At 46.8% G+C, this 72,089-nt stretch overlaps 1 protein-coding gene across 1 annotated transcript; it reads right to left on the bottom strand.

Annotated features, from left to right (window-relative positions):
- Positions 1-14,366: 14,366 nt before the first annotated feature.
- Positions 14,367-58,160, bottom strand: LOC144151447 (sodium- and chloride-dependent GABA transporter 1-like). Its single transcript, XM_077682499.1, has 12 exons — positions 57,740-58,160; positions 30,058-30,189; positions 27,818-28,052; positions 27,200-27,332; positions 26,286-26,420; positions 25,520-25,623; positions 22,373-22,497; positions 21,880-22,124; positions 21,454-21,556; positions 21,268-21,368; positions 20,369-20,539; positions 14,367-19,150 (listed from the first exon to the last, which is right to left on the bottom strand). Exons 1-12 carry the CDS (start codon positions 58,065-58,067, stop codon positions 19,019-19,021), a joined length of 1,944 nt encoding a protein of 647 aa, XP_077538625.1. The 5' UTR covers positions 58,068-58,160; the 3' UTR covers positions 14,367-19,018.
- Between the last annotated feature and the right edge of the window lie 13,929 nt (positions 58,161-72,089).

Raw genomic sequence — 72,089 nt, 5'->3', positions numbered from 1 at the left:
GCTCCCGGCGTCTGGCCCCGACGATCGGCAGCAAGCGGCTCTCCTGGTGTTGCTCGCTCTCTGGCCAGAGGGGCCGCGTTATATTTGCTTTGGGGGGACGCATTGGGGGAAAAAAGCGCATCCTAGCGTGTGCGGACCGGGTGGGAAAAGGCTAAGGCACACCCGCAGCCAATCAGGAAGACGCTTCTTAGCTCCTATCAGACATGTCCCCGCCAAAGTGAAAAGGACCAAAAACACAGACACAAGGTTTCGACTCGAAAACGCGCGCTTGGAGAATTTACGGGCGTAGAGCAAGTAGTTAGACAAAACACACTAAAGTAAACAGGGGAAAAGGGAAGGTCGTTGGAAGAACACAGCGGCCCGCGTAGGCGCGCAACGGGGGTCGGAGACGCCAGTGCGCGCGGTAATACAAGCATAGGCGAGGGTTCGCTTCCCCCAACAGCCGTCGTCTCCCGGTCGGCCGACGGGCAGACACACCCGGCCTGCGTTTCTTAGAAAAGCTGGGCCTCGGTGGCCGAAGAGGGATACTACAAAATATAAAAAGCAAACGGGACGGGGGCTTCGCGACAATATAGAGGGGAGGGAAGGTTGCAATTTTTATTTGTGGGGAACTGAAAAGCAGCATTGTTAAGCGAATGGGGATTATTCTTGAAAACACTTAAATAATAAAAACTAATAAAGTACTTGCCAACAACCGTAATCAAAAAGGTGTGATTTACATGCCATCAAGCATTTCATACGAATAATAACAACGAAAAATAATCACCTGCCATTCTTGTAACGTTGTACATCGAAGCTGCGTGCTTTAGGGGGGGGGGGGTGCTTCCCGAGCGAGTGTGTGTCAGACTTTTATGTTCCTGCGGTCACGTCATTACCAAACAGCACTCTGTCCAGCACATTGCAACTCGAGCTGAAAGAACGGTCGAGAAATTCTTTTTTTTTTCCGAACCAAGCGTACGCGCCCTTGAACTTTCCAGGTTGACCCATTCGCACCAAAGTCGCTTCGCGGCATTCCCTTACGACATATATCGTCGGTTCCCGCTCATCGCTTACGTACCGTCACACGGGCACTTCCTTTGTATGTTGCATTAAATTATCGTGCGTTGCACGATAACACTCGCTTTGCTGTTAGCGGACAGGTTCGCAAAGTATTTTTCATTTCTAGGTAGGCTTCACTGCGCAACCTGATGTGGGGAAGCCGGCTTACAATGTCCAAGATTACACCGATCGCCTTAAAATAGGCTTAAAATCGAAATAGGAACGCATTGCTGGGAAGACATTTTTAGGGAAAATATAAGCCATATTACATATATAAAAGTATGAAGGCCCGTCGACCTTATCGGTGTAAGGTTGTTTCTTGTAAGCAGGCCAGGCTTACACTGATCGCCTTAAAGTCGGCGTCATCTGTAAGCACGAATAAATTGCCGGGAAGACATTTATTTGGGGACGAGTAAGTCGTCTTATACCAATATGTGCAGGCCCTAGGACCTCATTGGTGTAGACTTCGTCTTTGTAAGCAGCAGTCGCTGTAAAATCCCGCGTCCTAGCCATAAACAGGTCCGCTGTAAATAAATTCGTAAAAGGGCACCAGCCCTGTCAAGCTTTTATTCTGTGCAAAAAAAAAAACTGCTAAAGTCAACACGTTTAATCTTCTAAAAGAAAAAGTTGTCACAGAACATTTAACAGTAAGATGAAAACCAGAAAAACTAAAAAAATCACGCATAATGAATGTCAACCTCATTGTTCCCACGTGATAATGGCGACTGCAGTAGGGCCTCTGACTCCGTTTCATCGTATCACTTGAATGCAAGCATGCAGCGCACACACTCGTAACTAGTTTTTTGTGTCCCCTCTATTGCGTCGCTACTAGCGTTATGTATCACGATATGTGAGTCTCAACATTTCTTGCATGTTTTGGTTCGTACAGATATTGTCACGGGACACTTAGGCGGCCAATGCCCCATCATGGCTCATCACAGAAGATGACGAGGACGACGAAGAAGTGGCGGGGTCGCAGCGCGCGCTGTTACGGCCGCATTGCAAATTCTGTGAATAGATTGTTGCTCATCCTTCAACCATCGTCCAAGTCATTGGCTCTGCCGCCACGTTACATTTGGACGTTACAATGTAACGTGGCAGATGTAACGTGGCGGCAGAGCCAATGACTTGGAATGCTCATCCTTCAACCATCGTCCAAGTCATTGGCTCTGCCGCCACGTTACATTTGGTCGTTACAATGTAACGTGGCGGATGTAACGTGGCGGCAGAGCCAATGACTTGGACGATTGTTGAAGGATGAGCAACAATCTATTTACAGAATTTGCAATGTGGCCGTAACAGCGCGCGCTGCGACTTCGCCACTTCTTCGTCGTCCTCGTCATCTTCTGTGATGAGCCATGATGGGGCATTGGCCGCCTAAGTGTCCCGTGACATTATGACGGAAATAGAAGGGGCAATTCCTCTCAAATCGAACAAGGTTGTGTTTTATCTTCGTGATCCCCTAAACAGGCGCCCACTGTGCTCTTCGTTTTGTGTATTGTTTTGTCCCAAAAAAGGGAGCCGGGCTGTGTAATTTCTAGTCCCCTAGGGCTCCTTAACCGACGATTACATGCATCTGCGTGCAAATACCTCGTCATTTCAAAATGACAGCCGTTCTTTTGGAAAATTCGCCCGTTGAAGATCGACCAAGCGAAAATAAAGATGTTGATGATGACGATGACAACTGTGGTGATGGGCCACTACCGCAGATTTTTAGCGGGAGCTATAAGATTAAATGTAAAAGCAGTTAGCATGCCGTAATGCAACGCGCCTGCCAAGTGAAACTGCCTACAACTTTTCGAAACCCCGACATCCGCATCGCCTGGGCACCTGGACACGGAGGCGCCCCCGGCACCGACCGCTTTCCAACGATGGCCGATCTCTCTCCCCAAATAATCAAGGTAGTGCCTATTCTGTTGACCAGTGGACGATGATGATCATGAACTCAAGATATTGTGCAGCATTATTCTGTGGGCCAGACCACAAGGTAATGTCTAGGTTTATTCTGTGGACCGTACGTACCATGGTAAAGTTGATCCTTATTAGTCTAAAGCAACCTAAAAGATACCTATTGAGACTTATTTATATACATAATGCACATAATTCAAATGGACCTAATTACAACACGTAAAAGCAACTAACAAGTGTACTGGCCAGTAGGAAGACGCATTGAAACATCCCCCTCGCGAGGGGCACGATCAAATGCAGAGCATTTCCGGGGGCGCACGACGTTAAGTAGTTTGCGTTACGTTAATGCTGTTGCACTTGTGGCAACTGCTGACGAGAGAGCGCTCGTCAGCAGTAATTTGAATGAGTCAAGGATATAAGGCGCGTCCGTTGCCTCCAATTCTGTGTTGGCTTTCTGGCGAAGTGGTTAGAAAACAACGTACATTGCGTTCCGCCCGCAGGGTCGAGGGATCGAAACCTGGCGCCGGATAGTATTTCTTTTTTTTATATAGTAGGGAGGGGTGCGGTGCGGACTACGGACGCCAACGCGGGTGACATCGTGAGTTACTGAAATGCTCTGCATTTAAAAAACACATAACACCTGGAAGGCGAGCCCAAGGCGCTAGCGCCAAAACCCAACACTCTTGCTCTGCTCCACGGGAGCCGTCGAGCTCAGCCCTCTTGGCAGTAGCTCAAAACAGAACATAACGCTGTGTTCTGAACCACATTATAAAGCTGAACGTTATTATGTCGTCTGCTCCACAGAATAGCCCGTGCGAAGAATCAACCACACCCGCGAAGTGGGTACTTTTGTTGTTGTTGCTCCTTCACTGACGGCAAATACCCACGTGATGGATTGACCGAAGAAACGGGGTGGCTTTTTTGGGTTAACACGCGCACCTCATAGCACTATAAAATCAGCCTGTAGAATGGAACTGAGGAAAGGACTATGCAGAGATGCGTAGTCGTTTCCCGCATCCTGTCCATAAAAAGCTTCGCTGCAAAGACAGTTCGTGAAAAGCACCGACTCTGTAACGTTTTAAATCTGCGAATATAGATACATGCTGAATTAACCTGTGTAATAGCTCTAATAAAGTAAGTAGAGTAAAGTGGGATTTCTGAAGTTCCACGGTACTCCCGAACCGAGGAGGAGGAGGAGAAAAGCGAAAGGAAAGGCCGAGAGGTTATCCAGGCTTAGAGCCCGGATTGCTACTCGGCACTGGGGAAGGGGTGTTCAGGGGATAAAAGATGTCAGGCGAAAAAGGGGGGATAGGAGCGGGGTCGCGCACACACTTTAGTCCCTTCGTGGGCACTAGAGTCTCTCAGCTAAACCTGTGTCCTTCATAAAACGCAGAAGGGCTTTTGTTGCCTTCTGCGAAGTCGATTGTAGGGGTCTTTGTCCTAGAATAGTCTCTAGCTTGAACTGTTGATTGTCCCGAACCGATGAATACATGCATGTGAGTGCGAATACCACGTCATTTCAAAATCGGAGCTCTTTTGGAAAATTCGCCCCTTGAAGACTTCCCGAGAATAAAGATGATGTGGATGAGAATTGTGGTGATGGGTCACTATTGCAGGTCCATAGCTGAAGCTATGAGATTGGGTGTACAAGTTGTTAGCAGCCCGTAATAAATAGCGCCTGCCAAGTGAAAGCGCCTACAACTCGACCCCCCATGTCCACGTCGTCTGGGCACCTGGACACGTAGTCCTCCGCAGCGAGCCCTTACTGACGATGGCCAGCATTTTTCCCCACAGAATCAACCCCACCCGCTGAGTGGGTTCGCAGAGATGCTCGCGCATTAACGTCACCCTCGCTGCTGCCTCCAGCCGCCAGATAAGGGCCCATCCCGAAGAAAGCGACATCTTGGCTGCGACTCCAGACGAACACCTATCCCCATCCCCTCCGCCCAGACCTTATCTTTCACACCCAACACCCTTCCCCTTGTGCTTACTGTTCCCAGCCTGGCTCGCTATACGGTATAGTATGGGTATGCCAACGTCATCCAGGTTTCTCCCCGCTCCCCAAAGCCTCCTTTCTGAACTTCAGGGCTTCCTTGTCCAGCCAGGGTCCGGATACCGAGCTCAGCCTGGTGACCCCAAGCAGGACAGCCAGTCGAAGCCAAGGAATGCCGAACATGCCTTTCATGGGGCTAGGCCCACACCATGAGTATCTGCTTCAAAAATAAACATTTATTGTCTCTTTCCCTCGTCCATATAAAAGTTGAAGAACATCGGTCTTTCTGGGCAGAAACTGCTTGATGACATATAGCGCATGTTCAAACAAAGCGATGCAGGCTACAAAGTATATTGGAGCTTGTCAGTTCAATCGATGCTACGGCGACTGGCGTCAAAATGCGTTAGCTTAAGCCACCACCACATTCTGGCCCATAGATTGGCTCAAAGTGAGCTAGCTACTCTGGAGGAAGCCACAGATGTCGGCCACTCCCACTTAGTCAAGAGAAAAAGGTGGATACGGGCCAGTGTAGAACTTTATTCCTTACGAAAACGTGAATGGTGGGCCAAAGCATCGGGATCAAACGTTGACGGTGCTCTCCGGAGCCTGCTCAGGAGCCATCCACGGCGCATTTGTTATTGCGTAGCACCCAAAGTTGCATGTCGGTTGATGCTGCATTAGAAGAGACTCATTTCGTGCTGCTGTCCCTTTGAAGGTCGAGAGGGGTATTTACAACCTATGTTGCCTCGTGATTTCACTCGAAGGTCATGAGACTCGCAAGTCGGCAACGGCGAGCTCACGTTTCGGCTGAGTGGTAGCTAACCACCGTGGTGGTTAGCTACTCAGTTAGCGAGCCTCGGCGTCGTCCTGCAGGACGACGCCGAGGCATGCTCACGTCCTCTGGAGTCCACGAAGTCCTCTGCCAAGGTCTTACCCTTTTTTTTCTTCTTCTCCTCCTATCTCCGCGGAGACGTAAAATGGAAATTTCAGCGATGACAGATAAAGGATATCTATAAATCATGGTTAGTGACAAGATACTATGTCGCGTTACTTTGTGGCTGTGCTTTGTCACTCATTTTTCGGGTGATATGACCATACCTTTCCTCTGGATATTTTTGTGTTTTAAATCTTAATTTGAGTTAACTAAACCTGAATCACAAACTGACATCGACGAGCAAACTATACTACATCGGAAAGAACTATGAATAGATACGGTTCCTGAAAGCGGATTAAATCTTGACATCTTTCGACGTCATGAGCAGAGGGTCAAGCAGATAGACGGCAGTTTTTTTAGTTGAGAACCTTAGTACAATTCAAGTGATGCAAACGGGTAGACGGAAAATCAGGGCTTTCAGCAGAGCGGAAACGTCAGAGTATGTACCACAGCCGGGCTTGTGCGATTTTGGGTGGGCTCAGAAATCGGCTATTGCCAAACCACCGCGATAGGAGCTGTGATGTGAGGGGCGGTGAATAATTGATAGCGATAAAAGTGACAGCAACCATGAAGCGTCTACTGCCCGTTAAAAATCACAGTAAATCAACTCACGCAGGACTGTATTAAAGCTAAAGCTTTTTAAGTGGAACCGACTGCGTCGTATAAAAAAACTAATGCATTTTCTCATAAACCGGTAGGTCTACCCAAAAGCTTTGATAAGATCGCTGTACACACTGCGTGTGCGTAAAACTGGGCTTCGATTGTGTCGAACAGCTACGTGAAAATCGCAAAAAAGGAACGCTTCAAGGTAAGGCAATACAGACATCCATCATAAAGAAGGAGTACAATAGTATACCTTTATTTTATAAACCACGTATCGGTGTATACATTTAGATCGTTCGTAGGTGCGCTTAGTACTTACAGCGCGAAAAATCGTCGCATGGGTTCGTTCTTAGTTTGCGATTTGGGTCTTTGAAGGTTTTTGACGATCGATTGGACGCACTTTCAGCGATGGTTGGACGGACTTTTTGGTGTGAGAAAGCTTTTGTGCTTCTATCAGCTTTCTGGGGAGGGATGGTGAAGTTTCTTTACTAATTAACGCGCTCATTACTTTTCTGTAATGGGAGGCATAACAAAAAGCCCTGTGCGCAGGCAGCGACGTTATTTCCCCCCGTTTAATGGTTAATATCTAATTTTTGTTTGTTCAGCGCAGGTTGTACATGTTTAACATTCTAGAAATCCAACAAATCCAGCTCTGCGGACTTGCCAGCATGTCGTCATAGCCGACGTCACCAATTTGGCGCGGACGGCCGTGCCAGAGAAAGCACACTTTGCAATGCCCTTATCATTAACAGAGCACGTAAACTGGCCGGAAAAAGGTCATACTGGACGTGTTCTACGCGTTCATTTGATAAGGTAACTAGGCGACCTGCAACTCTCTTCAGCATCCCTGTAACAAAGCACACCCAGGATACTGATGACCGCCTACTTATCCTTTGAACGGAGCGAAATATGCTATTAACTTGGCATAAACGGCTATTTGAAGGGAAATAAAAGAACACCAGATTTTTACGTCTTATTAGCGGCAGAGAACTGCGCGTGAATAGTAAGCAGAAATAGTTGAGGCAACATTTAGGCGACTCGGTGCTGACTGCTTCGCCGTTTTGAACAAACCTACGAACGATACATAAGTAAAACTGACCGGAGCATTGCAGAACAACATCACGAGTTTTTTCTTACCTTAAAAAGATTACCCGAAATCCTGCTCCATCGCTAGTGCCAGGAGGTCGCTCCTCAACGCTCCCCTTGCTCGGAGTCTTCTTGCACGATTTGCGAGGCTTCAGCTTCGCCGCTGCTTCGCCGTGGGCTTCTACAGTGTTTCCTTGGGCGGGTGGCGGTCGCTTTCTTCGCTTTGAGCGTTTGCGAAGTCGGCTGCGTCCCGTAATCTTCCGCTTCCAACGACGGGCCCTTCCTTTGTCGCTGGCCGCCTTTGGCTTTTCTGCCAACTTCCTTGGAGCATCTGAGCGCGACCTGGACCGGGGCTTTGGACCGGGGCTTGGCATTTTTGCCACCCTCGCTGGTAGCAGTCTTCAAGGCCGCGCCTTTTACGTGCGAGCGGCTCCTGCTCCGGGAAGCCGAGCGCGAACGCTTGGTAGTGGACTTGCGCCCCTTGCGGTTGGCATGGGGAGAGCCTCCTCCGGTTGACTTCACCTGGACGTCGTGGCCTTCTCATCGCGGCTCTTAGTGACGGCTCCGCCCTTGCGGTTCCTGGCTGCGGTGCCACGGATCGGTGTCATGGACCGAGGCGTGGAGCGGGACCTGGCGCGGGCGGTTGGCTCGGTCAAGGCCATTTTGAGAGGTCCTCCGATTTCCCTTGCTCCTAGCCGTTCTGGAGCGGCCGAAGATGCTGTTCAGGGGAGATAATTGAACCGTAGGCGGTGCGCGGGGCTGTATCGCGAGATGTGGCATCGCGTGCGCTCGCTCCTCGCAGCAGGCGGTCGTTATGCCACCTGGCGGCGAACGTATGCACCCGAGCCAGTTAACTTCCGCCGAGCGAGCTGGCGGCTGACGGTTAACAATTTCCTTAGAAAAGACAAAAGAGAGTAGAAGACCGTCAGTTTCTTCTTCCTTTCTTCATTTCTCTCTTTCTTCTGTTTCTAAAATCACAACATAATCTTTGCGAGCAGTTTCTTGGCCAATCCCCCGCGTGGGTATGCGCTATGATCGGAGGTTACCAACTAACCAACCAACCAAACATAGTGAGATTTTAAAGCTATAGCATTTCATTGGTCGGGTATTTTGTGCATCTCCTCGTAAAGAAATGAGGTTGAAGAAGAAAGGAAATTAAAGAAGAAAGGTGGAAGCGGCCAGCAGCCATTCACCTCCTTCAACGCCTCCCTGAACACATTGACCTCTCCATTGTCGGGACCCCCGGCCACTCCGGCCTGGCAGGAAATGAGGCGTCCCATGCCACAGCCCGCGCACTCATTATACGGGCACTTTCCTCGCCTCGCCTCAACCAAGCAATTCCCCCAACACCCGACCCGGGAGCCCTGACACCTCTCGACCCTATGTACAACTCCATCCTCTCCCACTACACCAACTCCCGACGGCGATACCCCCCTCCCCTCCCCCCCCTTCCCCCACCGCCCATCAAGCCTACATCCTCCGCCGACTTCAGACCGAAACCTACTCTAACCACATCATCCTATCGCACATTTCCCTTTCTCTCGTCCCACCCGACTGACCGCATTGTCACATCCCTCTCAACACCTACCACCTCGTCTTCTCCTGCCCCCCCCCCCCCCCCCCCCCCCCCATCCCTCGCCTTCCCCTGAGCAGTGGGACTGGGAGTGCGAGCTGACCAGCTCCGCACCGGAGCACCAGCACGCCCTGGTGCGGCGCGCACTGGAGGAAGCCCGGACAAGAGGCCTCCTGGACTTAGGAGGCTAACCACGCCCTTCTACCCCTTCCTTTTGGCTCAATAAACGTTTTACCACAACCACCACAGCCAGAATGAACGCGACGCTACCCCTCGTGCACGCGCCCCCGGACAGCAAAAAAGAAAAACTTCGAAAAGAAGAGGTGGAAGCGAAGAGAATGAACGCTACACGGTTACTCGCGAGCCCCTCCGTGGAAGGCAACAAAACAAAGAAGCAAAAAACTGACTCGTCCTTTTCCTGAACGAAAAAGTAAAACACGCGAAGCTTGATGGTAAACATGCAATCCAGAGCAACTGAGGCCTTTTGTCGCTTGTTGGCCTCCACTTCCGCCTGGCGAACTTCGGGGCCCGCAAGAAGCTTACGACCAGGCTCAAGAGCACGATCACGATTATGCTCACGATTGCGTGCCCGCATAACCTCCTATCTTCACCCGAACGAGTCGCCCGCAGCCTACCCATAGACCCGCGAACGTGAATGTAGGGCCGTACGGATGAGTTTTACTGTATGGCATTTAGATCAAACATTGCACGTTCATGTCAGTCATTTCAAGCTTCAACAGTAAAATTAGGGGTCATCCCACTCGGTGGAGGTGGACGACCAGCAAACCGTTTTAGTACACGCACCGCAGAATTTAGGCGAACGGTATGAGCAAATTTCATTTCTCTCCTCCGTTGACGGCGGTAATCCCTTAGAGATAGTTTTGCGTCTCGGACAAAACGGTGACGTCTGCTTGTGTTGCCATGTTTAGGACGAACAAGCACCGGCCCCGCGCTACCTGTCCGAAATGGCATTAGAACGCACGCGGTCGGCGGCCGGAATACCGCTCTGATGTTGTATGGGCGGGGACATTACGCTTCCCGAGGGTGGTTGGCGGCGTTCAATCGTACTTAATGCTTTCGCATTCACAACTCGTAAGAAGTGCTCAGGTGCCCTCGAATTTCGATGTTAAAAATGTTCTCTCAGAATTGTTTTAGGCAATGTATGTAAAGTTTTTGTCAAAATTTTCTTGGCCACGCTAAATGTTATTGGTCACAAAGAATTCAAAGCAACAGCTTAACGCTGAACTGTGCCCAGAATATTTCATCACAGGAAGAAAGAAACGCGTTCTCGCCAGCTTTCTGGCATAAAACGTTTCATTCTCGCTCGAGGGGTAAGCTTGTACTTTGAATTTTTTGGACTACGCATTTTTGACTTGGCCTAGAAAATTTTGGCAAAGACTGCACGTAACAAAAGGTTGTTTTCTACCTTATTGGTCGGTTTAGGTGCGAGGCGCTGCCTGTCACCACGTTTATTAGCTTTCCGCATCGTACCGGATGTTTCGGGACTTCATCCACGTTGGAACATAATTTCGCTCTGTCCTCGCCCATCGTCATTCCAAGGAGGACATCAAGGGAACGGAGAATCGTCGGGGTAGGCGGGAAGGGTAGAGGTACAGATTAAAGGGTGCCATTTCGCACGGGTACCGTCAGAATGGATCTAAAAGAATGTAAAATGTAAACAGATGGGAGTGGAGTACATTCTCCTTAAATATAATGGGAGTGGAGCTCCCTGAGTGACCTCCCCCTCTTTCGCATTCACTCACTACAGGCGAGGTGCAGTTTTGGGAGAAATCTTCGTAACTGCAGACCGTGCCACTGCCTAGACTCACGATAGCATTTTTTGTAACGTTGCCTCTTTTCCTTTCCCACTTTTCGCTTTAGTTGTTTTTGTTCCTCCGCCTATATGCTTTGCTTATTTAGAATAAAACAAATTGCAAGAGTGCCGTCTTCAGGGGAAAGTGTACGTTTTCTATGTGTGTGTGTGTTGTCGGTCTCCGTAATACGCTCAAGCGCAACCCCCCAACTACTCCTAGGGAAGTTTCGGGGTTGGCGGATAGGCAAATCTCAAAACTTCTTAAAGAGTCGTTGAACTGGATTAAAAAGCTGAACTGGGAGATTTTTGGGAGGTTTAGGTGGTCATTCGAAATATATATGCCTGACGGTGGCGTTACCTATGTTGTTGGCTTTGTACGAGTCTGTCTTTATAGGGCTTTGGACATCTGCAGGCATGGCGTGCGTACGCCCGAAGTTGAATTAGCGGGGGAATTGTTCGAAATACCTTCGTGTCTCTCAGTCTTTTACGTTGGGTGTTGCGTGGGTTTCTAGAAATGAGTGAATGAATGACTTTATTCAGATAGAAGAGGTCGAACGCCTCATGTTGGGAAAGAAGAAGAGGAGTAAAGGAAGTAGGTAGAAATAAAGCATACCTTGCAGCTAGGTGGTAATACCTTTGGTAATAACGGACCTTTCAAGGAATTACACATCCGCTCTATCGCTTACCTAATCGGTGCAAGGGATGACGGGGGAAGACAGTCATACATTTCGACTAGCAGCCTCGTCCTTCGCCTCGTCCGGTTGTTTTGCTGGTACGAAATTTGGCAGTTCTTTGCATCTGAACCTCTGTGCGGCTGATATGCTTGCCAAGAGGAAACTCTGAACATGATCCTTGGTGTTACCATGGGGATTACTGACTGCACAGTTGATGAGCAAGTATAACTGAGCCTTTGTTTAAGCGTTGCGCTCTTGGAGGTTGTTGAAAAGTGTAGTCTTAGAGCTGGTCCTTAGCTGCATAAAATCGGATAGCGAGGGAAGAGTAGGTGCATTTCAGGAAGCAATGGACCGAATCGGCGATTTCGGTCATATTTTAGCGTACGTAGCACACAAAAAGACTTAGCGTCACTCATGACCTAGGAGAATTTGGGCTCATGAATGCCAGAGGATAATCGGGTTACGTGATGAGCGTAGGTATGATCTGTGTGATATAATTATGGTTGACATTTAGCATGATTTGGGAGTTGAATTCCAGAAATGTGGATCAATCTTCCGGCCTGGGGACTAGCCGAAAGGCGCAGGCCGATTGATGTGCGATATAGTTTTGAATACCGTCATGTTCTATTCCAGTTGGTAGCGGACGCATTTGAGAGAGAACTAGTTTATGCATGTAGGCCAGTGTTAAGTTCGGGCCCCTCACTTAATAATTAAAACCGCCCGGCAACTAGATATCTTCCGCTGGGGTTAGCTTGTTTACATGTATTGTGTTTGTTTCCCCGCCGGCCGAGCTGAGCTAGGCGCGAGAGGCGTAAGGAGAATCCGCGGAGGCTTTTGTTATTCGCCGCGCTTTTGTGTCCACCCTGATGAAGAAAGGAGTCCGAAGCCACCGTAAAGAAACCAATAACTCTATTTACATTACATCTCTATGACTGCTCATCGTTTCCGATCATGCTCGTCTTCCTTCTTTCTCTTCACTCGAACGCTGCACGATCAGACGTCCTCTTTTTCATTGGGGTAATTGCCCTACGTCCACCGCAAAAATATAACATCCTCCCACCCCGGCACAAAAAATGGAATTAGCAAATCTCCCCTGAAAACCATGACTCCCAGGTCTTCTGAGTGCTCATCCGATGAACAAAATGTAACACACCCGACAAGCGGGTCCGGAGACGATGCATGCAAACGCGTCGGCCACTCCATAATAGCTGAAAGCGATGTCAGCTTTCCAAAGCAGGATTTCCTTGCGTTCTTCTGAGAAGCCGGTGGATATTTGGATAATCGCGGTAGTTGATATTTTAACTACCGCGATTACCGCCACGAGAATCCCCGAACCGGACGGGAGCTGAAGGTCGGTCAAGGGGTCAAACCTTGGTCACCAGATGTCCAGTCTGGGACAGTTGCACTGCTGAAAGTTACTGGGTGAAGTCTCAGTTCGTCACGCGTCTGAGCCTGGCGACTTGGTGGATGGGATGCGTCGTTGGGTAGACGGCCAGGCTTTGTTAGGCGCTCCACGTGTTATCAAAGGAAAGGAATTCCGGCGGCGCGGAGCACCAACATAGGCGTGCACGGTATGACAATACTTTAAGACGTGTCGCCCAAGAGCCGATTCCTGTAGTTAGGTCTGCTTTATGTTGGTTGGTTTTCATTTCTGTTATATTTGTGTTTTGCGGAATACCTTTGGGTTTCTGTACGAGAGAGATAGGTGGGTCACGTGAGTATTTTGAACTCACCTAGCTTTGTTTGTCTCGGTGGCCAATCAGGGGCCTAGTGTGGGCTATTCAATGAGCCATCCTCACTCGCAAGTTGTGACGTCCCTTTTGTGGGCGTGGTTTTAGTGGTAAAACCGAAGAGTTTGATGTTTTGAGAAGGACGGACGGAGAGAGGAGTAGAGGTGGAGAGCGGCGAGCCCCGCTCGACGCAGGCCTTGCCCGACCTCTTGTTTGCAATCACGAGCCATGAGTTGTAAATACGTAGTGTAAATAAAGCCTTGTACATATTGTACATTTTAAGTTTACTTGGAGTAGACTGTCGTCGGCTATGTGCCACCGGCCAACGAGCCAGAGAGTCGTCGCTTCGATCATCGCATTGATTTCGAGCATCGGCTACCCATCCATCACCTTCTTGAAGTTTAACTGCCAAGTTGCATGATGGTTCATTCTTCTACAGGATTGCCGTGTGTGCACCAAAGGGGCGTGTTATAAGGTTATATTAGGTGTATGCAGTGGGGAATCGCATCATGGAAGAGTGGTTGTGATCTTATGGTGTAAAACAAAATAGCAGTGCAGAGCCCATGGAGCCATAGTGGGTGTCTGTTTTAGTCAAGATGAAGAGAGTATTGTTTTGGTCGACGAAGGCTCTGGTGGGGTCGGCTGCGGGAGTTTTCGATGTACGCGGATATCCGCCTGTGCATGTAGGAGGCTCAGACTAAGGTCGTCGTTTCTCAGCGGTAGACACGGCCCAACGCCTAGTGAGGATGATAAATAGAATAAACGAGAAACTGAAGCAATAACTAAGCATTCATCTGAGGTGTGGCCATTTTTATACCTGGAAGCTGTCAGTGCTACCTTGGCCGTAATATTTCCTGATACCGTATAGGTGCAAAAAGGATTTGAAGCAAATCATGCAGCAGCACGTGGCATAGACAGTTCATTTTGCACAAAATATAGAGTTCCTTAATTGCACTCTTGTAACAAGACCGCCATACATCGCTTCGTACATTCAATTAACGAGAAGACGACAAATTAAATATGTAAATTTTTATTTCTACACAATGGTCTGTCTACACAGGACGTGCACAATGCCTTGGGGCTGAAAATACAGACAGTGCAAACGAAACGGCTTCTTTGAGGAGCAGCATTCCGTGAAAGCAAAGACATTGCGTTGAATAACTTGGTAGAATTCGAATGTTGCCACATGTATCTGATCAGCCTAAAACGTCACTATGCAAGGTAAGTGGTGCGGGCATGTATACATAGGCTATGGGTGCATCGACTGTTCGTTCAACGTACACGTGTTCGTCATTAACAGGTGTGTTGATATTTCTTTTGAATTGCATAAAATAGAGCTTACTTGTTAGCGGTGTCACTTAACGTTCCACTCTATTTAACCTATTTTACGCAGCCGACAAACATACCGATGAGAAGTCATACCTTGGTATGAGAGTTTGTGGCACATCAAAAACGTTTCGGCGTGTCATAACAATCACTTCCGATCTGTCGTTCTCACTAAAATGCATGGACGTTTACGTTTCCAAAATCTTTTATTTTAGTTTCTACCCATGAGAATTTGTTTTTAACAGCCGCAAAATTACCCAGGATGAGCCTCAAAACTGGCGAATGGCTGCTCTTTAAGCTGGGATGCCGTGAATTTTGAGAACGATTTAGCTTGATAACAGAAATTCACAGAAACGTTTTGTTTCAGCTATATACCTTACAATGAGGCTCAAAATTACTCCTTAGCGCAGTAGTAACGTGTGCGTTTGAATTTGATGACCAGAACATTCTTATACAATGTACACATACTGTTACAACACTTTAGCAGATGATACAAACAACTAAAATTTTGCGACAGGTGCGAAGTTTATCACTGCCCCGCATGTCATAAAATTTGAACGCGTGTATCTACTGGTCTGGCACCTAAAAAACTCGGTTTTATTTTATGCACATTCGTGGTGAAGTTAAAAAAACAGGCGTATCACTGACACAAACACTTTTGTGCGATAAGCTGGAGCTTACGTGGTGAATTGCAGTACTAATGAACTTTTGCACCATCCGCTTTGAGGCTTTTTTGAAGTATGAAGCTGCTGGGTTAATATTACCGGTCATTCCACCAGCAAAGCAGCGCTATCAGCACCGTTCACATGTCAGCGACCAGCCGAACAAGCAATACAAATTTGTTTAGAGTTAATCTTCTTACCAAAATACTTCAACGTTATCTTTGCTATTTTTCTCGCCTACGTCGCTTACATCCAAGGCACTGTCCCTATGTAGTACAACCACTTAGAAAACAAAACAGGTACAAGTACGACATCTGTACAGATTCTTTATATACACTTTCCCTTAAAACGTGCAGTTAGCCGAAGCGAGCATATTTAAGACTTCTCTTGAAAAAACTTCATCAAGGGTAAAAGAACGTTTGTGAAGTAACCACGTCACCTGTAAGCACTTAGAACATGACATCTTGTCTGGTATTCTTCCCAACAGAAAGTTGTTCTCCCTTCGGGTGCCGGCTACGATTTCAACATGTTCAAGGTATAACTTTGATGTTTACGCTTTTTTGAAAAGCTGATTCCCCGAGTTTCGGTCCAGTGGCGGCCGAAGGAAGCGAACTCTGTGGACGTAGATCGAAGAAAATTTTTTGAAGAGAAGTCTCGCAGTTTTACGAAATGCTCGAAAAATATATGGACGAGTATAAAAAGTAATGAGGATTGTCAGAAAAAGAAAAGTCACATAATTTGAACACAGCTACCAGAAATTTGCAACATCTTGCACCCTTAACAAAATGGGCAATGCATAAAGTGAGGATAGCTGAGCTATTGGTGTCATCATCTACTCCTTTTTGTGCATTAGTATTACTGTTCTCCTTTCTGTTGCACAAAACAGTTTTTCCAGGGACAGATTTTCTAAAAGAGTTAAGAAGAAATATATTTTTTGCGCGGGACATTCATTTCAAAATATATTTACTTTGAATTGTCTGCTAACAATACGCCATTTCTCTCGCTGGAGTGGAAGTCAACCAATCCAGCGCCGATGCTCACCACAAACACATTGATGATCGGTGAGTTAACACATCTCACTCACAGAATAGAAAAGCTCGTTTTCTTGGCACAATATTCACTTGTCTACTCGATACCTATTTCTAAATCATTGTCTATTGTAATGCCGTTATGTATTTTCTCTGCGCATCTGTGCGTATGACGATTAGCATGCACTACTATGTCTGAATGACCTTGGCCTGCTTTGATTTCAATTTGATATTGATAATTTGGTACTCAGTACAGGCAAATTGTCGCAAAATGTGCCAGTAATCGCGTGATTTTCGTACATTTTTGCAGGGAGTTCTTTTCCCACATCTCTTTTACAGAAATTGTGCTGTCGAAAAGTAAAAGCTGTCGGGCATTTATCCTCTACAACCTTCTTGGAAAATGTGCTCTTCTAGGAAATAACATTTTTCTGCTGCTCTCACGCATTTTCGTGCCCAGATGCGCCCACGATGCAAGTCGATGATAACTTTGGCATTACATGCAGTTGCACGTTATTTACATTTCTATTTACACATCTCTACAGGACATCAGTTGAATGAACTACAAATCATGCCAACAATTAAAAGTCACAGTTTAACATTCATCTGTCCAAAACCTGACAGTTTATCACATGACACTTTCCTTTACTTGAGCAGTGAGCCAACCTGTCACAACAGTTTGTATATATTTCACATGCTTTTCAACTTATGTAACAGAATCTTAATGCCGACAAATGTGTAGAGACACGAATACAACTTTTGTAACGTTTAACGCTGTCAGTAGCACCAAGCCTTTCAGATATTTTTCTTCGGGAAGCGACATAAAAAAATTCAGGTGAGTTCTTTGTCACTAGATTAACTTTTTGCCCCGTTTCGAGGATATATCTGGATGAGGACAGAAATGCATCAGTGGAATGGCAGACAAATTATGCTTCGCATGAGCACAGTTACAAAACAGTTCTTCACATACCGATGTCCTGTGTGAGTAAACATAAACGAGAGTATAAAACATAAAACATTGGATGGGACCCGACGTTCCTGCATCCCTATGGGATCTTGACACATGAAACCTTTGTACATACGGGAAAAACGCACAATGATATTTTTATGATTAGTAACCGACTATAACTCTTTTCATATTGCTAGACCATGTTTATTACTAAATAAGTGGAATGAAGCCCCCTTTTTGCTACTTTGCGAGGAGACCAAGGACCAAGTTCTCATAAACCAGAACAGTCCTGAATGCTTTCCCGGCATGTGTTTACTTTGCTCTTTCGCGATGTCGAAAATTGCATATTTTGCAGGAACTACTGCAACTCAAGAACTTTTCTTGAGAATTTCTTGCTCATTACTGACGCGTTCTAAATGCCGACATTACAGTATCACATTATCTAGTGGAAGTATGAAGCACTCCAAAAGCATTAGTACAAAGAGCACACCATAAAAACAACAGTTTAGCGCCTAATTTTAACTGATTTTACATACCTAAGTTGACTCGAATTTACAAGCATTACCGTCGACTTGTATAAGAGCGATGTATATTTGCTAACTTCAATCTTGGTTAATTGAAAGGCAAGAACAAACATGCTTCACAGGTGTTTTTCCGGAATAAAGCGACAGTAACCACAACGCTGAGCTCAGTAAAAACTGCTCTTGAAGAGTGGATGGGTAATTAGAGAAATATTTTAGTCTTTATTGTGTAACAATTTTCATTGCTTTTTAAACAAAACTCCTCAACGGCCTGAAAGGTGCGCTATAGCTTCTTATCGAATGACGCATTGTTCTGTATCCTTATCAGGGTGGAAAAAAATAAATTTAATGTTTTGCTTTTTTCGCTACTAGTTTTATCTGTGAATCAGTTTTAACAGAAGAAAACTGGTGTAAGGTCTTACGGAAAGTCGTAAGAGCTGAGAAGATGCGCCTGTTCCTGCCAAGAAAGCAGGACAGTGGAATTTTCTTCGCAGTCTGCTTTCTTGCCTTCTGCGCATTGAGTGGGCCCTTCTCTACACTACGTGCAACCATACAGTAGAACATTCCAGCTCTCCCAACGTAAGCCAAGTCAGACGTGTACAGCCCTTTCCTTCCACTTCTACATCACAGTCCACATGCAATAGTCTTGCTGATCTTACGTTGGGTAAACGACCGTCGGTTTACGCTAGACAACTGCGTTCACGATCTTTCTACTACCGTTTGACTTACGGCTCTAGCATGACACAAATTTGCGACTTAATACGTAGAACTACTATAACCACAAGACAGGGTTTTCTATAACTGCTGACAACAGTTGACCGACGTTGTCTACACATTAGCCAGCGAGCCGAACGCCTTTCGCCATGGCCTAGGCTCAGAATGGCCCTTGTAATAGTCGTGCGCTGCTTCACCGGAAGCACTGACGTGGACCGCGAACCGGCGTTTGTTGCTGTTGGTTTGATAACTGTTGCACGTCTTTGGCGAATTTTCAGGACGGGAAGAAAACTAGGGGGAACGACATGATAGGGACAGCGTGTTCTCGCCGAACCAACAGGCAGAGAAACAATGCGCTGTCCATTTTCGCCCCAGACTGGTTATTATCGATCCCGCCTTTGCAGATTTTGGTTGTCGCAAACGATTGAACAACGGTTCAGATCAAGTTGTGGTGGTACGGCGAGTGTGATCAGGACTTCTCTTGGAGCAGCACTCGCACTATGGTGGTGGGCGGTTCTAGAGCCAGGCTTTCGTCCGAAGTGGGGCTGCCCTCCTGGGCCTTGCGCGGCACAACTTGTGGTGTCACTCCTTTCTTGATGCGCTGCGTGGTAAAAATAGTCGCATTGACATTAGACGACATACAGTTGTTTCACTATTAACAGGCGGCTCACAGTCAGCTAGTAAGAAATACGCTGTACATTTGGCAAAGTCGTTTTTGCACCACATACTGTCCAATCTCACGTTCTGAAAGTAGTTTTGATTCATCCTAAAGTACTATGCTTCCCACGACAGCCTCTCTAAGATGTATTACTACACCGTATATGAGCACTGCCCCATAATAGCCATCACAGTGCCTTATCTTTGATCTGATATCAAGCAATATATTGTAACGTGGCGGCAGATGACACGAACCATGAGACGATGAAGCGATGTATTTACACGACTATTTACAGGCAGCTATTCCGAGCCCGGGCTCGCTGCGCCCCGCACCCATCTTCTTCCTTGTAGTCTTTGGTGGTGGGCCATGCGGGTGCGGGTATTGTCCTGTCCCGTGACAATATTTACGAGATACGCTGCCTTGGACTGAAAGCGTAACGGTAGTAACGGTTATCTAGCAAGTGCTAGTGGCTAGAGGAGCCTGTTGTGAGAAAACATGACTGGTGCCTCTCAAGAAAACATATCCACCCCGATTTCTTTTCTGTACGAGCTATAAATCGAGTGCTGCCATTGTAAAGAAGTATGGCGTTGGCATATTTCTGTTCACTGTTCAAGGGCGGCCACCTTTACAGTTCTTCATTAGCTACCACATGGCTCCAAGTGATTTATTCCAGTCGATAGGTATTTACACTGTACAGGCAGCAGCTTGTTATTATGTATTTTGCTTCTCTTGCATCAGCGATATGGAACCAGACAGAGAACTGCCGATATGCAATATGGGTTACTCCTTTTCTTTTGTCCCCAAAATTTCGGCGAAAGCGGTGGAACTTTAAATCTGCTGCGGCATCTGTCTGCGCATACTCGCCATATTTTGAAGAGTGTCGAACATTGCTTGGAAACAATGAGCCCTGGAGACATTGAAATGGTGATTACCAGTAAGTAATCCTACTTTAAACTAATGGCCGAGTGCACAAGCTTGCGGTCATCAAAATGTGAATACGAGGTTATACGCACTGTACGCGAAGGTAGGTGGAAGCGCGGAGAATATGTCAGGGACACGATATGTAAAGTTCTGCACACAGTCGGCGTGTCACACTCGCACGTCACAATTTCGTCTAAGCTGTTACGAAACACGACAAAAGTCTTGCATGGGTGCACCTACCTCGAGAAGCGTTCCTGAGCTGTTCCAGAGGTAGTAAATGGCGTAGGTTGGAATCCATGTTATGGAGGCCAGCGCCATGCCCCAGCCGATCATCTCGCCCCACCAGGGATAAACGTAGTGATCTGAGTAGGTCACAGGCTCGGGCACCGCAATGTAAAACACCAGCATACCCTGCAACACAGCAATAAAAAGGAAGTTCTCTAATTTGTTGGCTAGCAAACCTTCCGAAATCATTGGTTTGGGAAACTGTAATTGTCAAAAAAAAGTTAAATGAACAGATAGTACCTTCGTGAAGGAATATAGAAGGGAACAGGTAAGCAGTCCGTTACATAATAGCGTTGCAGAAGCAAGCGACACAGAACGGTTTCTACAGCAGGTTTATGGAAAGATAAAAACTGCTAAACGCGCAGAGAAGAAGAAACTTATGACAGAGCCGCAGATGACCAGCTTCCATGTGTCCGCGACAAGACAATTAGGGATGCAATATATACCGTATTGCATAATTGCTGGGACATATTGGCATGTCCCTTCACTACTATAAACTACACAAACAGTTTGATAAACTTTGTCGCTGGGAGGCGCACAAGACACACCCATCAAAAAAACACAAACGAACACTGTTTTTCAACCCAACGCCGTTTTGCGTCATTTGTACACAATGAAACCGTCTCAAGAGTTTTGCACGAACAGAAAGCGCCACGGTTAACACTATCTGCTGTGGTGGGGTTTTGCAGGTTTGGCAGTTCGGACTGTCAGACTCTAAACTTTGAAAGCCTGGCAGTGCTATTAGACGAGGATGGGTTGTGGACTAACGTGCACGCCCTCATTTAACCATGCTGCTATTTTCACTCTCCACAGGCTGTGTAGATGTTCTACTAGAATTATCAAGCGGTACTCACCACAATCACACAGGGAGCAGCAAATAGCCAGCAGAAGAAGAAGTACTTGTTTGGCGTAAAGCCTATCATGTCCTTGATGTTGGCGTAGATTCTTTTTGCACCTGTAAAGTGCGATGACAAATTTTGTTGCATGGATCTGAGGGCAGTACAGAGCATGAAATGTTCTCAGCGGTATGAGATACCTACCATATATCCAGGCGAAGCCCACGATCTCGAAGAATACGACAGTCAGTAGTGAGACACCGCTAGCCGAAAAAAAGTCCATCAACTGGAAGATGTACATGCCTCCCTGAAAAGAAGGTGCACAAAACAATGATGCCAGTGTTTTTTTCTAGGTGAACAAAAATGGCAGGGAATCAATTTTAGTTAGCATGCTAAGGTACACCCCAGTTACTAGGTGTGGTAGTGGAAGACTATGCATTAAATAGTGCGAACACGCATTTTTGCATCATTTTCTGTCATAAATACAGCTGCTGTGAATAAAAGTTGAACCAACAGCTGTCAGGGCTGCAGCACGTATAGTGTTTTTTAATTCTGTATAGTGTATACGTTTTTCCGTTAGCTTGTTGTCGCATATAGCTGTGTGAAGAATTGTCAGTTATGGTGTAGTACCTGAGTGACCAGTGGTAGACCGAGTAGGAACTGGAAGACCACGACGCCCAGGGTGAACAGACGGCGATAGGGCCTCAGCGTCGAAGCGAACTCGTCAACAAGACCTGTGACGAGTGCCTCGACGGTGCAGAACTGGCTGTCGATTCCGAGTACGATTAGCATCAAGAAGAAGAGTACTGCCCAGACTGGTGCAAAGGGCAACTGCACCACCATCTCGGGGTAGGCAAGGAAGGCTAATCCAGGACCTGAAACAAGGGCAAGGTTCCGGGTGAGAGCATGAGTCATTAAACGAATCAATAATCACGAGTGGGCTTTGGGCCCCAAAATGATTGGCTCGCAGATAGAAATAGAGAATTCATTTTGTGTCTGTGCAAGCATCGTATGCGAGCGTCAGCGAATGGGGACTATGGTGTGCGGGGGCACACCCCCTTTTAACATGGCCACTATTTTAGGTACAATATCACGCAGCACATGCGACAGCAGTGCCCTTTACCTGATCGTGCGACGTCGGAAACGTCTTTGCCCTGGAGGTGAGCCATGTGACCAAGTACAGAAAAAATGACGAGGCCGGCAAAAAGGCTCGTTCCACTGCAGATAGTGCACACTATCATGGAATCCCTGCAGTTGAGAGAGTAAAGAAAATTAAGGACTGCTTGTGTGGCACAGTTGTTAGCACAATGATAACACACTGCTAAATAATGCAACCAAAGTGAGTTTCTGACCACGTATGCTCTCCGCATTGCGAGAAAAACGTTGATCAATACACAATGTACGACAGGAAGTCGAAGATAAGTAGGTTATTAGGCTTTTTAAAATTGCCTCAACCATTAATGCCACCGCCTCGCTCAAAGCTAGCATAAACAAAAATGGAAGGGCCCTAATTTCTTACCACGTAATTTTTTGTGCAGTTAGCGGTGCAATTGCTACCTAATTTCTTATGATTGATATGAAAAGTGCCACATGCAACCGAATCAATACAAACCCGCTGGCAGTAAACTGCTAGCTAGCGCAGGTTCTCGTTTTATCGGTATGTTGGTTATCAATACGTGTTTGTTTCGTTGGCGCGCGTACACTTGCTTAAGTAATTTGTTCTAATTGATCTTTCTAGTTGATCTTAAACTCTACCAGGTACAAATATTTCAACAAAGTAATCTACATTTGAACTCTAAAAAGAGAAAAATAGAATCTTTGCATGTCTTAACACTGGCCCTGGTCCATTACGAAATTTTGAACAGGTCAGTTTGTATCTTGGTGCCATTACCTCAGGGGGTTGTGGCACGCGTACACAAAGCAGCAGAAGGAATCATATTTCAGGACAAGCTGCAATCATATTCGATTTACTTAATATGAGTGAGTGAGCGAGAAGTAGAATTTTTACTGGAGACGAGTTAAAATCACTCGTTGTGATTTCGCAAGTTCTCTCGTTTCATTTCAAATGCAACACGGGGCACACAATAAACTTCTCTGCACCTAATCCACGTCAATGTTGCGTTCATTAAGGAACACGCAACAAAGGGAATATGATAGTCCTAACACTGGTTATACTCGTTCGTAGACAAATACCAAGCCACCATTCAATAGTAGATCAAAAATTAGCTGTGGCTTAGCTCGGCTATGCCAGGATATGCGTAGCGTGAGCTAAGGTGCAGGCTGCTTATTCCTAGGTTACCCGGTTGTCTAGCATTAGCTGATTATCATGCTTACTGCTGCTAAAACGATTTCCAATCCAATCCAATTTAATCCAATTCAATCCAATTCAGTCGCGGCGGCGGCCGGCAGCTCTGGCGCGCCAGCCGTGCACCGTGAGACGTCACTGCTCCTCGCGCATGTGCAGCACGGCTCTCCAGGAGACACGCTAAACTGCTCAACCTCGGCCAGTGTAGCTCACGCTACAAAAATATCAGAGCAACCTCTAGGACACCGGGTTATGAGTCCGAGTTGGAACGCTGGCGCCCATGGTGAGTTCTCAGCTCCCGCTAACGGGCCTTGAGGCAACGGGAAATGCGGGCTCACAGTAGTGCGCCGGCGGGACACTGATAAGGGGCAATTAGGGCTGTGCCACAGCCGCTGGATGCCAATCACTGTGTGTCTATTGAGCGGCCGTGGTTTGAGCAAGCCAGACGGCGCCACGGCTCTCGACGGTGCGACGTGCGCGGTCAAGGTCGCGACATGCTATTTTTAGGTCCCGCTTGCATAGGCGGTACCCATGCGCGAAAGCGAATCTTGCGCAACGACCTTAGAGAACTCTCGTTCGATGAAAACTAACGGCGAGCTGCATTTCACCACAGGAGTTTCAGTATGAACCCTTTTCCGGAACGCGGAGTTTTTGTGTGTGCATGCCAATTTCAACAATTGTTCGCAGTAATCCAATAATCACCATGTTGGGTTAGTCGGTGACTAGACTGTGAAGATTGAACAGAGCACATTTTTTGACAAGGATGAAGCAGCGAAGTGCACAACACAAGCGCTGTGTTTTTGCAGCAGCAAAACCCAGAATGCTACGGAACTTGTTGAAGCTGCCACAATAGAACGAGCGGGAAATAACTGCATTAAAGTGTTATCAATAGTAATTACGGCTACGGAACTTAAAACGTAGATCTTGAAACTTAGATTTGCAACCCTCGTTTTTTATTTTTTTTTTTTCTTGTTCAGCCTCCAAATTCTTAATTATATATCGGGAGCGACGACTGATGGGCATGTCAGGGCCTTATCACGGTGTTCACCGGCAAAATAGGAGAAAGTACGCGGACGCGCATACAACTATCTGTTGTGGGAGCGTCGTCTGCTCCGCTGTTCTCCTCAGGGCACCACACCGCCCGTTTTTCTTTTCTTGCAAGGTCGTTTGGCTGCCGCCAAAGGTAGCTAATAAGCAGCGTGGAGCACAAGTTTTTATTTTCATCAGATCTGTTATTTATCGCATTACATCGCGCAGCGGCCTAAGGCCATTGCGGCCCTAAAACCGGTCCTTTTCTACTTTTATTTATCTTTTCAGCGGCATTGCTCAGGCTGTGCGGGGCGAGTTATCCGAAAGACAGATCAAACGCGCATTTGATATGCGCATGCCCTTCAAATAACCACGGTTTCTCGTGAACAAAGTCATTCAGATGCAGGGCAGCGGGTGTACCAGTCTCAAGGAAAAAGCGTAGCAGACCACACGCATACAGCAGGTAGCCCTATGGGCGTGCGCGTACTCTCGCTTATTTCGCTGCTGAACACTATGATAAGGCGCTGTCATGCCGATCAGTCGTTGCTCCCGCTATATTACTAAAAATTTGGGAGGCTGTACGTGTTACATAGGAACGTGATTTTGCATGTGAGTTCCTGGTTTTTATTATCAACCTTTCAATGAAAATGATGAGTTCTGGTCAGCATGTGTGTTGCGCACTTTTCTGCTTCGTACTTGTAGAAAAATGCCTGCTGTTCAATCTTTGGTGTTTACTGTAACCATTGCTATGAAAGAATCGATTGATTGATTGATTGATTGATTGTATGGTTTAACTCGCCGACGCAACGCAGGGCGATGAGGCACGCCGTAGTGGAGGGCTCCGGATTAATTTTGACCACCTGGGGATCTTTAAGCTATGAAAGAATCATCTAACAGAAACTCGAGCTTGGACTTTAATCACTCCCGAGAACTGACCTGTAAAAGTTGTGGTTGTACTTGTTGTAGCTGCCAAGGGCAACGTTGGCGCCGATGCCGATGCCGTAAGAAAACAGCACCTGTGTGCCGGCGGCAATCCACACCTGCAGACGGCAAGGCCACAAATTGACCTGTCAGCACTTGTCACCTCCTCTTCAGAGTTCATCACACTCTGACAGGGCGCCTTGGGCGCTACGCGTGACACTGTAAGCTAACAACTCACGCGACGACACAGTGAGAGCAAAGTGAGGTCACTACAGGCCGTAAACAAGCGTACACGACGTTCGGCATACCAAATGAGCGGCGAAAGGCATTAGTTTTGGTTACAGGTAACCAGTGGAAATGCCTTTCGTAGCTCACTTTGTTGACCAGAGTGTAGGTTGAATGAAGGTGCTGAATTCCTTTATAGTTTCACTTTTAATATGAGTTGTCTGTACCATTCCGTACCGATTTCTCTTGAGAATCGATAGGTCATATCATAAATTTGTTTATGTTTCTTAAATATCGCTTATTGCATTACAACATTGCATTTGTTAGCTTACAAATGTTTTAATTTAACGTTGCCAAGTCAGAGCTTCTGTCGCTTCTTTTCTCATGCTGGTAGTCAGACGGACTCAGGCCAGTATGCGTTCATGCACACGGATGTGAGAATCAGCAAATCGGACTGCTTGCTCTGACGCGATTCTGCTTACATGTACCTTAAAACGCGTTACATGCCGCAGTACACCCGATGTAGCTGCAACACAGAGATTCTTTGTTGACTCACCCTTGGATCCCTAAGCTTGCTCCAGTCAGGACGCAGGTAATAGAGCAATCCTTCAGACGCCCCTTCCAATGTGACTCCACGAATAAATAGGATGAAGAGGATGAGATACGGGAACAGTGCCGTGCACCAGATGATCTGAAAAAGCAAACATTTACAGTGTGGTTCAACTGAAGCAAGCCTCTTAGCACGAACAACCTCCGCATGATACGTGCGATGTTCTACCAATTGAACTACCGCAGTGACGACTCTGTCGACTTCAGCGGAAGTTTATTTTAGTAATGGCCAGAGATGGGTCAACTAAAGCCACCCTTCGACACCGCGTGAGGCGCTGAACGTCTTTATTTTGATGCTGACGCTACGTAGGACGTGGTTGGATGTCAGGGGTAGCCAGCTTACCAATGGTATTTTCGGACTGCTGTAACCGGAACCTTCCTAATGCATTATAGCAGGAGCTTACGAGAGGTATTTCTGGATACCGCCGGCGTAATGCGGAGGTTGTGTGTTCGTTTGCCGCCCGCGTACCACGGCTGACTTTTTCACTTGCTTTGCTTTTCCCCTTTTATTCCAAAACAAGGAAATCTCAGCACAGATCGGCCATATAAAAAGCTCTTTGAAGCAGCCGAATTACAATGCTATTAAGGACTGCAATTGCCTTGATATGCATCCTAACAGAATCCCTCGACCCACATGATTTTGTTGTTATATATATATATAAATATATATATATATATATATATATATATATATATATATATATATATATATATATATATATATATATATATATATAGAGAGAGAGAGAGAGAGAGAGAGAGAGAGAGAGAATAGAGAGGTATACATACACACACGTACATTTGGTGTTGAAGTATGAAGTTGAAAGTGGTTCACAGAGTTTCTTCTTTCGGAAGACTGACCTTTCCACTTTGGTGGAGACCTCTCCAGATGACTATGTACACGAGGAACCAGGCCAGGAGTAGGTAGAGAGCCAGCTCTGGTCGCAGGGAACCGACTTCCTCCAGGCCATTGGTGATACCCAACACGTTGTTCCTGGGTAACAACAGAGGTTCGCCGTTATACCGTCAGGCTTACTTAAGTATCGCTATAGCTTATAAATGTTCTTTCATCTTATTCCACAGGTGCCGAGACGTGTGGAGTTAACAAACCTGAATCGAGCCGGAAAAATGCATCAGTCACATAATTTAACACCACACTTCTTCCTCTGAACACGTGGTAGACTGGCAATCGCTCACACGGAGATTACCCTGAACGAATCAATTATGCAGTGCTTGAAAGTTGCGGAAAGCTGTCTATAAAAGGTTCCCGGGCACATTTGGGTCCCCCCTCGTATGTCTATACATATATGCGGTGATAAAGTCACAGTGAAAACAATATTTATTCTGCCGTTTTCGCGCAACATCGCAATAAATATCAACTTAACAGCCAGTAACCTGTTACCGAGGTGTTTATTTATTTATTTATTCTGTGTGCAAGAAATAATCTGGAGGGCGTAGTTCTGGCCCATGCAGACTCACTCCCAATACTCCTTGACGGAAGAGACGGCTTGGGCGGCCGTCAGGTTGCGGTCCGCAAGACTCGAGAGATTCTCGCGGATGCCGAGGCAACGTTCGGTGTTCCATTCGTTACCGCACTGCTCCCACGGCAGCGGACTGTGGAACGATGCCACCAGGTAGTACAGCGTGTAGGCGATGAGCACGATGTAGTAGATGTTGCTGAGCCCGATCATGGTCATCGACGCGAAACCAACGCCTGCGCAACAGAAATGGAGAAAAAACACCGAGGAAAAACATTAGGGTTATATCCCACAAAACGGCAATATCTTGGAAAACACCATGGTTTGGACCATGTCATGTGTGCACCTACAAGGCCATGTTATGGGCATATGTAACCTGTGCTCACAGGCGTCTACGTTACCTTAGGTGTCTCCCCTTCTTGAAATGGTCTAACGAATTCATTGGTCACATAATATTTCTCACCCTGGCAACTCAGTCGTATAGTAATAAGATATTCGCAACCTTATTTTAAGTACAACAAACTCAGTTTCACAAGTTGCCAGAGAGTTTTAAGTGTTGCCGCAAGCTGCGGAAGTAATATTGTCGTAGTTTGTGCATTAAAATTTATGACCTAACCACAGAGGATTTGTTTCCGCGCCACTGTTGGTAATGGTATGAGGTGAGAGCGTAACTTCTGCGTTTGAGCGGCCTCGCGACAGTACTTGAAAAGTCTACTACCCCATTTTCTGGAATTTAGTTCACGGCGCAAGAACAAAGTAGTTTAATATTTGGAAGCTCACTTCTGGAAGCTACTTCTGAGTCTGCACTAACGCCTGCAAATGCCACATTATAAACGCATTACCGGCCAGGAGTTGGTTGTTTGCGCATGCTGCGTATACGTGTCTGTCTGGGCTGCGTCTGAGAAGACTTATTGAAGCTCTATGCTCGTTGCAGGTTACAAAACGCATACTGGGATAATTCTTGTTTGCAGTTTGTCGAGGCAGATGCACTGCGAAAGGTTAACGTCTACAGCGCCTTTCTTTCCGGATATGTCTGATGACGTGAACTGCTAAAAGAGCGCATTTTCTTTGCTGAGTCATTCGCATACGCTAAGAACTATCGTCGACAACTACTATCCTAAAAGCTATCCTCCAGCAAATCTTGGATCCAAAGTAAATTAGAATATACCGGCACCCTTTCTGCCCGCTGAGCTAAGAGGGGGTAGCTTCAACATTAGAATTTGCGGTAAAAAAATGAAAGCCGCTGTCAATTTGCTTCTTTTACCCCCGTTGTCTCTGTTTATGCGAAAACAAGCTTCTCGGCAAAACACCTGCTAGCTAAAAAAAAAACGTGTAACCGAGGGACATGGAACGTACTGAATGAGGGGTAACGAGCGTACTGAGAGGTATGTATGGTTACTGCAATTTCACGTGTAGAAAAGAATAAAAAGCAGTACACTGCGTGTACCCGTTTCAATGTGTGCAGTATATTAAATTGTTCATTTCTGCAGCATATTCACCGGTACAAGTGAGTTGCAGAAACATGGGCACGCACAACGGGCACGCTCTTATGATGTTAAAAACAGTTTCTCGGCTTGATATTTGTTTCCTTAACTAGCATTAACAACTGCTTAAATCTGCTAATATCGTGACTTTTTGTTGCAGACTGTACTGCAATAATTTGTCGCAGATTGTACTGTCAAACATTTGTCACTGCCGTAAGGTGCTCGCGGAGTAATACCGAGTTTTGCATACGCAAAGTTTGGTTGACCAAATAAGGTGAGAGTCTTCGACCAAAATATTTTCGCTTCTTTATTAATCGAAGTGATGGTTAGTTGATGCAGGAGCAAATGAACGTCATAGTATACATTGCAAATAATGGTGAAAGCTTCACTTGAAAGCCGCACCTTCAGATTTACTTGTTAGACAAAATAGTTTATTTTATATTTTGTTTTTGCTTGCAGAGAAAATATTTTATTTTGTCTGTATAAATACATGCATATCACAGCACCCCATTCTTCATTAATAAAATTAGTCGTGTTTACATAAGTGAGGTGTTTATAATAAAACTAATGTACCATAATTATTTCCTTGAGACTTCTTTAATTCCGTTCTCCTTATTCCATTCGAGCAGTCACCAAATTGTAAAATCCCAAACAGAGATAATGCTTAGCAACAAAAGAGTTGAAGGATGGCACAGTGCGTAAGGGATTAGGTGAAAGAAACCAGTTGCGCATGAGGCCTCGGAAAAGATCGAATTACCTTTAAACATTGGCACCAAGTTCCAGATGCCGATTCCTCCAGTGTTGAGATATTGTCCAATTGAAACTTCCATTACAAACAAGGGAACACCGCAGAGGACGATGCTAATAAAAAACGGCACCAGGAAAGCACCTGTAATAAAGAAACACACAGAAGCGCATCACAGTCCCGAGTTAGCCACAGGTTCGGTCACCGGAAACCAAATCTCCTTACGATCAAAACACATTCCAACAATATGAAGATGACGCCAATCACAAGTGCAAAGTTGATCAAGAACTTCACAAAAGAGGGGTTAGCGACTATTAGTTGGAAGGTGGAAAAGTACCCCAGAACATCTCCTGTGTGCTTTTGTATGCGACTAAAGTTATCTCTTTCTTTCCTTGTGCTAGTCCGCCTGGTATACGGTCTGGAATGCCGTACACATATGGAATCATCTTGCGCCTCAAATTTGCTGCCGCGTTTCCCTTGGAGTCAATCTTGGAGCAATTATGAATTCCAGTTACCTTTGGTTTAAACGCCATTCTGCTAGTCTTGGCCACCTCTGCTATACTCCTAACAAGTTGACTCCAATTGGGTGGTTATTGCTGCGCTATCTCCAACCCACACGAGGTGTTCAGGGGAACGTTTGCCAAGCACCTTTCCAGCACTTAACAAGCGCACTGTGAAAGAACAGCGACACTTCCAGTCATCAAAACAGCAAAACAACAGGCGCAAACACCGGCTTTCTATGTGGGACCAAGGAATCCCCACGCTAGGGTACCCGGGATGCGGGTATCGCCAGGTGTACGCGATCTAGTTAGACGCGCGCTTGACTCCCCAAAACATCTTGCTCGTCTAGATCATTCTGCAAGGAAACAGCCCACAAAGAGAGTTAACAAATGTAGCACCCAAACATCGAATTCGCAAAACAGCATGACACAGAGCACCGTGCGGTCGCAACCACGTGGAATTCATTGCGCCAGAGTGGAGCTACAATCAAAGTTTGTCGTCTTTATTTTGGCTGCCCACAGTTGTAACAATGTGAGACAGGCGTGTGAGGCGAATAAATTTGGAAGAAGAAATATTATTTTGCTATGCTTTCCTTAATATTTTTATATTTATGTTGCATGATAAAACATTTCCGAGCCTTGAAAGGGTGAGGCATTGGTGATTATGCCATAAACAGGTTTCTGGGAAATTTAGACGAACAGGTGTTGTGCACAGAGCTGAAATTTCACACTTCGCTTCATAAACACGCAATAAATTTGCAATCTCTTACGGTAATAAGTTACGAAAGGCCGCTCGCCAATTTAGTTGCGAAAACAATGTACCTGTTTACAGTCCTTGCTAGCGCCTCTTGTATCACCGTTAATTTATTCTCCCGAGGCCCAAATTGGAATCAGTTCAGTATTTTTGTTCGGCTTGGATTTGATAACATAAATATGGGCCTCTGTAAGGCCATGGAAAAGATTGACCTCCGAGCAATTTCCAAGTGTTCGAAACGTTTGTTTCATGTAGTTGCGTCAGCACAACGCTCATCACAATGCACGACATTCTAATATGCACAGTCATCAACCACTCATACACGACATGCTCTTTTTTGCTTCAGGTGATGAAATCTCTGCTTATTTCTTTTCATAGGAGGATAAGCGCAATTTGAAAAAGTTTTCGGTTTATTAAACTTTCTTCTGAACAATTGCAACTGCATTTTCTCCTACCTCTACTGAAAAATTACCGCTTCTCTGATTAATATTTGTTTTGGTACATTGAAAGCTTTGAGTACAATTCCTCTTAAAAACCGAAAATATGGAAACTGTTCACGGAGTAATATTAAATTTTTACGCTGTTTTTTTATTCTGGGCGCCAATACAGCTTTCATAATTCTTCATAATTCCCAGACTGCCCATTTCTCGCTGCAGAATTTTTACATTTACAGATGTTTTCATCAATGTCTATGCATAATTGATTCGTCACGTTTTGCAACGACAAGGTCGTCGGTAGAAAAGGGATAGCTTAACAGAATTCTGTGTAGCCGACGTACACAAATTACAGAAGGTGTTTTATAATTTTTAATTTCCTCCTCTAAATCAGAACAGGCTTGGTTACGAAACAACCGCGCCCAATCTCATTTCTTCTCTGTTCGATTGTCCATGGAAGCAATTTACTCAAAACAGATATTACAGCGGAACGATAAAGGATCTAGCGCTTTGCAGGTCCTTATTATCCAACCGTTGAGTGACTTTTCTGGAAAATATGAGGTTCACGAGATCATCACTTGTGGGTACTGTTACCTCTGTTTCGTTTTTGGTGAAATGAATATCAAGGCTCCAGGCCTATTTTACTACAAACATTACGTCTATCTCATTACTAAATGGTTAATGACTATGATAAAACACAATTGCTGCAATTGTGATTCCGCTCCAACAGGCGCTTTTTTGTCTTATGTGCTCAAAGCGCTCAAATAATAACATACACACTGCTAGTCGAAGCAAGACATACTGGGGATTTTACACAACAGTGAGGCCACAGTGATGTCCCCGACCTCGGTTGCAATGTCAAGGTTTTTTGACGAGTGTGCTCGACTTAGCCTTGGCAGGTACTTGTGAAACTGTGCCACCAATCTGGGCCTTCGTCCAACTTTTTATGCTTTGCTCCCTCAGCTGCGCCTACTCCGCTACCGACCCAGAGCAAGGCCCGGGATATAAGCTAAAGTGTATTTTACTTCTATTTCGAACACTAACCTTGCAGGACACCTACTTAAGCCACGTTTACACCACTTATGATGATTCAGTAAAAAGGTACCCTGGGAAACATTTACAAGAAATTACATTTTGCGAAGAGCGAACTAGATGAAACTTCCATCCATTAGCTTGAAACTCGTTGAACTTCCCTTAAGACCAGCTCTTGAAATTGTTGGCCTTAATAGGCTTATCATCATGGAGATGCAATTTTTTGCTGAACTCTAAACAAACGAAGTGGGTAGGCATAGGCAAACACAAGGAACTGCGCTCAAACTGCGTGGTGAGGCTAACCAGTCCAGCTGCCATTTTATTTTAAATGGTTGGAACTGCAGAACGCGGGCTTTCTGTTTATATGAGCATGTTGACATATCCAAGTGGTTGTTGCATTCAGCAATAATAAATCAATACAAGAAGCACAACGTACAGCAAAAACGGTCACTGAATGCAAGCGAAACATTGGCATAAAATTACAAACCACAGATCTTGTGCTCACTCGTGCACCGCACGATGCGGAGAGCATTTGTACCCGAGCTGATGGCTTCCTTCAAGGAATTCAAGCAGCAAGGAAGACGAAAGCCAGCTTGTCTTGCAAAGCTACGAGCTTGAACTTTTCCCATCATATAGTTCTTAAAAATAGTTTATTGCTTGTGATTACACGACGGTCTTCCTTGCTACTGTGCTCCTCTAGAAAGCAAGCTCATGAAACGACTGATCAAACCAAACCAGGTGCTGTGTCTGCATTGCCACGTAAAACAGAAAGTTCATGACTACATATATACAATAATGGTGGTGAACAAAACCAGTAGAATATAGCTGCGAATTCGCTTGCAAATATAAAAAGCGTTGCCTGTTTTAGCTACAACAGCTCTGCTGAAGCATTAGCGCACTAGCCATGCGGATGCTCTTGTGCACAGTATTGGTTCCCTGAGAACTTTAGGGACAGGAACAAGACCTGATACTAGTTAACGTATAAAAAAGGTTCCCTGCTCCTTGTTATGCGTCTATGACTGCCCTACTGTCATATGTGCATGCATCGTTATCATGGCCACTGCGTACTAGCGACGTCGCTGCCTATTAAGGCGAGCAGCTGCATCCGAATGGACTTTTGCGAGACGCACACTGTTAGCGATGCAGCGGAACCAACTGCCCTCTTAACGATGCCTCGTCACGCCACGAACAGCCGTTAAGTGAACGAGCATCCTCGCCACCTGGTTATTCCAGCGGAAACCCGCTGTAACTCAGACCAGATCAGTTTGATCAGCCGTTCCAACGTATTTCCGGTAAAACTACAAGTAATTGTTTGCTCTACTCTCTTCAGTGCAGGTGGTTCGGAAATTAATCATCCCCCTGCACTTTTGTACATCAGTGTGCACGGCTTTGTATGTGTAACAACACCAGTAGTGCGTGCACAGTTCAAAGCATACAGACATGGCACAGAAAAAGAGAGACAGAGAGAGACAGAGCGAAAGAGAGAGATGACATATGTAATGATAGCGAAAAGGATGAAGAGAGAAAGAGTGAAAGAAGAGAGAGAGAGTTTAGGTTCTGGGGGTCCTCGGGACTGACCTGGTGCTGCGGAGAGCGTGTGGAGAGGAGGAAAAGGCGCGCCGTGGAGAGGGCCCCCCCACGGCCCGCTTCTTCGCTCCTCGTCCCGAGCTTCGCTCCCGCTCTCGGGCCAGAGCCCCTGTGGCACGGGGCTCTGTCGCAGCCTGTTCCCAAAACACCCACCACCACAGAAAACCCTCGAGGACGCTGCCACCGGCCTCGGCGAGACTCTCGCTCTCATCGTCATCATCATCATCGCCGTACGGGGACGCCGCCGTCGGTCGAGAAAAAGCAAAAGAGAAGGATGGGAGAGGGGAAAAGTATGTTCAGGAAGATGAGGGAAGAGGAGGAGTCAGAGAAGGAGGAAGAGGAGGTCGTATAGGGAGGAGGAAACTCGGAACTGTTTGTGGGTTTAGGAAGGCGTGACAATACAGTACCGCTAGGGATTTGGGGATTACGCGGAGAGCATGCGGATGATATCGCGAAAAACGCTGAAGAGGAAGAGAGCAAGCTCCGCGTGGCCGAGCAAATCGAATGCGGGAAGTGGGATTAGACGGCCGTAAATGGGGATTTGCTTCCTGAATTGAACGAAATACGCTAAAATTCGTTACTACAAAGTGTGAGTAGTATATGAGTAGTGTGAGTAGAACACAAACGTGCATGCGACAGGAAGGCTGGCAAAAAGAAAAGGTGGAAGCTCCTCCTTTGACGGCTGGCTGGGTACGATATCACCTGGCACGTTCATTTAACCTTTATGACGTTCGCAAGAGTTTTCCTAGCAAAACCCAATGCAAATGTGTTTGAAAATTTGTTAATTACACTATAATTCATTCAGAGACAAAGGCATGAGGTCTTTGTGTTGCATGAGAACTTATGCACATTCAAGTTTGAAAGCTGATATACGATTTGAAGACATGTGCTAATCAGCTTTTCAGCCATTGCCATACGTCCCACATAATAAAAGTGACACGGGTGGTCACTGCTTTCATGACAACGCGTAGTAAGTGATAGAATTGAGCCACGTCTAGACAAGCAATAATTAGTTAACTGTAGGTTCCCCATGCTCGATCACCGATGCGTTCAAGGCAGAGGAAACGTAGTAGGTGATTTAGAAAATAAGCCACTTCGTCAGTTCCCGCATGAAAACATGCTTCCCGCGCTCATGTTAAAAATGCATGACATTCAAGGTAAACGCTGCTCATGTTAGAAGCCCCTAAACGGTCAAGCTGTACAATGCATCGGGTTCATGGACGGTTGTTATAGGAGATGTGGTCGGTACCAAGTTTCTGCAAAGGTAGCTTGCGGATGGAGGCTTCCGACGTTATAAAACCGAAAGCAATGGGGCACATTGGTTACATGGTTCCAAAGCTCACAACACCGCGAAAAAGCATGGCGTAAAGACAAATGCAAGCGCCAACTGGGATTTTGTTTCCCTGTTTCGCTCCGACGCCATGCCTTTTACGCTGTCGATTGAATGGAACTCTGCATGGCATATGGCACGTAAGGAGGATACAGTTCATGATGCGTTCACAAAAATCCGAAGAATCGAACTGCTTAGAGCAGCTAAATTCCATTCGGGAAGGCAGGGCTCTCATCGGGTTAGGAAGCAGTTATCTGGGGAGTAACCAAGAGGTCCAGTGGCTGTGTGTCCTCCACGCCATCGCATACGCTGTGTCAGAGAAGGAGACGGGTTGTATGGATCATGGCGGGATTGTGAAGGTTCGGGAAGGGAGGAACTGGCTGTGCAGGGAAATGGGAGGAGAGGGGAGACAACGTATTCCTCCTCTCCGACCTAAAAAGAGAGGAGCGCAGTTTAGGGCCACGAAGGTTTTTCGTGACCCCACGCAATGTTTCGTGTGCAACGTGCGGACGCGATTTGCGATCCCGAAAAGCAGAAAACAGCGGCAAATAACAGATATTTCACCATTTATGGGGCTTAGTCTGGTGCATGGTCAGGGCGGATTGCCACGTTTCCGTTGTCTGCTCCGCCGCATGTTACACAAACAGTCAGCAACAAATTAAACGTGAACAGTAAAGCATAATTCCGAATGCACTGTTTTGAAGTCAACCGAGTGGGAACTTGGGATGGTCGGTATATTTTAAACTTGCGGAAAAGGGACAAGATGAAGAAAGGAGAATAATAAGACGAAACGCAATCTTTCATGCCCTTTTTTCGTCTTTTCCATCGGGGAGCATTTGACAACATCACTCATCGATCAATCATTACCCGTCTCGCCTTGTCTAACTACGCCCAACGTCTCTACGACTGCATTGCCTCATTCCTAACCAATCCCACGGCAACAGTGGGAATCTGGCACCTCAGTTCCGACGCCTTCCAAACTATACCTAAAGGAAACCCACAAGGCTCAGTGATATCTCCACTACTGTTCAACATCGGCATGAAAGACATACCTCCTCTCTTGACAACTATCCTCAAACTGCCACACGCCCTATACGCCTAAATAAAGTTTACTCCTCCCTGTCCTCCTTATTCGTCTTGTCTCCGCGCTGTTTCCGCAAGCTTGCTTTGAGGTGTTTTGTTCGTGGACATTAAGCGATTGCGGGACTGGAGTAGATTCGCGGGGTGAAATGTCCACCACTCACTATTATTCATGAGTCATGGCAGCATGTGATGCGCTTTTTTTTTGTATGCTCAGGTTCTTATAGTTATGTTCAAGTTTGATCTGTCGCTGACTATCTTGTGCTCGTCATTTCAATTACTCTAACGTACTGCCGCTTCAATGTTGTGGGCATTACACCACATGCAATAAACCAAACAGAATCATTCACATCACTGAACGAATAGAGGCTCGTCGACCACTTCAAGGCTCTCTGCCGAAACACTGGTTTGAAAACGCCGCCACACTTCGCAACACACGGGTGCTTGGCCGGCTAGCTGCGAAAAATGAATACGTAAGCGCCCAACGTTGCCACTTTTTGCTAATTTGCAATTTTTACCATGCTTCGTTTCGCTGAATGCCTTTGTAGTGTACGCATTTCATTACTCAAGTTTCAACTGATTTACACTTCGTCATACCCGACAGTTTCATTCAAGTGAAAGTTTCGGATAAAAGGCCAATGGGGTCTTTAGGCCGATATTTATGATAATATACCACCACGTCTTCGCAGAAATGAGTGTATTTCCTTAAAAATTAAGTAAAAGACAGCAGATAGTGCACGCTTTAGACCTTACACGTGCGAAACGCGGTTTTATCGTTGGGATTACTTTGCCTCATGCATAACTAGGTCGGTTTCAAGAAAACATCACGAGCGTGCAGAAGAAACCCTTCTCGTACAAAATTCACTTCGCTGACCTGTACAATGTATTTCCCGCACCTACCATCAATAAACGCACGCAGCGCACACCACCGACTATGTTACTCATCACGCATCAGCCATACCTTCAGATGCTAGATTGCGTCGCTTTGATCACAACGGCGTCGAAAGTACAATCAAACTAACGAAAACTTTTAATAAAGCTAAGTGACTACTTATTCTGCCCATCAACACCAAAATGAGGGGCACCTTCGCACCTACAAGTTAATGTCCTTCACACAGATAGCGGTGACCCTAAAGCCGTGCGAGTGACGGTCATAAAGGGGAGTATAGCTAGGTACCTTCCTGCATTCTAACGCGCTAGGAATCGATTGACCGGTTGTACACATGCAGTCCACATGCGTGCCGGTGTGCCTGCTTGGAGCTTACGGACCGGCTTTTAGCGGACTTTGGTCAAAGCCAAACAAGTTCAACACGCGCCGATAGAGGTTCAAGAGCCTGCTCATTGACCTCAAGTGCGTATTCCCTTCTCACTCTGCCCCGTCCAAAGCCTCGCCATCTGCAATATGCAGTTGGGCGCAGTTGGCGTCCATGCCCATTCATCAAATAGATGCCTTTCTGGGGCGTCCTTGCTGTAGTTTTGCGTTCGCCTCGGGTCGCGTTCTGAAACTACGCAGCTGCAAACGCGTTGGCCTTGCAAGTCACCACTCTGTGCGCTGGCGTGTCAGTGCCACAAACAATATAGAAGGGAGCAATTCATAAACCAGCCCTCCAGCTCTGGCAGACAAACGAGGGCTTTGCGCCCGGTTAGCCTCCCCGAGGAACCCTGCGGCAAGGTCAGCTAATGCATTAGACTCCTTCGCTTCAACAATTTCGAGATATAAAACGACCCAGTATTGATTACTGGTGCTGCCTGCGATACTAATGATGACGTCACTGTTTTTTTAATGTCGATTAATCGCAGTGGTATGGTTGTGCTCCGCTGAATAAATGAGATATGGTCGAAGGGCGCATAACTGAAAGTGATGCTTAGATAACATTGATTATTCCTATTTTATCTACGTGCTGCCTCTCTTTTTGTTGTTGGCTTCACATAGAAGACTATTATCTACAAATAATGTCGACGTCTCAAATCGAAGCTCAGGCTGTACCGCACTCGGTATTTATAGTAAAGCGTGTCAGATAGTTGTTTTAAATGAGCCAGCTATGTATAGTAAAGTGTAAAGTCACGTGTGTTATGTTTCAGGAATAAGAGCTTTGTTTAAACCGACACTGTTTCCTATTATCTGCTGACAGGTTGTTTAGGCTCAACTGCAGCAATTGAAACTTTAGTGGGTGGACAAATATCCATCGTAAGTCCTTTCTGGTTGCTCGTACTAACCTGTTCTTTTGATATTTTGGTTGACGCGCTTACACATCATATTGTACGTAGCTGGTGCACTTACGCTATGACATTTAAGCAAATATTAACTTGTATTCTACGTCTACTGCCACCCATTACGACGGCTAGTGGCGTACCCCTTTTAAGAATTTTAAAGAATTGCAAGAGACAAAATGCTGGTACCAACTACACGACTTGAACAAGTGCACGAATACTAACAATTAAAAATCTGTTATTAGGCTTTTAGTTTATTACACATCGCGCAACTTTCTAACGCCTGAAATCGTTATTGCGGGGTTCCTGGCGAAACCATGCTTTTGCACCGACATGGTATAACGTGAAGCATTGCAGGCAGCAATACCTTGAACTCAGATGTAACAGCACAAACTAAACCATTTTTTTTCTTTCTTGTAAACGACGCATTATCTACCCCACTTTTCGGCGCACATGCGGCAGAGCAGATCACCGAAGGCGTAGAATACAGCTAAAAGCAAGCCTTTAAATTCAGAGTGGGTATAGAGATCGACGCATATGTAAACACGGGCGGGCATATATGTATAGATATGGGCGTGCACATAGATACCTATATAGAGCAATCGACACACGACGTGTCGATTGTCAGATGTTTTGACAGGCGAACACACGCAATGTCACAGACGGAAGACAATTCCATTGGCGGTGCGCTTCGGCTGGAACAGAACGCAACACAGTCAATAGAGCACTCGCGCCACAACGCTCCGGTTTTCCTTTACCTTGACCGGACAGTGTAGCCTTACCTGCGTACAAATATTGCACGCGCACACACACTGTTCGAATGCTCACGTCTGTGTGTGTGTTTACGCTTCACACACCTGAAAGCAACACATGGTCATGGTGAGTGAGACGCTATCACCGCCGCCCCCCTGGATTGCAGCGTTGCCATAAGAATAGACCCGCGAGCATCTGCGGAATCTGTATGAATTTTCAGGCGAAGAACTCGGGAGAAGTGGTCGAGCGAATATGACTGTTGAGTAAACAAACAAAAATTAAAGCCGTTTTACTCAATTTGAAAGATGTCGGAAGTGCAAAGCAGTGATTCGCCATAACGGGCTCTAGCGCCGTTCTCCGTTCACTGTTAGCACCAAATGCAATTCCAATTTCCCGCCTTCGCAGTGCTCGCGCGCCCTCTGCCTGAAACTGCGCCAGCGGGAGTTCTGTTATCTTTGTACTTTTCTCCCCGCACGTGCCGGCGTTGCACTGCCACATTTTGCGTTTAGTAAAACCAGAGTCCGTCAACTCTGGTAAAACCAACCCAACGGGCGTACTTAACTGAAGGAACGCGGGCGCTGCCAGTTAATTACGTATATTTTCCCTCCAGTGTACCTGAAGTTTTCTTTGCGCTAAACAACGGGAAGATGTAGGACAGGCGCCAACCTTTCACGAGTTTTGAATGCTTATGACTATATAAACCGCTTGGCTTTCGAAGCCTATGGGGTACGCCTCGAACAACAGCATTACCCCGGGACGCCGCCTTGGGTCGAGAGAGCGAGCTAGGACGACAAGGCGAGCGCCTTAAGTGGTCTGCACTTAAGGGGAACATAAACGCCCGCAGGTATACCTTGCCGGCTCCAGCGGTCGGTCTTGCTTGCCGCAAAGAATCACGACACCCTTCCTTCTGAGCAAGATGTACAACTTGCATCTTAGTGCTCGGGCAATTATTCACAACAGGGCATATTCGTAGGGCCAGTTTATCGCGAATATTTATAGCAAGGGCTGAGGGAACGATATCGGTGGCGAGAAGAAAAAATGCGTTAGAATATCCTAAACCTATTTTAGGCCTGGCAGCGAAACGAACAAGAACGGTGAAGAGAACTTTATTGTAGTGATAAGGTCAGAGTCAAATTTGTCCTTAGCTAAAGTGAAAGAATGAAATGAAGAATGCAGCCCCGGCTCGTCAGGGTAGCAATTTCGACCGGAGGAAACGCTGACGCCCATGTCTAATGACAAAAAGTTGAATGAAGATATTGGGCCGCAGAAAAACGACAAGTCCTCCAAGATGGCTAATAAGATCGTGAAGACGAGGTTAATGATTGTTTTGACGAATTTGATTACAAGGAATTCGATTAGAATAGATTAGATTTCACGTTCGGTCCTTACAGTCATATTAGGACGACAAAAAAACTAGCGGTGTCTTTGTAATGTGTGAGGCCTGGAGTAGTTTACCGTTGGTTTATGTGCCCTTTCGTCATATCCCATGTCTTTTTTTTTCAGTCCACGCCAGCCATCAACGCATGTCGTGCAGAGTTGAAAAAAAAAAAAAAGCTGATGCGATGCCAATAGTAGATCCTTCTGCAAAGCGTGATCTACCGACAGCGAAAATATAAAAAATACGACGACACAAAGCGCTACTAACAACTCAACTTTCATTTCGGAACACACATGAAACCTGTAAACACTAGCTTCTAGAAGCATTTCGGAAGCGTCATGTTATACCAACTGGCCCACGCAACCAGAATGAACAACAGGGCGAGTTGGCAAGGATTCATCTAGCTAGAAACAGCGCAAACCGACGTAGTTCAGCGAAGAAGGAGGCACAGGACACGGCGCTTTCCACGTTGCCAATAGAACATTTAGACACAATAAATAACAGGATATGTAAAGAACGAAATTTTTTGCTACACCTACAATTGCTACTGTATGCTGTTTACTAAAAGGGCGCAGTTTGCTCTTATTCCCCAACTGTTATCGTGACTCTAACGAAAACTTGTGCGGGACCAGAAGGGTGCACAGGTGGAAAAAATTCGTTTTTTTTTTTCGTGTTGGCATACGGATTGAAACAACCTGCCGCCTATGAACGACTAAATAAAAATGAACGCGGAGCGTCACACAATAAGGTAAAAGTACTGATCGTGAATGCAGAGCAGATTTTTTGTGATATACTACAGATGCTCTGAGGGCCACGTGTGTATACTCTCACAGCGTGCAATGAACTGCGGGCTTTGGAGACCAGGCGTCAGTGCGCGTAGATCTCGAGGCCACACACATCCGGCACGTTGCCAAGCCAGCCGATCTATTTCCAGGAAATAAACATCGCGCCTCAGTTCGCAGCTTTGGAGGACGATCCTCGCTCTAAAAGGGGAGTTGGATACAAAACAAGTGCAAGGCTGGCCCGAACAATTCAACGGAGATGAAAGAATGCAGAGATTGGTAGTTTTTAGCGGGATAAGCTACACGCTGCCAATCGTGGGTTTCGCAGCTATTTCGTTTCGACGTAATGAAAACAGATTTGATGTTCAGACGAGACAATACGCTATTGAGATGTTGTAGTAGATTCTGGTTGGCGTGCATCACATGCCGTAACCAACCTCTTTAATATATGAAGTAGTCGCTACCTGTGAGATCGTCTGTTCACTCAATGCAAAAAGTAAGTGATGGCAACCTCTTCTAATGAGTATGTTTTCTGAGTAGTCGTGTGATTCATGTTCTGTGAAATGATCCAGAATTAAATGAAGCATGCAATGTGCAAATATCTTATCGGTTGGGTATACACTCGCGTGTACACCTGGATACGCTCACGTACGTGAGCACACGTGAAAGCTCTTTGCGCGCCTTAAAGTAGTTCACACGTGAGCTCTGCGTAGCTGTACACCCTACCGGAGGCATAAGCCAAAAATAAACTGAGCCTACACTCTGTTCAGCTGCCCGAGGATAGGCAAAGTAGCCTCTTCTGTGTCGGTGTGGAATCCAACTCTAATTCCGCTTCATGCGTAGGCCGGTCTATGATACACCCGAGCACAACTAAATACGTATGCAGTCCACGAAGCACACACGCACGTAAGTGTGTTTGTGCAGTAGCCGACAGATTTTTCGGATCTGGCGGGGAACGAAAAATAGTCCGACAAAAAGAGCAATACGAAAAAAACCTGCGAGTCGCAAAAACTAACTGTCTTTCATTTAACAGGACTGAAGAAGTCGCGAATATCCCTTGCTTTAATCCCTTCACGTATGACCCGTTCCCGGCTTTTGAAATTGCTTCCGCCGCAGACTTCATGCAAAATTATGGCCTCCAAGATGAAAGTTTGTTACCCCGGCGGGAGTCGAGCCGATCCCAGTCCAATCCGAAGCTAGCCAGGTGGCTTAGGATCCAAAATGGCGGCAACCTGTAGTCGCACCGTGGCCCTGTCACGGAAAATTTTGTCCGGAAAATCGGACTTTTGGCTTTATTTTGTCCGAAATATCCGCTGTCCATATACATTTCCTGCGATACTTCGGTGGTGCAGGCTGGGAGTCTCTTCTCCTTCTCACACACTGTCCATATACATTATGTTTATGCGACAACTGGCGGTTCCTCCGGAGAGTCCGGAATATACAGCGTCTGAATTTTCGGAGTCCGAAAGAACGGTCGGCTACTGTACATGCGTGCGTGCGTGCGTGCGCGTGTGTGTGCGCGCGTGTGGTGCGTGCGTGCGTGCGTGTGTGTGCGTGCGTGCGTGCGTGCGTGCGTGTGTGTGTGTGTGTGTGTGTGTGTGTGTGTGTGTGTGTGTGTGTGTGTGTGTGTGTGTGTGTGTGTGTGTGTGTGTGTGTGTGTGTGTGTGTGTGTGTGTGTGTGTGTGTGTGTGTGTGTGTGTGTGTCTAGCCCCCTTGTGCCTGATCTTGTCTTGTTTACAGCCCCACTGAGATATCAAATCGTAGGAATGGGTGACCGTTTCTTTCGCCCCTCTGTCCTCCTCCTCCTCCTCCTCCTCTCCAGTTCCAACCGCAACTTATTCTAGAACTCCTGCGCTCGCCCTGCAAGGCGCGCACTGGGCCCACGTGACGTTCACCTCGTAGGCAGTGTGCCAACGACTTCTTCGGCAAGGGGTTTCGAGACGCAGACCTGGGACGGAAAGCCCCTCTTACGCCTTTTGTATGTTTTATTGTTCAGGAACAGAGCGCCTAAAAAGAGACAGGCACGTGCTCAACCTGAAGCGAATAGATGTTATGCAATTTTTGTGCCCGGGGTCACGGGGGAAGACCCTTTCCGGGGACAGGGATTGGAATTTTATGACATAACTCTGTGCCAATCACTGTGTATGCTTGCACGTATACATGTGCTGCATGTTAGGAGCGCTGCATTTCACCTCTCCCGAAGTGTTTGCCCGGTTTGCCTTGTTCTGAATCCTGATCTGTTGTGGGAATACAATAATACATCGAGTACATGTGCCCTTCTTTATCGCATTTCATTGCTCTTTGGTACGTAGGAAACGCGGACGGTTCGATTTATTGATTTATTGCGAAAACATAGTGCTGGGAACGCCTGTTGTTTTGTACTGACTGAATAAAGCGTTGCATTAACTTGTCTCATGTCTTTTATGTCGAATCGCTTTAAGGTACCAGGCACCGAGTCAGGCGACTACTGCCGTCGCATTTTTCCTCACTAAGCTGACACGTCTCAGAGGTCGGTTTTACATAGACACTACTATTCTTGTTATTGTTATTCTTACTATTATTATTATTATTATTATTAGTAGTAGTAGTAGTAGTAGTAGTAGTAGTAGTAGTAGTAGTAGTAGTAGTAGTAGTAATAAAAACCTCTCGTTTTCTCGAATTGGTTTAGGAAGCCTTGCCTGCCACGTGAGCGGCTCGTCACTCATGGTGACGTCAATTCGCCCTTGAGGCTCGGCGGGAATACCGTATTCGAGACGAAGGAAAAACCGTAGAACACAGTGGACTTACTAGAGTGGGCGACAACGGGAGGTAGGTCTGCCTCCCACGCCGGCGCCAGTGTGTATAGTACGGCGGAAAAAATGCGGAGCCAAGGATCACACGGTCTGCGTGACCGAGAATAGCCTCCGAAGGCGCCGCACGTACGGCGATGAAAGCGCGTCGGCGCGCCTCCGTGGCGTAAATAGAGCGCCGCAGGCAGAAGGCAAGCCGTTGCATCCGGCGGCATAAAGAACCTGCCTCGGTGCTTACGTTAACCTCCATTTAAATCGCCTACGAAAGCGCGAGTTCAATGCCGATGAGGATGGAGTGCTTCTCCCTCAAGGAGAGAGCAGGTTTTATGTTTTCTGCGAGTCTTCTCCCGGCAACCTTTTTCAGCAACAAACAACTGATAGTTTCAAAAGAAAGAAAGGGGATCCGGAGAACATATTCTAGGACTAATAAGAACACTACTTGGACTAACGAAACATCCGAACACCGGTTTATCCCTTGCCCTACTGTTTTGCGTACATGTGCACTCAAAGCTAATCGCCCTGCTGTTTTACTTACATACGTGCAGCCAAAAGTGAACAAAACACGCATTCGTGAATTTAGGATAACGTCTCTCCAATGCGGCTGTCAGCTTAAATTGCTTGTGTGCAGGCGGATTTTAGTTTTAAACGCCACTTGAGGGTAGCTGGCTAGGTACAGCCTCGATCAAAAGTTTACGGACCAGGGAAATGGCAATTTTAAGTTATTTCTCTTCCTATAGCAGCCCGACAAACCGTGGAATGCATGAGAGATGTCGTATAAGTACTGAACTAATGAAAACTACTGCACATAGTACTCCAGGCTGCCGTGCGGCCGAAAAATAACTAAAATTGCTGTTTTCGCATTACGTAAACTTATGCTCTTGGGTGTACGTAGCAGAGAAATTGCCTCAAATTCCTCAACCGTGCTCCGTTTACTTTTCTCTGCATTTATGCAGCATTCTCTATGCCGTTTTCTCTTGTCTCCACTTGGCGTCTGGGCTGTGTTTATTCGTCGCCCCCTTATTCCCGACGCAAAGCAGCCACCAGTTCACTGCCGGGAGCAGAGTGCTTTTTCTGTGAGGCGACTACCCATTAAAGTTACTTCCTCTAACAATTAAAGAAGAGATGAGCTTACTAAAGGCTCAGTCCCACTCCCTCCCTCCCTCCCTGCCTCGGCGTGCCGGGTGTATTTCCAGCTCCCAACAGAACGAACTTGACACAGGGGGATCCCGTGGGTAGAAGAAGAAGGATGAGAGGGAAAGGAGGAAAAGAGGGAGCGTTGAATCCGCCGAGCGGGACGGCGAGGCGCCGGGGCAGCCTCTATTATTAACTCCCGCCCGTGCCTTCACTCTTTCTCTCTCTCCCTCTTCATCACTCTATGCCTCGCTCCCTTCTACACCTCCCCGACCAAAACACAGGGGGCAGGCGACCCATTTAAATGGAGCCGCTTCATCTTCAGTGTGCAAGCGCGCGCCCTGACGGAACCACATGCGCCCGCTCGCTCGAGGGAGGGATGACGAAATGGGAAAATCCGGAGGCAGAGAACAGACTGGGGCATCGGAAGACAAGAGCGGCCGGGAGAACTTAAGGAGGTCCTGCAGTGGACCCAAGACCCTCTTCGTCTTTTGTTTTTGCGCTGTTAGAGCGCAATGAATCAGTACCAACTTAAACGATCCCCTGGACCACATCGTCTTCCCGAGCGGTCATTGGATGCTGCGCAGAGACGTGTCGCGCCTTCTACTGAGCTTTCGTCCGGAGACGGCACTGGCGAACTCGTGGTGAAAGAACCCTAACATAGACTAATTAGGAGGAGCTTGGGCGATGCAATTGCCGGCATATCCAGCCAGGCTAACCCGGCCCGCCTGATCCCACACAAAAACCACCACCTCATAAATGATCGCTGTTTAGTTCTGATGAGTAACTGGCGGTGGTAAGAGACAGTTACGGTCTGTGGATGCCTTAATTCCTTCCTTGCGCCCTTAGCGAACGATCATTAGCAGAGGACATCGTCCACGTGCAATAGAGCACGCCCCGGAAGCCCATGTGCTCGCACTAAGGCATTTATTTGATTGGACGGAAATACGTACTGGCAAAATCCAGGATGTAATTGATGTCTTTTTTTGTGTGTCTTGCTGCTTTTTTCTATTTATATCTCGGTCCCACTCCTTCTGCCGACGGAAGCGTTTGCTTTCTAAAAAAACACGGCCAGTTCCGCTTGAAAGCTGTGGGTTTTAGCGCGGTTGATAAGGCTGGAACAACACGATGCACGTGGGGAAGAGCGCGGGGTTTTCATGTCGCATGAAAAACAAATAGGCATTTTTTGCGCTTCTTTCATTTTGCGAGCCCCCAAATTAGCCTTGGTTGCATGAACAGGCAAAGGACCATCGAAGGACAGTGCGTTACTCTCGCACATATTGGATGAAACACGTTTCCCGACACATCTTTTCTCTGATGTTCAATTTTCTTTATTGGGCCGCTGTTTTAGAACCGATGATTCCAATAATGAGAAAATGATTAGACACTCGGATAGCGGGCTTTCTAGCTGACAAAGTAAAATGTATTTCCTCCAACAATCATAATTTTTGTGTACATCCTGTTTTTTTTTTCACTCCTAAATAACATGTACTTCCTTTGGCAATGGTTATGTGTCATGTTGGTGATGTATATGCTGGCCACAAATTCTGTCATTTTCACCTATAATGCCGTATCGTGTTCGATACTCTGTATGTGTTTTTTATTGTATGCGCTTGATAATTTGCGATGTGTTTGAACGATTGATATTTTATTCGATATAATATTTGATATAGTGTGTTTCGAGCGTTTGAGATTTTTCAATGTGGTTTAAAGTATGTTGCGCTCATGTTGTCTGCTGCGTGTACTATTTGGTGTCAAAGGCCCACTCAGATGGCTTTCAGTGCCACCTCTCGCCGTGGCACCAAGACAGACCGCTATTTAACATTGTTTTGTCAATAAACAAACAATAAACAAACAAGCAAACATTTCTTTGCCGGAACATGAGGGAGAAAAGCAAGGTAGGCTTGCATGCCGATTTCTGAGGTTTGAGAAACGGGAGAAGTTAGAAAATTTTCTAGCTGGAATAATAAAGTCGTTAAGTAGAATGAACGTGGCCACCACTCAAAGTGACTTAAACCAACTTTTTCTCGAGCTCGTTAAGGCGCACGCAAAGCATCAAAAATGTATACTATCCTGGGCCTGCTAAGGACTGCTTTCGAGCGCGAGCCGAGTCGAGGACGTTTAAAAACGTACATTTGTTTATATGAACACTGCGAATTGCTCGTTGCTTAAATGCTGTTTCCACGCAAAATATGTGGCAACGAAGACATCCACTTCGGATGATGACATCTCTAAAAATCAAACATCTTACATATCGGCCGCAGAGGTGGCTCGAAATTCCCAACACGCGTTCCTGAGAACGAACTCCCTCGAGTTTGGTTCAGGTCTGTTTTCTCGTGGAGGCGAAAAACAAAAACTTACAGCGGGTGCGAAACACTGGCGCAGCGAAAATTACAGGCCTTGATTTAACCGGCAGCCCTTTCGCGTTTTTTACCATTGGGGTGTCGTACATTTGACGTTATACAGTTGCGGTGAGTCGTTCCGAGAACGCATATGTGATTCTTCATTGATTTCCTTCTGCGCATTTAAATGTCTGTTCAGTGTCAGCGCACTCTACTAATGCGTCGATGTACTCGAGTGCAGCACACATTTACTGCAACCCACTGAGTAAAAGCAGTCTGTTTATGGATTCCATTGACTCTATGATTCATGTACTATGATGGATCTTCGGAAAATGATGGCTCTGCAAGGCTCAGCCATACGCATTTACTCTTTCTTTTTTTAAGAGTGTACGCACAGTGTGTTACAAATGGCTAAGCAGAGAGCGAGTGAACAAGTCAGGTGAACAACGTCAGGCAGGTATTAGATGGTGTTTATTTCTCTTCTTTTCCAGTTCGCAAGCCCCACCGGCCTACATTAGTCTTTTCCGACAACACCGACATAAAGAACGGCTGTGTTCCGGCCCCCGCTATGCCGTCATAAATCGAACTGTAGTTAACCGTAAAATGGCTGTACCACTCTGGGGCACCAAGTGGAGGAGGTCGAGAAACAGCTCATTTGACGGAACAAAATACGAGAACCTACAGCTGCTGTCCGCAATACAAGCACATAGGACGTGTAGCATGGAATGCTAAAAAGATAAAATACAGCGTCGCATTGCTTTCCCAGGAGTTTTGGCTCACTGCGAATACAAATTGCTACACTCTAATAAGTGCGCCTGATTTGCAGGCACCGCTGAGATACTTATCACTCCCCCCCCCCCCCCCCCCCCCGAGATAAACATCTTCAATGTCTTCTTTTTTTCTTTGTCGTCGGTCTCGCGTTTTGTTTACGTCCGCCTGTGAGGTACTGATCGCATAAAGAAAGATAACCTTGTTCACTGACTACATTGTTTCTTCGCTGTCTGGCCTCGCCACACGGCAAGCAGCACCTACGCACGGCATGGCATACACGACCCTAACAATAGTCATTACTAAGTTTGCGAAAAACGGCAGCGTGCACGATACCGAAGTATACAAAGTAAAAAAAAACATTCCAATAAAGGCAAATACCAACCTTCTCTTGAAGCAGATAGCCCACTACGATAAAGACGCCCGCAGCCACGAAATACGATACTTTCTCTGGCGAACAGCGTTTGGCTGTTTCTTTTTCATAAAAAAAAAGCACCCAGCTTCGCACAGAGCGTTCTTATCACGCAAAAGTATAGTTACAGTAACGGAAAATAACCGGAAAGATAAGGCGAAGCAGGAAGAACAACGAACCATAGCGGCGTGCACGGCAAAACACCCATGCCTGCCGCCATTCCCGCCACCGGCGAGGTTACGGGGGGAATGCTCAGACCAGACGGCCCCGCGCATACGGTTTGCGATCGCTATCCGTCAGGCCAACTGGCGCCTTCGTAGACCGGCACGCGCGTACCTGGACTATCCGTATACCTGACCGTGACCTTCGTCCGTTCTGCCTCAGTAGAAGAAGTCGCGGGACGTTATTCATACCGCGTGCCGCTCCGCCAGTAAGTCCGCATCTGCATACGCGAGTCCGCATTCATCGATCAGCGAGGAGAGGAAGGGCGAACACGCAGCTCCTGCGTCTGGGTGCCGACAGAGATGCGCTGAGCCCACGAAAACCAGAGACACGCTGTCGGTTTCTCTTGTGTCTGCGTCCCTACCTCACAAAAACGGACGTTGAGCATTAATAGACACCTTATTGTGTTTATATGAAGTCAACAAAAGTCCATTAAAATTTGTACCTTATCGACTGTGGCCGTGAGAAATTCAATGAATTTTTATTGCGAGAACCCAATAAGAACCCATTTGTCTCAAGACAGTGTTTTAACAGACTTCCTATTGCATTTCTATAGATGGAAGTACGGTGTTGTTCTCTTGAGAACAAAAAGGAAAAGAGGACACCGACAGCGTTACAGGACAGTAATTCCTTAATAGCGAAACTACGGTTATAGCGAAAAAAAATTGCCATCCCTTCCTAAAGAACGTTGTCAGAAGTGCGAAAGCTAAATTTGCGTCCAAGCTTTTCTGAAAGTGCGTTCAATCGATCGTCAAACCTTCAAAGATGGCAATCGCAGACGGAGAACGAACCCATGCGACGATTATTCCTCGCGCACTATGTGAACGGATCTAAGAAGGATCGAAATGTATACCGATACGTGGTTTACGAGGTAATTGTATACTATCGTACTCCATCTTCATGATCGGTGCGTGTATTGTCTTTTCTAGAGCCGTTCCTTTTCCGCGATTGTCAAGTAATCGTCTTGACGCGATGGAAGCACGGTTTCACCAAGGCGCCGTGTGTCCGAGATGTTATCAGAGGTTTTCGGTCTACCAACCTGTCTATGCGGAAATGCATTAGCTTTTTGAGAGAACGCCTTCGGTCCCACTAAGGCAGCTTTCGCTTTAAAAACCCCGGTTCTGATTTTTCTTTGTGGTTTATGGGATGCTCCAGGGAGGAGGCAGAGTGGTACGAGATGCGCAGATGACCAGAGGATGGACGTTTGGAAGAGGGGCCGCATAGATTAAACTACCCCGTCGCCTGCCCGCTCCCTTTCCGACACCTCTGCCTGCCCTGAACTCGTAGTTTGACCTCAAATACTGTAAGCTTTGTCTAGCGGTGCTTTTTAGAAGTGTGTGTATAAACGGGAAGGGGAAGCAACAGAAGTAACAGGAACGAGCTTAGGATGGAGGGACAGTTGTGACGCGCAGGTGTTGCCGCAGTTGTCAATGGCAATTTGTCACAGGTCGTTTCACCGCGCGTGTATAGCGAGCCGAGAACGCCCGTGCCGCAGGAGAGTGTATTATAACGGCAGACGGTGTCGCTTTGCTGCTCTTGCGTGTAGGGTGCCTCGACTCGCGCCGGCTCGTAGTGGCGTGTGTGTGGGGCGTCAGAATTCAGATGCGATAGCACGTGTCAGAAACAGTGGTGTTCTGTTAAATGGGCTCTAAAGGCGGAATAACTTTTCATTTTAACAGAGGAGCTGTCGTTGCCGCCCGTAATGTGTGCGATGTCATAAAAAAAAACGGTGTCATAAATACTCCTGCAGTATACCGCGGATGTGAGCGAGCGTCCGGCATTGTCTAAGCTTGCGCGTGGCGCCCGCAAAAAATACCAAGAAAACAGTTCGCGTGCGTCCGCGCGTCAAGGGGAGAACACAAGACAGCTCGCGCTACAGACGCCCAGTTAGCCTTCGTTCTAGAGCGTGCTGACGCGTTCCACTTTGGGGGAAATGTGAAAGCCTGCGGATAAAACGATCCGGGTCCGCCAGTTATGCGTGAGGAAAAAGATGATATAGATGAATATGACGATGACTACTACTACCACAGTGAAAAGCGATGACGGAACATGTAAATAAACAATTTCAAACCTAATGAAATGCGTGGTGGAGTGTCCTTCAGTGCTTATATATAAAGAAACCCTCCAGCTCCGCTGTGGTTCAAGCCTTGCGTGACTTAGTCCAAGCTTCGCCATTTTTTTTTTTATTTTTAATGAAAGATCGCGCTGTAAGACGACATACGATACTTTGTTTGCTTGCAAAAATAATCTCAAGCCGGAGCTGCTCTCTCCCGCCTCTGTTTCTTTTCGTGATAATAAATGGGCGTATTAGAGTGAGCCAAGTGAACTCTGAGCGGCCACCCAGCACGCCGGCCATCTACATGCGGGGCCGCCAGCTGGAAGAGAGTCTACTGAACTCCCTTCCTGACAGGAGTAAAAGCTACCCTCTGGCTTGGTCGCATAGTCCACTGGGCTAGCACTCTAACTCCGCCGCTAGCTGTATAGTTTTACTCTGGAAGTAAACAGTAAAACAACGCTAGCTTTTCCTCAGAGGTATCGTCTGACTTTACCTGTACTCCAACCCAACACATTTGACCGAAGTCGAAAGTAATTAAGATTATCGCCCCTTGCGAGTCCCTTCTTCCTCAACTCTTTACCCGCTAATGAAATTACCCCTCCCTGGTTTGGTTTTACGCCTCTTGTAAGGAAATGAAAAAAAAAAAGAAACTCCATCAAATGACAGGACAAAATAGTAACAACTCGCACTGCTACACATCGACTGTATAATGCGTGGTCGAGCGTTGTGGGTCAGTGAGCTATAATTAGCGCTCTTGAAAAGAAAATCCGCGTCGACAAGAGTCCTGGCCGCAAGTCAGGAATATATGTGAAGGACAGACGTATATATAGCTCAAGCATTTTTCGGCTCGAATTTCGAGTTCCCACTTGAAAACACACTCCTCCATCATGTTGTCGACCTTCGCGCGTCAATTCTCATGTGTCGGAGACGAGTGAGCCCAATTGTAGTATTTTTAAGCCCAGTGCTGTGCACGCGATGGAAGGAAAAGCTTTACCAGTTGTGAGTTGTTGTTGTTGTTGTTGTTGTTGTCGTCGTCGTCGTCGTCGTCGCTGCTGTTGTGAAACCGCCAAGCATTGGAAAATGTCGGTTCGGCGGTGGGGTGTGAGAAGTTGAGCTAATACTTTGACGACGCTAAACTTATTTCTGTCCACATATACTGGCCAAATTCACTTAATAAAATTTCTTTTGCGCGATTTCGTTTCCTAATAAGTGATTCTCATTGGCACCTAAACGCCAAATATGTTTATTTAGATGACTACCTGACTTAATCTCACTATTAGAATCCTTTGCAAGCTGAAATTTTCTGTTGCATCGGTCAACACTTTCAGGTAAAAATTTTGTTTGCTTTTTCTAGACAAATCAGCAAATTTCTTTCCTCTCATGTGAACACTTTCCAAAATTCACTCCACACCATGGTTTGTTTTTACTATATCTTCACAGTATTTCTCTCGCTCGACATCGAACTGATTATAATTTACCACGATTATTTATTTCTCCTTCCTCCCTCGGGTATTAGAAATTCCGAATGGCATTTCCTTCAGATTCCTTCACAGACGTCGTAACCCTGCTTTAAATCTCTTGATCACTTAATTTGGTGTATGCGTCTCGCCACACACACACAAATATGTCCGTGTGTGCGTAAGTATACGTAGTTATGCTACAAAACCCTTCCATCAGAACACTATAGTTATATCTTCCGGCAGAGGCGTTGCGTCTTTTTTGAAAGTCAAAACATTTTCGAGGAAGTGCCTCCGTTTCTGCCGCAGGTCTCTTGTGTAGCTGGTATATACAACTGCACTACGTGAATCCTTAAGGAGGCGGATTTTAACTGAGAAGGTGGCGCCCTCTTGGCTCTTAGAGAATATTGCTTTGTATGCCTCGAATCCAGACACAACGGAAACAACTGCTGAAAGTGATAAGCTGCAGTTAGGACATCGATCCGACATGTTCACCAGGCGGGGAATGCGGAACTTTTCTCCTGTGTAACAGCGGCAGAACTGGAGCGCCCTTTTTTGACACGCATCGCTCTAACAGCTGCTCTCGTGGTCGCAGGATGTCCGATTGGAGTGTCGCAAAAGTGTTAAGGGAAGCGCAATAGCCGCGCATGCCAGCGCGTTTTTGCGAGAGATAGTGTGTACGCGTGCGTGTGCTGGCTGACTCGAGAAATACAAAGCGGTGGGCGGGCGAGACGGACGGTGGTGTTGCGGACCGATTAAGAAAATTATTGATCGATTGTAAGGTTTAACGCGCCGACGCAACGTAGTGGGAGGCTCCGGGTTAATTTTGGCCATCTGCGGATTTTTAACGTGCACCGAAATCTCGTACACACGGACGTTTTCGCTTTTCGCCTCCACCAGAAAAGCTGCCGCCGCGGCCAGGTATCGAACCCGCGACCTCGTGATTACGAAAATTATTACAACGTCCGCCCATTTGACTCAACTCGGGTAGGGAGAAATTAGTACGAAAATGTTGGAAAACAAAATGCGTGTACGGTGTTTTGTTTTCCATTATTAACGGTTTGTACTACGTCGAAGCCATTACTGGGATTGCGTAAGAGAGAGTAACGGTAGCAAAACATGGTCTGGCCGATGTATAGGGCGTATTGCAAACATTATGGTCGCAGTGGCAAAATTGCTGCTCATTCCGTACAGTTAAAGCAAGCAGGCAACCAAACAAAATGCATATATATATATATATATATATATATATATATATATATATATATATATATATATATATATATATATATATATATATATATATATATATATATATATATATATATATATATATATATTTGTGTGTGTGCGTGTGTGTGTGTGTACATACTTACATATATATACGCGCTGCGATGTCAAACACACAAACTGGAAATATTTTTGCCGCCTTCTTGTCTCCCTGACATTGCTGCTCGATATGTTTTAGTTTTACTTTAGTTGCATATAGCTCAGTACAAAAAAGAAACACTCTAGCCGGAGTATTTCAGGCTGCTTCGATTGTATGCCGGTTATTGTCTCGTACGCCAGCTGCTTTTTTGCAATACTTTACCTCGTTTTTCTTCCGTCACAAACATCGAGCGCATCGCCCGAAAGCAGCGAATTGTATCCATTGTTCATTTACCAGGGCGAAGTCAATTTTCTCTCGCGTTCTAAAAGCCGCTCTAGGCTGGAAACGACGGCCTTTTAGATGCCGTACAGCCTATAAAAAAACCCTATTTCTGAAAAGTTGCCAATACGCCTGACAGGAACGGGCTTTCATGATCGATTTATTGAGGCTACGAGCTGAAGCGGCGACACGATTTCTTTTAAAAAAACGGTCGTTCACGTTTCAGTTCATGTTGGTTATACCGTGTGCGGATGTCATAGAGGACATCCTTTCGGCGAAAAAGGGAATGACTAAACATTTTCAAATATCGGCATATTTCTTTCACAACGCTTTTATACGGCATTATCGAAGAAGCTGTAATCGTTGTTCATTCGTGATGGTACGAACGTTTGCCGCGATTCGCGGCCCGCACAAATCGGCAGCGTCGTAGTCGTGCCCTGACGGCTTGCTTCGAATGATAAGCTGGTGTTGTCACAACACGAGTGCTCTAAACGCCCCTATGTTTTTCGTCGCGAGAAAGGACGTTGGTTTTTTGTTTGTTTCTTTCATTCAATGCATTACACCTGAGGCACCGGATATACCGACTTATTCGGAATGAAAAACAAAGGTCAGTGTAACAGCTTTCAGCACCAGCTGCAGAACGCTGGCGACCTTTATACGGAAAATACCAACAGGATACGCTAACATGTTATTGTTGTTTGTTCTTCTTATTTTTGTTATTGTTTTCCCTGCAGCAGATTGTTTTGTGTGGGGACGACACTTGAGTGGAAACTCCAAGACTTCTCGTATGTTCTTTGCACGAAACAGCCATGGGTACGGGCTAGTTTGTATTGCATATTTGTTGTTACAGCGCGTGAAAAGAATAAAACGCGCTTATCCCCATGTTCTCTGTCCCTGTCTTTTTTTCGTGCGCTGAAACAGCAAACTAGTTCTAACTCGGTGCGCGCTTAAATCTAGTTACAACATTTACCCCGCCGCCATTCTTACACGTACACGCTGTGACATTTTGTGACGTCACATCTTGCGGTGTGCTCATCCTTTAATCGAAGTCGAGGCCACGCAGCGACACGAACATAAACATACAACTTCAGAAGGAAAACTTTCGACCCGAGCAGGAATTCGCGAGCGCCTCCCGACACTGCTTCAAGCTACACGCGGCGCCAGGTAGACGGGAGAGCGGGCTTCCAGGGGATTTGATAGCATCGAGACGACCGGATTAGCGGGTCAGACACGTCTCAAACGAAATATTACGCTCGCTCGAACTTCCTGAGCTGCGATACACATTAAACGACCTCGCGACCGGCGTCGGGTCGAGCACGGAAACGTTTAACCATGCGCATTCCTTTCCAGACAAGATATAAGAGTTTAAAAAGAGAACCGACAACGCTCTCGCTCGCTTCGCCTCTCTCAGACAGAAGAGCGGGACGCGCGCGTGCCGAGCGAAACAGCACTGTGGTCACAAAAATAGAAAAGGCTCAACCTTGGGCGAAAGCAAGTAGAACAACCTACGCGTGGGGACGGCAAGCGCATCAGGTTTTTCTCGCAGTTAAGGGGATGATGACGGCGCTGAGGAAAAACGAATGAAAGCGTCCAGAAAAAGCAGCGAGCGAAACGGAATGAAGAGCAGCGTCGCCGGCGTGCAGAGTGGCTTTCCCTGCGAAGCGCCGCTCTGCGCTCGACCTTCAGACAACCCTGGGAGGCGGGCCGCTCCGTACTGCACGTACTCAACTCCCCCTCGCAAAACGGCGTTGAGAGAAAACGCGATGTCTTTCCCTGCGTACGCGGCTGCTCGGCAGAAAAGCCATCTTGGGAGAAGTTAGGTACACGTTCGTCGAGCAAACCTTGTTCAGAGGTATCCCCCGCCCTCCGTTTTCAAAGCAGGCCCTTCAAACGTGCGTAGCAAGATAATGTCATGGTCCCCCGAGTTCTCGCAGTGCTCAGTGCTATTGGGAATATAACTGTACAACGTTACGCCGTCTTTTTTGTTGTTGTTTTAAGAAAGGGTGAACCGCAGGCAGCGTGAGGTATTTTGGGTTTCACCGTGGCGTGTGTTTGAACAGAGCGGCGAGGAACGTGCTCGTGTCTAAGGGCAAGCAAAGATCCGCAACGCAGAGACGGGGCGAGGGAAGGCCTTCGCGTATCGATCCGATCTGCTGGCGGGCAACTAAGGTCACAAACCGCACTTGGGGAAAGGATAGCACCTCTTTCGCTCCGCTGAAAGACGCGTCGACCTCCTCTCCCGAGCCTTCGTTTGTTTACACTGTGCCTTTTACTTAATACATCCCTAATGTCACAGACCTCACCTGACCAATCAAATCGCAACCGTATAAAGCACTGGCGCTCTCATTCCTTTCTTTCGGGAAAAAATGTAAGAGGGCGCTGCTAACCCATCTGCCACCAGGGGGGGCGGCCGGTACTCATACACCGCAGAGCACGGCAAACTGCAAGTGCCCGCGCAGTACGCAGGCGCACGACACAACACAAGCACAACCCAACTGACAGAATTGTCGAAATGAATGGCGGGAAACAACACTACGTGGACTCTGATTTACAAAGGGATTCCTTTCATTTCGTCACGTCTTCGGTTCTACCTAACATCACAGTGAAGACCCTCTAGAGAGTAATCCTCAATTAAAACATCCTTTCAATAAGTTTTATTCAAAGACGCCGAATATATGATGTAGCTCCTATCGCACTTTTACTTAACATTTCAGGTATCGAAGAGACAACTGAGAAACATTATTTTTTTAATAATGCTCTGGCAAGTAAAGACAAGTGAAAATAAACAATTTCTCGGGCTAAAAACATACGCAAAGTCTTTCTTTTTCTTTTCTCAAATTTATCAACGTCTTTCTCAGTGTCCATCGACATTAGCCGAGAAAAACCTGTTCGCAAATTAATCGCTTCTAGTAGGTTACTAATGTCTGGCACTGCCACGAGAGATGGAAACGCACCTGCACCGACACAAGTTTCTTTCCCCCTAATTGTGAACAGTAGAGGGAAGAGGGTAAGGCACTGCTGTACTGACCTCCTCCGTTCTCGTAGGCCAGGTACGGGAAGCGCCAGACGTTGCCCAGTCCGACGGCGTAGCTGACGCAGCCGAAGATGAAGTCCAGCTTGCCGCCCCAGTTTCCGCGCAGCGGCAGGTCCTCTTCGCTGGAGCCCAGGTCGTCGGCGCCGGCGGTCGACTCGGGCTTGGCGGGCAGCGCGTCCACATCGAGCAACACTTCGTCGTCCACCACCAAGCCGCGCGGGCAGTCCTTGTCGGCCGTCGGGGCCACCTCGTAGTCCGCATTGCCGCGGACGACGCCGAACGGCGTGCCCAGGGCCTCGAGGAATTTCTTGTCCGTCTTCATGCGTCGGCCGGCGCGCTCCTACTGACGGCTCGACTCGCCGGATCTCCCGCTTCCCGCGCCGGCTCCGACACAGCGCACGGCACGCGTCGCGAGCGGATAAATGAAAATAGGTAGATTAAAAAAGGCGCTCCTTCCCTCCTCCTCCGCTGCCACCGCTGGCGCCACCGCTCGGCGGAAGAGGCTGAGAGAGCGAGGAACAGAGGCGGAGGCTGAGAGAGACCGGCGGTGGCGGGAGGAGAGGCATCTTCCGCCGTTTCCTCTCAGCGCTGCCGCCGTTGAGAGGGAAACGTCGTTCTGGTTTGCTCGAATACTTGCCGACCCTTTCACGACAATGGGTGAGAAAACGAGAACCTGATACGAGAAAAAAAATGCCAAAAATTACTTATTCCGGATTTTTCGTTTAATATTTCATTTCTCTTTCCCTTTTTCAAGCTCTCCATCTCGCACCCAGGGATGGAGGCGTGGAACTCAATGAATGAATTCTCTCCCTTTCACCTTCACGTCTCCTCGTTCTCTTGATCCACGGAGAAAGACAAAGGAAAAAGAGAAGCCTCAGCCCTTTTCCCTTTCTTTATTTCCTCTCTGCTCGTCTCTCTCTTTACATTTACCTACGTGTATTGCATTTGCACGTTTGTGCCGGTACTAAAACACAACAAAGGCGTACAGGAGAGCTGAAAGCGGAGAGGTCGCGGTGAGGACGGGAGAGGAGCCCGTGCTAGAGGAGGGCAGACTAGAGGAGGACACGGAGGAGGGTCGACTGGAGGAGAATTATCCGCCAGTCGTAACAGGCGCAGCTGCTGCGCCCGCCAGTTGCGCTCCCTTCCCCCCGACCTCTGCCAGCGCTCATCCTGTTATTTCTACAATTCCCGTCCATCTCTCCGTCTTCTCATTCCAATTCTTCCGCAAGTGTGCGATCGCATCCCCTTCACCGCGTCCTTTGGAGAGGAGAAGAAAAAATGAATGACAGATGGGGACGAGGGTATGAGAAAGCGAGAGAGCAGCAGGAACATGGCGGCCTGAATCAGTAACCGGCGTGGCTGGCTCCACTGTTCGATTTTTGTGGCCGCGAGTACGTGACATGTTCGGTCCCTGCTGTATACAAACTCGACTCGGCGGCGCCGCGTCGCGTTGAACACGTGTCACAACGCGACGCTGCGTGTGCCTCGTTGCCGATTAATTTATCTTTCTCTCTGACTGCTTCCTCCATTTGTGTACCCGTGCCTCCTCGTCTCCAGGTGGGATTGCGAAAGTCACGCACCTGCGCGGTTACCGTCCGTCAGACTCGCGGTATTTGGAGGCGTGTTGTTGCTCTTGTTGACCGTTGCGAGTTTTGGGTGGAATCGACTATCAACTGCCGTGATAACGTTCAGGAAACCAGCTTTGAAAGCATGGGGTCGTGAGGGGCATGCAAAAATGTCATGTTTCGCAGGACTTCAGAAATACACGTGCGCGCACAGTCACACGCACGCCACCGTGTTTATAATTATAAATAAATAAATAAATAAATAAATAAATAAATAAATAAATAAATAAATAAATAAATAAATATGTGGGGAGGGGGGTGTGGGGGCGTTTGTGTGTGTTAGTCATGTGAACATTTTTTTTTTTAAATCATGACGAAGGCATGAAAGCGCCTACAGAGTTCGCACCATCGCTATTTTACTGGCAGTCACCGCCAACAACATAGCCTGAACGTGGATACTTTTGGAACGGCCCCTATTTGAACGACGCTCGTTACGACTGCGATCACCACTGCATCTTTGTAACGTGGATTTGTGAACCACGTCCATACAATGGTGCGCAAATTATGAAAATAAAGGCGTGCTGTGTCAGATTAGTGTGCCTTGCGCTTGGTTCTTTGACGGTGTCTATATATTTATACATAATCTATAACGTGCTGTGTCCATTTTATATTGCCTGGTTCTTCTCTACCACCCCCACCCCGTTCTGCCGAATATAAAAAGCTCGACAATTCCGCTGTTTTTTTTTTTTTTTTTTTGTGCTTCAGAGTCCACGTCGAAGTGTTCGATCACGCACCGTAAGACCGGACTGACTCGTTTGGCACTCTTCTTCGAGCCTTTGTTTCCGCCCAATATTTTATAACCGGATAATAAAGCTTGGCTTTATTCCATTGTAGTCTGAGGCTGGAGTGGCCGCACACTGTTACCTTTCCTGCCTGTGTAACAGCCTCTATGGGAGGCTGTCGGGCTGACCTGCTTTGATTAATCAGCATCGCCCTTGGGTTTCCTCAACTTTGCTACGAACGAATGCCGTGTGCTTTACTTTGCTTGTTTCTCTGGCATGTTGTTTTGAGGAGCTAAGGGTAAAACAACAATACCGAATAGAAAACACGTTGGTCAGTCAGCCACATACACCGTCGTTATAAATTGCACCGTACAAAGTTATCAGGGATCATATTTATTATATGGTGGGCTTCCTTCTGCGATACTTCATATGTTTTTTTTTTATTTATGAAATGTCCCCTTCCCCTTTTGTTCAAATAATATGTTCGCCGCAACGATCACAAATCCCCCTTGAAACTGGGCCGTAGCACAAAAAGAAAGATATGGCTGTGTTGTAAACGCTGCGATACGTTTGCCGCCCGCACAGTGACGTCTGTGTCGTTGAGTCGCTCGTATTGTGTAATATGCCAAAGCTTTTTTACCGACATGCGACCGACACTTCACGTAGCACAGCTTTTTTTTGTGAGTATCATTGATTGATTAATTGATTGTACGGTTTAACGCGCCGACGCAGCACAGGCGATGATGCGCGCCGTAGTGGAGGGCTCCGGGTTAATTTTGACCACCTTGGGATCTTTAACGCGCGCCGAAATCTCTGACACAAGCGCGTTTTTTTTTTTTTTTTTTTGCTTTTAGCTTCCATAAGAGAAGCGTGTTTTGTGAGTACAGCTATCCCCACTCAAGACCGGGCAAGCTGTTCAGTGTGCGCGTGGAATACTGACACTGGCTAGTTCGGGCATCGAAATTCTGGCACATAAACTTGCGTACGTTTAAAAGGCTGCCAAGTAGCAGCAAGGTGGCGAGTTGGGCTAGTTGGTGCACTTGCATCTTGGGGAACAGCGCGAAATAACAGGGACACAAAGAGGCAAGCAAACAGGTAAGCGCTGACTTTCAACCGGTTTTAATGGAAAGACATCATTAACTACGTATACATACACAGAATCTCCCACCCCCACACAATGTGCCCTCACCAGCCAGTGACACACTAACACTAACGAAAAAACGGTCAGCTCTTGGTGCTCTCTCGAGCGATAGGCGGCTTGGTTTGGATGAAGGAGTATTAAAGTTTTTTTGCGTAAAAGACACGAGCGTGCTCGTATATTTAAAAGCACTAAGAGCGGAGGAAGGTTATTAATCGCGCTTACGCTTGGATCCCGCGGCCCTATCGTCGTCGTTGGTCTCTCTCCTCGGCGTTCGCGGGGGGTTAGGCTTTTTTTTTTTTTTTTTTCTGATGGGAAGGCTTCACTGGGCAACACACGCGGTGTGGGAGAGCCAGCTTACAATGACCAAGCTTTCGCCGATCCTTAAAGTCGGCTTCACTTCCAAACACAAATGCGTCGCCGGGAAAACATTTTTTCCGGGTCAATTCACGTCATCTTATATCAGGATACCAAGCGCTGGAGGCGAACAGGCAAAAAAGAAAAAAAAATTACGCCCACCTCCCCTTTCGGGGACCCTGGTGTGATGCAACGCTGAGGCGAGTCCAAGCGCAAGCGGAGAGCAACCGTCGACCGAAAAGCCGCCGGAGAGCGGCAGACCGGTTATATGCGCAGCGCGCCGAAGGAGAGGAGACCGCGGAGAGAGAGTGCCGCGGCTACGACGCAACACAATCCAACACAATCCACTTTAATCCAATCCAAATCCAATCCAATCCAAGCCAAGCCAAGCCAATCGAATCCAATCCAATGCCCCTCGCGAGAGAGTGTTCGCTATCGGAGAGGAGAGGGGGAGAGTGCTGCGGACAACGGACGCACGCGGACGGACGCACGCAGGAAGGACAGGGCCGCCGACAAGAGTATCTCTGAACGTCGCATCTAAAAAGAGAACGGGGGAGTTAGCCTGTAACAATTCGGCTACACGGCTAATCAGCTAGTGGTGGTGAAAAGTGCACCATAAAGCACGAAAAACGTTTCACCAACTGCGTTTGTGGAGTCGTGTACTCTATTCCGCTGCTTCCCAGCGGTGGCAAGCATATCGGCCCGACGGGACGATGCCTAAACGTCCGCCTATGAGAACATGCCGCTTCCCTGAAGGGCGTGCCATCCTCGCACTTGTCCCGCCACTGCAAAGAATGCGGCTGGCACTGCGCAGTTTAATCGGACAGTCGTCATGATGAGAAGCAAAAGCCAGCGCACGCGGGAAATAGCCGAAGCTTATAAGATTATAAAGATCGGAGACACATGCGGGAGCCATCCGTCAATTTTGCTTACAGATGATGAGGTTGCCTTCCTAGGCAAGTCGGGCGTTTAAGTGGTTGCGTGACATAAGTTTGACTATCGTCTTTTGACGAAATTCGCAACGAAAGGAGCAGATACGCAGCCAATTTTTTTTAATTCCACCTTTTTTCTTATATAACACGTGTTTTTTTTTTTCGAAAAAAGTTCAGTTGCTAAACAGCGCATGTGCCTTCCTTTCTCTCGTCCGGTTTTTCGTCTGCGCTGACCATCATGAACGCACTCCAACTCTCCCAATTCGCTACCTTAGTACGTGAAGAGAACTTTGGGTCTACGTACTGAGGCACTACTGAAACTTCGTGACGTCATCGCTCATCGGCACTCCACTGCCGTGGTGACAAGGGCTGCATTTCTCCGTGACTCCGGCCTGAACAAAACTGTGTGAACGTGTGCCTTAATTTTACTATTGTGCGTGTGCTGTGTGTGCGTTCGTACGTCTGTCAGTTTTTGTGTGCCTATCTGCGTTTGTTAGAGTTTGTGTACGTTTTTGTGTCTTCGCTTCTTTCGTTCATTTTCCCCCATCTCATGCCCATATAGAATAACAAACCAAGCTCGCTTCCAGACTGACTTACTTTATTATTAAAGGCATCCCTGCCTCCTCCTCCTCCTCTACGGCTGTAAAATATCGACCTTCAAGAAGCGGAGGGTACACTAAAGTATACATGAGTCGTATTCTTTTGCCCTTTTCTTTGTTCAAAAACGCGAGGGCGGTATGTCAACAGTAGCTCCACAGCCATTTTTTTTCAAAGGGCCTGAATTTGAACACGCCTGATTATTTGCGCATTTTTCGGGGTAGCACTGAGTAGCAACGTAAACCTCCAATCAGACGCCACTTTTTAATTATTAATATTTGAAGCTTCGCGCCTTTGTACACTGATAACATGTTCCGAATAATCGCTCCTCAAAATTTCTTGCAGCGGACCTAAGACGTAAAGAGAGCAAAAACTACATGAGTGAGTGAGTGAGTGAGTGAGTGAGTGAGTGAGTGAGTGAGTGAGTGAGTGAGTGAGTGAGTGAGTGAGTGAGTGAGTGAGTGAGTGAGTGAGTGAGTGAGTGAGTGAGTGAGTGAGTGAGTGAGTGAGTGAGTGAGTGAGTGAGTGAGTGAGTGAAACTGAAAGTGGGAAAGAAGTGGACTGAGGATATTTTGAACTCATTTGGGAGTTCACCAGCATAAGTGAGAACAAATGGGGACAGAGAAAGAGGGAGAGAAAGAAAGAGATACGTAGTGCGTAAGGCTGGCCGCCAGGCATTGTGCTACAGCCGTTTGATGAGGTCGGCAGACGCTGCAGTGCGGCCCGAAGCTCTGCTCGCGGGGCATCGTACTGGCGGCAGGAGCACAGCAGGTGCTCCAGGGTCTCGGGCTCTGGGCAGTCAGCACATGTGGGCGACGACCGGTGGCCTTGTCGGTGCAAGCAAGCTGCCACATTGCAGCAATCAAGCCGCATGCAGAGGAGTATGGCATGGTGTAATATACATACAAGTAGAATGCGGGAAATTAACTTCCCGTTCGTAAATGCAGCAACATGAAGCAATTTTATCGTCTACAGCAGTTGCGCTGCAATGTTTCTGTTTGTACTCGTCAAGCTGCCGACATCACGAATTTCCGGTTTCTCGGTTTTTAATTTATCTGTTCGTGCAGCAAATGGCCCATTACGCAGCAAGTTTTTACGCGAGTTCGCTGGCTTTTTTCGTGAAACCACTTGTTGCGAAAAGATTGTTACAGGGGGCGACGTGATCGTACGTCCCGACGCTGCCGGCCTAACGTCATGCTATAGTGGTCTAACACCGTATACTGAGTGCAATGACTTGGCTTGGTTATGTCGTTAGGCTTAATGTTAAGGTTGACCAGAAGACTTCGTGAGACCCCAGAGCAAGACGTTAGGCACAAAGTTCACCGCATACCAAGAACTCGCTATGGCTATTCTAGGAAAGTCTTACACACCCACCGTGCGCAACTCTGAAAAGAGAAATGTATGCTTCTTTCACATAAAATTCCAAGGTGGGCGCAGTGTAGCCGCCTGCAAATTTTATCAATTTATTTTTCTGTCAAATTTGAGGACACTAAATGTAAAAGAAAATATTCCTCGGAAACGCAGCCCTTTCAGGCGCTGTGTACTCAACTGTGTCCATTTCAATCCTGCGGTTTCTAGAAAAAGAAATACCAAAACGAAAGTTTTCGCTAATTCAGCATAATTTTCTTTCATTCGTCTAACAATGAAGATTTTAGGGCTATCTGGCAGCTAGTAAGATTAATACGACCGTAAACAAACAAAATGGTGACGCACGCGACGGTTTCAGCGGGCGAGCTTTTCCAATTTTTTTTCCTCGTGTTCTCAAGACTTAATGATCTATGGAAACAAAATATGGAAACAATGCATATCGTACAAACATATACGTATGTGGAAATATTCAGCGCTACTTCACGCTCCTGACCTCTGTGACACTATGTACACAATTCGGTGCATGACTGTAAAAAAAAAATCTAAGATTGTGTTGGGGTCAGTAACCTGCATATTAATCTTATTTGGTGAGATGCAGAGCATAAAGACAACACTAACTATTTTTGGGGGGGAAATAGCGAGCAGCGTCTGAAAGGGTTAAGTCTGCTCTCGTGTTACGAAGGCGAAGGTCCAGCGATTATCAACGACTTTTTCACCGCTACATCGCGTTCGTGTCTCTTTCTTCGCTTTCGTTTCTTCGTCTTTCGAAGCGGATTACTCCGACAGCCAAGCTGGGCCGCAGTTCATGTGGCAGCTTCCCTAGCTCTCCTCCGCGTGCAGCCGTTCTACGCACGTGCCGCCACGTGCACATGTCACGGCGCATGCGTCAGGCTAAGTTTTGTTTCATTCTAACAGGGTGACAGGTTAGCGATGGGGTTAGGGGTGCACGCGGATTCAATTCCCACAAGAATTCAATTTGTTTTCTCTTCATACATGCGGCAATTTGGTACTATTCGGGTTGACGCCAACGAGGACGGTGACTACGGTCACTTTTCGGGTTTGATGGGGCATTTAAGGATTTCGCCTTAAAAGTGGATGTGTTTGTCTTTCTCTATCCATATGGTGGATGCAGGCACGTGGCGGGGACACATGTAACCTACCCGGAGGCATATGCGAAAACCGATGTTAAGAGCCTCTTGCCCTCGATTGTGTTCCGGCCAAACCGAGATTTTTTTCTCGGCGAATTCTAGAGAGGGGGCGGATACATTCGATGTCAGCGAAAGAGCGCGCTTGGCTTTGGTTAGTGTCACTAAACAAGGTTCGGTTTGGTGTTCAAGGGAGCGTGTAGTATTGTCTTCCGGCGCGTGCTTATCAGCAATTCAAAACCGCCACACGTGTCGGATGCGTCTCAAAGGCTGCTGTCCCTGGAAATAAACCTCATGACGTTGCCCTGTGTGTAAATGCTGCTTAAATTTGAAGCCCGTGTGGAGATCATGTCACAGTAAACATTTTTGTGTGAAATAATTTCTACTTTATCTCACTGGATTTTCTGAGATGAAGCCTCAGCAACGGCGTCACCTTAGCAAAGGACACAGCCGCACTGCTGGCAAGTAGCGCAGCAAGAGACGGGGGGACGTACTTATGTGCCATCTTCACGCTAGGCCTAACGTTACGTTCTTAGGTTTAACACCGTCAAACGGGACCCGCACCATGACGTACAGTGAGTTTGACGTTGCTTGAAAGGTCGTTGAGTCTATCGTTAAGGCTGTTGAACGTGAAGCGTAAGCATAGGCCGAATAGGAGCGATTGGCCAAGACTATCAGAGATGGTAACGGAGAGAACGAGGGAAAGTCATATGCCGCGTGGCAAAAACACCGAGCGAGAAAAAAATTCGGCCACCTTTGCAATTGAGATGCGAAGACTGAGGAAACAATGGAGCTGGTTGCCTTCACCGGCTTTCACTTGGTTTTTCTTAGGTGTGCCCGTTTCTTAAGAGAAAGATAATTAAAAAATCCAATTTAATTCATTCGAATCCAATTCAATCCAATCCAATTTAATCTAATCCAATCCAGCCGCAGCCGCGCCAGCTGTGCGCCGTGAGACGTCACTGCTCCTCGCGCATGCGCATCATGGCTCTCCAGGAGCCACACGAAACTGCTCAACTTCGGCCAGTGTAGCTCACGCTACAAAAAGCTGTCTCCAAGCAAACTGAGTTCAAACAAAGTCCACAATCATCCTACGGAACTAATACAGCTGAATAAATGTTTATTCCTCCTCCTCCATCCTTCTAAAGTCCGAAATTCTAACTGCCAAATTCTGAAGCCAAAGTCCACTTTAACTCAGCCGAAGTCCAAAGCCAACGCACGCGCTACCAACCAAAAAAACATCAAACCACCACGCCGGAACGCACGCCGATCAACGAACGCCTGCGCCGCTCCCCTGCCGTGGTTTGAACCGTGGCGACACCGACCAGAGCGGGCGGAAACTATAATGGCAAACTGTTCGCATGGCGACGCAGTGAAACATCCCCCTCGCGAGGGGCACGATCAAATGCCGGTATTTTTATTCTACCTAATGTCTTATCTTTTCTTTATATGCCGCATGGCAAAAATGCGAATTAAAAAAAATGCAGAGCATTTCCGGAGGTGCACGACGTTAAGTAGTTTGCGTTACGTTAATGTTGTTGCACTTGTGGCAACTGCTGACGAGAGAGCGCTCGTCAGCAGTAATTTGAATGAGTCAAGGATATAAGGCGCGTTCGTAGCCTCCCATTCTGTGTCGGCTTTGTGGCGCAGTGGGTGGAGCACCATGTACATTGCGTTCCGCCCGCAGGGTCGAGGGATCGAAACCAGGCGCCGGATAGTATTTTTTTTATATAGAGTAGGGGGAGGGGTGCGGACTGCGACTACGGACGCCTACGGACGTCAACGCGGGTGACATCTTGAGTTACTGAAATGCTCTGCATGTAAAAAAAATTCAAGTGCACATTAGTTTTCAGTTCGTCCTTCCCGTGAGGTTGAGGTACGTAGCTACCGTTATATTTACCGTTTGGTTTCCACACTTTTCACTTACGGAACTAGAAAATGGGAAATTGCGTTGACCCCATGGCTGTTTCGCATACTACTCCGGGTTCCCCTACGGTAAGATGGTGTAATTTTATTGGAGGGGGGGGGGTGGTAGAGTGGAGAGGCATTAAAGAGAGAGAGAGAGAGAGAGAGAGAGACGTTGTTCGTGGTATGAGTTCGTCTTTATTTAAGCATTATCATCATCATGTTCAACGTAGGCGACGTCGAGCTGTGGTTGGCGTTCCGCTTTGATTATGACCGCCTTATGGTCTGTGAAATATAAAGTCAAGGGCTGTTGTAGTGAATGAACCCTAAAGTTCCTCAAGATGAGGTCGATGCAGGTTCCCCGGATAGTTGTGGGCTGCTTGTAATCACGGCCCGCCGATACTCGCCAACGCACGCCGCTGCCGACGACGATGAAACGTCGAAGGCGCGTGAAGCGTGCTCGTCTCGTGCCGGCCCAGGAAGACACCGGCAACATTGTCGCTCCAGGAGCCCTTAAAGGGGAAGCGTGCTCGTCTCGTGCCGGCCCAGAAAGACACAGTAAACACTGTCGCTCCAAGAGCCATAGAAGGGTAGGACACCACCGGGCGGTCAGCAAGCTGAGCATGTGCAGTGGGGGTGTGGACGGCGCAACAACGACAACGACAAGGGAGGGACATAGCCCCGACCATAAGATGCTTCGCATCTAAAAAATGCTGGGCGTCCCGAATGCTATGATAGCGCAATCGGATAGACGCCTGTTTCAAAACGCGAGCTTCCCAGGCTCGATTCCGACCACGTTAAGCGTTTTTTTAATCTTCAGGCACGCACTCCTAACACCTGTTCGTGGGCTTCTTGCCTCCTTATCATTTTCCCTCGCACTTCTTGGCCTAGCAGTTCCCTCTCTCCACTCCGCCGAGCGGAGTTTTCTGTCAACTATCCGCACGGACAGAAGAAAGCTTAAACATCTCCGCTGTTAAAAGACACATGGCGAGGAGGATAATGAAGACGCTTTCAGAAATGCAGGCTACTTTCGCACGGTATGAAATGAAGTGGGGGGGTGGGGGCTGGAGCCTTATTTTGGAGGCTGAAATGGCTTCGGGTGGCTGGAGCGTGGTGGAGGCGTTGGGAGATGAGGATGCTTCGACTCGTTTGTACAGCTCCCAACAGCCTCTACTAGTTGGAGCGTTGGGCCCCAAGCGCCAGCTCCCGGCTGCCTGAGCGCCCAATGGCGTCTTCCATTTCAAGTGCTCTTGGAGCGACACTTGTACCGGTGTCTTCCCGCTCACGCACGTGCAGGCCACCACCGCTCCTGCGTTGGTACACCGCGTGCACGGCACGTGCGGACTTATAACTACCGGTTTGTTGTGCTAGTGAGCGAAAGAACCTTGAGGCAGCAATGCTACCCTTGGACACTCACCCCTTGCCCGAACAAAAGATTTTGGGCATGTGGGCTGACAACAGGAAACAAAGCCTAGCTGTTAAAGCCCTGCTGACATTTCTTACTTACTCCTCTCTGGATTCTCGGCTCTAGGTTGCGGCAAAATTTAACAGGCTGCGAAATAACGTCTCAATTTTTTTTTGTTAGTTTGTTTTTATGGACGATAATCGTGTGCTGAAGAGTGGACTGCAATCGTCTGATTCAGCGCCCCCTTGTATGTGAGGTTTTACGGCCCATAGTTCATTTGTCGATTTCATTGTCATTTCCCATACATTCCATATTCATTCCTTTCTCTTTTTATCCCCAGTACCCTCCCCCCAGTGGAAAGAAGCAGTTCCAAGATCACTTTCTCAGGCCGACCTCTTCTCCTTTTCAATAAACATTTACTCTCTCTCTCTCTCTCTCTCTCTATATATATATATATATATATATATATATATATATATATATATATATATATCATCATCCGAAAATTCCGCTCTTATTCGTGCATTCAACTTCCTTGTGCCTCCCAATTTGCAGGACATCTGCTTCATTTGGTTTCCAGGTCACAAAGGGTTACTGCTTCATGAACAGGCTGACTCCTTGGCGCAGTCATCGTTGTATGGCCCTCCGTTTGACCTATGCCCTATTCCATTTATCGTAGCAGGAGCAAGCTTTCGTACCTATCAACTCCTAACAAGAGTGCAGGACGGGATTGTCGCTAATTTTGAAGATTATGTCCATTTAAAACATAATTTCAATTTCGTTTTTGTGAATCTCGTCAATGCGAGGTCACATTAACTAGCATCAGATGTCGAGTCCCCCAACTCAACTTGCACAGCGCTGATCTCGCCTCCTCCTCCCGATGTGCTGTCTGCGGTGGACAGGAGACTTTAGAGTACTACCTCTTGCATTGCCGCGGTTTTTCAATGATCAGGCAGCGTCATCTTGCCACGCGATAGAGACGAACTGGTCTTCCTATTTCCATGCCCGTACTACTACATCGCTGGGATATTGTCACCGAGGGGTGGCTGCAGCCATTCATGCGTACGTTTCCTAGACCAGGCGCCTGCCCTGTTAGCTTTGATTCTTGCATGTGCTTTTTCCGACCCACAAAGCTTATTTTGTAGATTGAGCTACACTGGCCGAGGTTAAGCAGTTTCGCGTGGCTCCTGGAGAGCCGTGCTGCGCATGCGCGAGGAGCATTGCCGTCTCACGGCGCACAGCTGGCGCGCCGGAGCCGCTGCCACCAGTACTGGATTGGATTGGATTAGATTGGATGGAATTGGATTGGATTGGATTGGATTGGATTGGATTGGATTGGATTGGATTGGATTGGATTGGATGGAATTGGATTGGATGGGAAATCGTTTTAGCAGCATAATCAGCTAAACCTAGACAACCAGGAAACCTAAGAATAACCAGCTGAACCTCAGCTCACGCTACGTACATCCTGGCATAGCCGAGCTAAGCCACTGCTAATTTTTTTCTATTCCAAACTCTACTTTCAACTTTGAACCAATTCTATTTTGTAATAATTCTCTCTTTCTGCGTATAAATCGCTAGGTTCATAATTTTCCGGTGTTTTAAGCTGGTCATGGGCAATCCCCGCGTGAGTATGTGCCAAGTCACCAGGAACATTCAACAACAACAACAATCAGACTCAGATTGTGGTAACACGTATTTATTTAAAGTGCCGTGCAGCTGTACATATATGCTTGATCCCAGCTGTGTTGTATGGTGGTGTCAGTAGTAGCAGCAGTAGTAGATCTCTATAAGCCCTTCCGCTGTCTCCCAATAAACGCAGAGCAAAGAACAATACATCCGCTACCGATTATTTTTTTCCGGTACGTTCAACGTGAGCGCATATATAACAGCCATTTGCAGGGAGCTCCGTTTGAAGAGGAGGGGGATGGAACGAGAATTCGGAAATGGACGGAATAAAAACAGAATGAACGCACGCTTGTAGTAGAATTGGCAGGAAATGGTATACAGCGGGGGAAAAATTATTGAAGTGTGCAGCGGAAGCGTGTGCTAAGGAGTCAATGACAGAAAGCCTGAAATAAAGCTAAAAAGAAACAGCAAGAAACACCGGGAGATGAGAGACGATATTTGTTCTTCTAGCGGCAATCAAACAGACCATAAATACAGGATTCAACTTTGGCTCATTCGGATGGTTCATTCCCGTAATCACGCTCCTTATAACGCAAACTTTGAGTAGTTATTATATATATATATATATATATATATATATATATATATATATATATAGAGAGAGAGAGAGAGAGAGAGAGAGAGAAAGAGAGAGAGAGAGCAAACTATAGATGAAGGCTGCTTGTTTTGTTTCCTGAAAAAATGTTTACCCAGGAACGCATTTGTGTGCACTATTCAAGGCAACTTTAAGGGGCCGATGTCTTGCAGAGCGGATGCAAAAAGTGCTTAGGTATTGTGTTACATTCCCACTTAGGGGTGCAAAAAATTTAAGTAATTTCCCTCTTACTTCACCGATAATGTTGTGTAGCCCGACATGTGAAAACGTTTCAATATTTCCCAGCATTTTTGTTAAAAACAGTATCTGTCGGGGTAAAATGGAGTTTGGTAAGTAACCAAAGGCTACTTTCTTTACGGTATTCGGAACCTTAGCCCCACTGCGGCGAAAAGTCGGAAGTTAAAATTCTTCCTTCAAGAAAGCCCGGCACAAGTACAAGCATAGGGGATGCTTTGTCCTTTACTAGTTCTGAAGAGAGTGCTCTGGTTACAAAAGAAACTAGACGTTCACGGACTCATTGGGGCATATATCTCTCGTTTACATTAAATCAATGCAGGACATGCCCGTGCCGACAGTTCGCAGCATTTTTTAAACCGAGGGATAAATTTATTTACCTCAAGCTATGGCCCAACCCTCCTCCTCAACCCGGATTTGGAAAAGGTTTCTCAAACTTGCCTCGGCTGGGACGTACAGTCTTTGTCAAAATTGTCTAGGCCAAAAAACCCAAGCATTCCGGACCACGTAGAATTCAAAGAATGAGCTCAACCTTTAACTTCAACAAAACGATTTTTTGGCAGCAAGAAAGAGAGGTGTTTTCACTAGCTTTCCGGCATAAAACGTTAATCCTGGCTCGACACGTAAGCTTG

Source organism: Haemaphysalis longicornis, unplaced genomic scaffold (assembly GCF_048455015.1).
Source record: "Haemaphysalis longicornis isolate Haplotype H1 unplaced genomic scaffold, Haemaphysalis longicornis Haplotype H1 scaffold_9, whole genome shotgun sequence".
In the NCBI taxonomy this organism is placed as follows: Eukaryota; Metazoa; Arthropoda; class Arachnida; order Ixodida; family Ixodidae; genus Haemaphysalis; species Haemaphysalis longicornis.
Note: the sequence above shows the minus strand (reverse complement) of the source record. Positions and strands in the feature narration are given on the sequence as shown.

Coding starts and splice junctions, on each gene's coding strand:
- LOC144151447 (XM_077682499.1), bottom strand. CDS start 58,067: ATGAAGACGGACAAGAAATTCCTCGAGGCCCTGGGCACGCCGTTCGGC. Junction 28,053..30,057: donor CTTGGTGCCAATGTTTAAAG/GTAATTCGATCT, acceptor TCTGTTGCGCAG/GCGTTGGTTTCGCGTCGATG. Junction 25,624..26,285: donor GCAAGCTTAGGGATCCAAGG/GTGAGTCAACAA, acceptor TGCCGTCTGCAG/GTGTGGATTGCCGCCGGCAC.